The 72,089-nt window shown below is 39.5% G+C and overlaps 1 protein-coding gene across 2 annotated transcripts; it reads left to right on the forward strand.

The window, feature by feature from the left end:
- Window positions 1-37,370: 37,370 nt before the first annotated feature.
- On the forward strand, window positions 37,371-39,424 carry LOC107811943 (zerumbone synthase). Of its 2 annotated transcripts, XM_016636929.2 has the most exons (4): window positions 37,374-37,698; window positions 38,054-38,122; window positions 38,389-38,648; window positions 38,793-39,424. In XM_016636929.2, exons 1-4 carry the CDS (start codon window positions 37,676-37,678, stop codon window positions 39,329-39,331), a joined length of 891 nt encoding a protein of 296 aa, XP_016492415.1. In that variant the 5' UTR covers window positions 37,374-37,675; the 3' UTR covers window positions 39,332-39,424. The 2 variants fall into 2 exon arrangements, with proteins under 2 accessions (XP_075093912.1, XP_016492415.1); XM_075237811.1 differs by lacking the exon at window positions 38,054-38,122 and having other exon boundaries at window positions 37,371-37,698.
- The last annotated feature ends 32,665 nt before the right edge of the window (window positions 39,425-72,089 follow it).

A 72,089-nucleotide genomic window follows, 5' to 3' on the forward strand; every position in this document is an offset into this window, starting at 1 on the left:
AAGGGTGTTTACTCTCGTGGCTAGGAGTAAAAGGGTTTTGGTTAGCCCTGAAGACAATAAAGACCGTGGCCGGTATGCTCGTTTTGTTGCTGCTCCCACAAGTGATTTAGTGGGTGAAGAGAACATGTCTTTTCCAAAAAAATGGAACTTTGCACGTAAGTTTTTTTTTAGATATCTTTCTCCTATTTTATGAAGGAAGAATAAACTTACGATCTCGTGGCTATCTTTTTTTCTTTTTAGCAACCATGGAAGTTGTTGAAGAAATATAAGACTTCCGTGCTTGGGTAGAAAAATTATTGTCGGTTGCTCCTATGGACGGAAGGTCCTGGAAATACCTTTCTCATAGGTTTGGTCGAAAAGTTAAAACTCATGGTATACTTCCTTTTAACTTTCTTCCTTTCTTTCATATTTATTTGGAGATTTACTAACTTCTTCTTCTGCTATGGTTTCCCATACGGGGTGTTAGTGCCGCGTCTATTGCTTCATCAAGACTTTCTTTGTCCATGGCTCAAGAGATGATTTTGAGATCTTCATCAAAGAGAAAAGCAGAGAAAGAGAGAGGTCATGTTTCTGAGACGAGAGGAGGGCTCTTTAGTGCATAAGCCTTGGGCTAGGAGACGTGTTATTTCGGATGATGAAGCCACTCCTCCTCCAAATTCAGTTCCCGTGAATGAGCCTGAAAGTGCCACTTTAGTGAGCTCTGATGAAGAGATGATTGTTGCACCTCGTGACTCTCCAGAACAGTTATTTTCCCATGGGTTTGATAGTGAAGACTTTGGCTTAGTTTCTGATGAAGCACCCCTTGCCTCCTTTCCGGTATCTGCTCCTATTGGTTCTCAGTTTTCTGCGCCTGTTGTTGCTGCCACTGCTCCTCCCGTGGCTATTTTTACTTCCTCAAATATCCCTATTGCTACCACTTCTTATGTTGAAGTTGGTTCTTCCAGTAGCAGTAGGATGATGAAAAAAGTTACCATTGAAGTCCCCGAGGATGGTAATCTTTTGAAAAAGTCTGGCCAGGCTGATGTATGGCTGAAACCGCTGATTGGCCCAGTTGAGAAGTCTAAATTGGAAAACCACAGCTCTTTGACATGGATGAATGACATTGTCTATTCATCGTTAAAGGTATAAGCCTTAGCTTTTTATTTTGTATGTGATTTCTTTATCTTTGTTTGATAATCACTTCTTCCCTTTTGTAGATCAACTGATAGGCACAGAGCTGATGAAGAGAATTGTCCATACTGAGCAGTTAGTCAATGACTATCATACGGAAGCGGACAACTAGAAAGAACAATTTGAAGGCCTTCAGTTAGAAAAAGAAGTTTTAGATGAGGAAAAGTATGCTTTGGAACAGCAAGTGAAAGTGATGGCAGCAGAATTGGCGATTGAAAAAGCCTCTTCCAGTCAAGTGGGCAAGGATAAAGACCTCCTTGAGTCTTCATTTGTCGAGCAGCTTTCTAAAGCTACTGAGGAAATTAGGGGTCTGAAAGAACTACTTAATCAGAAGGAAGTCTATGCTGGGGAGCTTGTTCAAACGCTCACTCAGGCTCAAGAAGACCTCCGTGCATCTTCTAACAAGGTTCAGTTCTTAGAGAGATCACTCGCCCCTTTACAAACTTCTTATGATGCTGCTTTGACTGAAAAAGCAGAGTTGGATGCCGAAATTGAGCAATGGGAGAGGGATTATGAGGCCCTTGAGGATAAATCAACTCTTGATGTAACCTGGGCTTTCTTGAACACGCGCCTCGAGACTTTGATGGAGGCTAAGCAGGAAGGTTTTGACTTGACTGCTGAGATTGCAAAAACTAAGGAAACCATTGAAAAAACTCATCAGGGTCAAAACTTTTCCTCACCTAAGGTCGGCATTCCCGAGGGTAATGAACTTACTCCTGGTGAAGTTAGTGTTCAAATCTCTCCTGCTCAAGTCAAACCTTCTGATGCTATTGATGATGCCATCTTGACTTCTTCCTCTGCTGATAGTACTACTTTAGAATCTGCCCCATAGTGAACTTGTGTTTGGGAAGTTTATTGTGTTTGTTTTTTTTATTTGCGGAATGGTTGGCAAGTTTTACCCCTGATCCATTTTGGGGTTTAATATCAAATACTTTGGTTTGAACTAAGTTTATACTTAGTTTTAACCGGGTTTATATAATATTTCATTTTGAGTTTCTGTTCTACTCTTTTATTATGCATTTAAAAATGCTTCAATACTCTGTGACTTTTTGAACAGGCACGAATTATAAAAGAGGGCTCTTTTATAAACGACACTTAATGAAGAAGACATCTCAACGTCATAATGGTGTAAACATATGAAAGAAGAAATAGGAACACACACATTTCTTTAAATAACTTTGAGGAAGTTTTGTATCATTCGAACTTTCAAATTGTATAATACTTTACATGTATTCAAGTATCATCTATAACTCTTTCGTAACTTTTTTCTTTACAACAGATTTTACAAAATTCAAGGGTATATCTTGCAACCCATGATTAAATATTGCCTTTAACCCACGAGTGTATTCTTCATAGGTTTTTGGATCAGGCTTGCATTGTTGGCTCTTGACTTTGCTCTTAACTTTCGATTTGTTGGGTAGACCATAGGCTTGACCTGAATTCTAACTTTTTCAGTCTTCTTTGCCTTCCTTATATATATATATATATATATATATATAGAGAGAGAGAGAGAGTCCCCCAAGTGTTTGAGCTTTGAAGTATGAAATCTCGAGTACTTGATGCCAATTTTCTGAAAAGGAAAAACATACGGGACTCGGAGGTATATACAATTTAGATGATGACTGCTTAACCCTTTATATTTCCATCAGAAAGGTTGCAACCCTAGACATGGAATAATGTTGCTTCCGCGTTCCCTTCGGGTCTAATATCATCATTTGGTGTGGGCTAGCTTTTTGCCTATCATCTAAAATTGCTAGTATAATATTAACTATACAAAACAAAAATCGTAATTGAACGACACCTGACTGTGGTATTTCTTTTGCTCAGAAATAGTATTTCTTTAAATGAACAGCATTCCAACTCGAGGGTAAAACCTTGCCATCCATGGTTTCTAACTTGTAGGCACCTTTTCCAGCGATACCTCGAACTTTATAGGGTCCTTCCCAATTTGTATTTAACTTTCCTGCTCCAATTATTTTCGTTGATTGAAAAACCTTTTTAAGAACGAAGTCCCCAATTTTGAAGTACCTGAGGTGAGCCTTTCTGTTGTAGTATCGTTCTATGATTTATTTTTGTGCTGCCATCCGTATTAAAGCTGCTTCTCTTCTTTTTTCGAGTAAGTCCAAGTTTTTTCTTAATTCCTCATCGTTCGACTCTTCCGTTGCCAATGCGAATCTCGTGCTTGGTTCTCCTATTTCAACCTGGATTAAAGCTTCTGAACCATACACAAGCGAAAATAGAGTTTCTCCCATAGCTGGTTTTGCTATGGTTCTATAAGCCCATAACACTCCTGGTAATTCTTCAGGCCAACTCTCTTTCGATTTTTCTAGTCTCTTCTTCAAATTATTGATGATAATCTTATTCGTCGACTCAGCTTGTCCATTTTTCATGGGATGGTAAGATGAAAAGGTTATTCGTTTGATTTGCCAACTTTGAAAGAACTCCGTAATTTTCGAGCCTATAAATTATGGGCCATTATCACATACGATTTCTTTTGGAACTCCAAACCGGCATATAATGTTTCGCCAAATGAAATCTTTCACCTCCTTTTCTCGTACCTGTTTGAAAGCTCCTGCCTCTACCCATTTTGAAAAGTAATCTATTAATACTAATAAGAATCGTACATTTCCTTTAGCTTATGGTAAAGGCCCTACTATATCCATTCCCTATTTCATAAATGGCCATGGGAAAATAACTGTATGTAATAACTCTGCAGGTCGATGCATATTGTTGGCATATCGTTGACACTTATCACACTTGGCTACAAAATTTTCCGCATCTTCTTCCATCTTAGGCAAGTAGTATCCTGCCCTGATTAGTGTTTTAACTAAAGATCTTCCACCTGCGTGATTTTCGCAATGTCCTTTATGTACTTCCCTCATCACGTACTCCGTTTGATTGGGTCCAAGGCACCATGCTAATGGACCGCCAAATATTTTTCGATATAAATTATCTCGAATTAGGCAGTAACGAGCAACTATTCGTCGAAGCACTTGAGATTCTTTCTTTCCTTCAGGTACGATCCCGTACTGCAAAAAATTAACAATCTCGTTTCTCCATTCCCAGGTTAAATTATTAAAGCTTACTTCATGTTTATCCTGGTCAAGTGCTGAATGAAATAAATGGATTACAATGGCATTTTTCTCACTCGTTACTTCTGAAACTGAAGCAAGGTTAGCCAACGCGTCTGCTTCTGTGTTTTTTTCCCTGGGTATTTGCACGATCTTCTATGATTGGAATTGCCTGACCAGTTCTCGTGCCTTTTCCAAGTATTGTTGCATTCGTGGCTCTCTAGCAGTATAAGTCCCCTGTATCTGATTGACTACCAGTTGAGAGTCACTTTTAATCATGATTTGCTCTATGGAGAGTTCTCGTGCTAGTTCCAAACCTGCAATTACAGCTTCATACTCTGCTTCATTGTTAGTAATAGGGTAATATTTAATTGCTTGTCTTATACTTTCACCTGAGGGTGGGATTAAGACAATACCCAAACCGGCTCCTTTGACATTTGAAGAGCCATCAATAAATAAAGTCCACATACCTGGATTAGCTCCAGTAAAAATTTGTAACTCCTTTTCTACTTCAAAAATTATTTTTGTATTAAAATCTGCGATGCAATCTGCTAAAACTTGAGATTTTATTGCTGTTCTAGGTTGATAAATAATGTCATATTCAATTAGTTCTATTGCCCACTTGGCTAATCTGCTTGAAAATTCTTGTTTATGTAAAATATTCCTTAATGGATATGCAGTTACTACGGAGATAGGATGTCATTGAAAATATGGTCTCAATTTCCTAGCTGCCATGACTAATGCTAAAGCTAGTTTTTCTAGATGAGGATATCTAGTATCAGCATCTAATAAAGATTTACTAACATAATAAATAGGAGATTGTTTACCTTTGTCCTCCCTTACTAAAACTGCACTTATAGCTACTTCTGCAACTGCAAGATATACAAATAGTCTTTCTCTATCCCTTGGTTTAGACAATAAGGGAGGATTTGTTAAGTATGCCTTCAAATCTTTGAGGGCTTGTCGGCATTCCTCAGTCCATTCAAACTGATTTTGCTTCTTTAATACTGAAAAGAATTTAACGCTTTTCTCTGAAGATCTTGAAATGAATCTTCCCAAAGCTGCAATCCTACTTGTCAATCTTTGTACCTCTTTTTTGCTTGTGAGTATATCAAGTATTTCTTCAATAGCTTTAATCTGTGCAGGATTTACTTCAATTCCTCTATTAGATACGAGAAAGCCTAGAAACTTACCTGAAGCTACGTCAAAAGCGCACTTTTCTGGGTTCAGTTTAATATTATATCTGCGGAGGATCTCGAAGGTAATTGAAAGATCTTGAAAATAATCTTCCGCTTGTGTAGACTTGACCAATATATCGTCAATGTACACTTCCATCGTCTTCCCCAGGTGTTCTTGGAACATCTTGGTCACCAACCTCTGATACGTGGCTCCATCATTTTTCAAGACAAAAGGTATAACTTTGTAACAATAAGTCCCCCTGTTTGTAATAAATAAATTTTTTTCTTCGTCTAAGGGGTCCATTTTTATTTGATTATAACCAGAATACGCATCTAGAAAGCTCAATAATTCGTGGCCTACGGTAGCATCAATCAATTGATCTATATGCGGTAAACAGAATGAATCCTTCGGGCACGCTTTATTTAAGTCAGTGTAATCCACACAAACTCTCTATTTACCGTTCTTTTTCGGAACAACCACAGTATTAGCTAGCCAATTAGGATATTTTACCTCGCGTATTGAATCGATCTTTAAGAGTTTCTATACCTCTTCATCGATCACTTGATTTTTTGAATGATCCTTGCTTCCTCTTCTTTTGTTTGACAGGTATGAATGATGGATCTTCATTTAATTTATGAGTCATCTCCTTTGGAGGTATACCTGTCACATCTGAATGGGACCATGCAAAATAATCCGCGTTAGCTTTTAAATTTTCAATTAACTTACCTCTCCTATCTGGGTTTAACCTTGCTCTGATATGAATTCTTCGGTCTTGCCATTGTTCGAAAAGTGGAACAACTTCAAGCTTCTCTATCGTTGTTTTAATGTTTTCGTTCTCCTCTGGCTCTTGAATTACATCTGGTATAGAGTCCACGTCTGTTTGTTTTGATACAGTTTCCATTGAAATTTGATTTACCGCATCTTTATCATTTGCACCCGCAATATTTTGACTTTCACTCGTATCTTTTTGACTTGGTTGTATCACCGAATTGATGCTCCTTAAAGTTTATTGATCTTCTCGAATTTGTTGAATTCCCCATTTTGAAGGGAATTTGATAACCTGATGTAATGTGGATGGCACAACATCCATATCATGAATCCACGGCCTCCCAAGAATCACATTATAGGCCATATCCGTGTCTATCACTTGAAATTTTGTTTCTTTGATGACCCTTTCTGCGTATGTGCTTAGTTTAATCTCTCCCTTTGTAACAACGGTTGAGTTATCAAACCCAGATAAGGAATGTGTTTTTGGAACTACACGATCGCCCATCAGCATTTCGTTCACCACTCGTAATAGAATGATGTTCACGGAGCTACCTGGGTCAATCAAAACTCGTTTTACATTAGTATCATGTATAAGTAAAGATATTACCAGTGCATCGTTATGAGGAATCATTAATCCATTGGCATCTGCATCATCAAAGGTTATGTTGCTGTCTTCCAGAGTTTGGCGAGTTCGCTTCCCGTGAGTTATTGTGAACTTTGTTGTTTTTCTCGCAGCTGTATAGGTTACGCCATTGACTTCTTCTCCGCCGTTTATCACATTTACTGTTCTCTTTGGTGACGGAGGTTTTAGGGGCTCTTGCCTATTTTTCATGTAAGCTTATTTGCCTTTCTCGCTGAACAATTCCGTCAGATAGCCCTGCTTCAATAAATGTTCCACCTTACCTTGTAATAATCTGTAGTCTGATGTTCTATGGCCGTGGTCATTATGGAACTCGCACCAAAAGTCTGGGTTTCTTCTATTTGGATTTGATCTCATCTCTTTAGGCCATCATACCTTATCCCCCATGCTTTTTAAGACATCGACCAACTCGGAGGTACTTACGTTAAAATTGTAGTCCCCAATCCTTACATTTGTATTAGCATCTCTGTTGCGTTCACCTCGATCTTTGCTGAATCTCGATGATGACGAACCTGAATCTCTATTTGCGAACCCGTGGTCAGCCCACACGTTTTCGAATTTGGAACAAGCTTCTCGCCCCGATGGTCCCATATAAGGCTCGTACCTATTCTTACCGAACCTCTTCTCAGATTCCGACCGCCTCGAACCTGTTTTTTCTTCAACCCTTGACTGAGCTACGATATCTTCTTTGATTCATAATTTGGTACTGTACCTATTATAGACATCATTCTATATCGTGGAAGGGAATTCACTTAGGCTCTCTTTAAGCCTCCTTGTAGCTTTTGAACTTTTCTCGTTTAAATTGCTTGCAAATGCCATGGCTGCCCAATAGTCGAGTACTCTTGGTAGCAACATTCTTTCACGTTGAAATCTGTCTACAAATTCTCGAAGCAATTCTGTATCTCCTTGCTTTACTCTGAATATATCCTTCTCTTTTCAACCTTTTGTGCACCCGAGTTTGCTTTTATAAATAGATCTGCAAGTTCAGCAAAAGAGTCGATAGAATTTTCAGGTAAAAGAGAGTACCATGTTAACGCTCCTTTAGTAAGTGTTTCCCCAAACTTTTTGACCAGCACAAATTCAATCTCCTGCTTGGTTAAATCATTGCCTTTTACTCCCGTGGTGAATGCAATGACATGGTTACGTAGATCGGTCGTCCTATCGTATTTCGGGATGTCAGGCATTTTGAATTTTTTGGAAATTGGTAATGGAGCTGCGCTTGATTTCCATGGTTGTTATGAATATTTGTCGGAATCAACTCCTTTGATCACAGATGGTACGCCGGGTATTTGCTCAATACGGTCATTTTGTTCTTTCACCTGTTTCTGTAAGGTTAGTATTAATGTTTGTAAATCAGAATTATTAGGTGTACCAGGTCTCCCATCACATGACTCGTTGGAAGTTCCTCCGCTTCCAGAATTAACCAACCCTGAACGTGAAATTTCCACAGTTGCAGTATTGTTTGGTGGAGGTGTGGGTGGCACAACTGGTAGTCTCCTCATGAAAGCATGGAGAGCATCATTCACGTACTCAGTAATTAACTGCTTCACAGCATCCTGCTCGACAGTTTGTTCATTTGCATGTTGTTCATTGTAATGAGTAGTGGATCTTTCTCGTGATGCTTCTCTTGAATTGTGTGGGGTTCCCTGAGGTGATGGAACTGGAGTTCCTTCCACCTGTTGTTGTTGTCATTGACATTCGACATGATTCAGTTGAGAGAGAGTGATTTGGAAAGTAAGAGAAGATTATCAGATTCCCGATAACGGAACCAATTTGTTTAACAAAAGAATTAGATTCTTAGTCAAAGCCTATTTTTAGAAGTACTCGGGTTACTGATAATCAAGAAATTCAATATTCTCTCAAAAATAAGAAAGGAAATTAGGATCAGAAATAACAAAGTAATCAATAGAAAGCGCAAGAAAGCAATTATATTTCAATGTTCATCAGAACGTGTCATTACAAGTGAAATTCCCTTTCCTTATATAGGAATTTACAAATATAATGTTTCTTCCCTTTTATGACCGAATTATTATGAGCATTAATGATATTAATGAAACGTTATAATTGGCAACCGTAACTGTTCATGAAGATTTTGTAACGGTTCTGATTCTTCTTCCACATTAATTAGAGGTTCATGAATCTTCCCTCTTTACTGTCTTGATTCATCCTGTCTGTGTCTCTTCATTGAGTAATTTAGGCTCGAGCAACCGTACCCTTTCGTCTTGTGAGTGATTTATTCGTACCTGTTGTAAATTGTGAATCTTTTAATGCGACACTCCAGTTGTCATCTTCTTAGTGTTCCACGTATCTTGCCTTGTCATCTTCATATAATTTTACGTGTAACATTTATTTTTTACCAATACAGGAAGGTTTTTTGAGAAAATATTTAGATAGTGATGATAATAGATCGAAGGCAAGGGAAAGGATCAAGGCCAAGTTAACAAAAGTAAATGACACGTCTATTTGAAGGAAATTAAAGAGTTATGATTGCTGAAAATTCTCAAAGAAAAAGAAGTATTAGGTGCAACCGTTACCATTATTAGGAAAGTGATAGGAGAAATAGAAGGAAAGAGAGGAGGTGCGATTAAGAGAATTGAAGACGTGCCTTTTGGATTTGTAACTATAGCACATAAAAGGAAAAAATATGAAACAAGTCAAAAATTTCAGAAATTAGAAAAATATGTATACCGGTTAAAGAGACTTGTCACCTTGTCAGCTAAGGTCCCTCAATTATATATATATATTATCAGGTGATATCGATTCATAATAAGAAAAGAAATTAGTAACCTTGAAAATAAAGCAAATAGCATATAGAGTGTGGCTCTTTGTTTTTCTTTTGCCTTTTTGTTCATTAGTATAAAAAGGTAACTTATAACCATAATGCAGGCAGACTTCTATTCCTTGCAGTACATGAATGGCCAAGGCAGAATTAGATACTTACAAATTGAAGTTTAATGGTTTTCCCATCCTGTTCAACTGTTCGAATTTTGTAGAAAAAAAGAAAGAAGTGTATACGGTCGAAATAAATTTCTGCCTTCCTACATTCGATCGAGTTCGAGTGTTAAAAGGTTGGAATGAGATTTTTGGGAGTGAGCTCCGAAGTCGGTACTAACGAGCCTCGAGCCCGAAGGTCGATCGAGGAGTCGGCTCGATAACCCTATCGAGCCCGTGGCCGAATCGATCCGCAAGGCACTGCTTCGAGGTCGGAAATGCGCGACGCCCATCTCAAAGGTCGGACTCGAGCCAAGACCGAAAGGCCCGATCCAGTAACGAGCTCGAGCCAGTATCGAGTTCACAGACAAGAGCCGTTGCGACCGCACCAAGAGAGAGAATCTTGGCGGGAATCAAGGAAGAGACAAGTCATCATGGGCCTTCCACTATATGTTTTATTTTATTGATTTTTTTAATGACCCTCTTCTATAAAAGGGGGAATCCTTGTAAGCTAAAGGGTAGAGACAAAAAAATCACTTCTCAGATTGAAAGATATCCCTTTGTGTTTGCTTTACTTTATCTCATTCATTCTTATTGCCCACTATTTGTATTGTCATAGTCAAGAATATACGTATCTCTATTTTTCTACACGATTTATATCGAATTGTATCGCATATCCTTAGAACCACACACAAAATCTAACGTTATCCGATTTTTTCGGTAAACAGTTTGGCGCCCACCGTGGGATTAAGGGTAACAGTGATCGTTTGATACAAATCTAAAGTACACGCCATCTAACAACTTCAAATCAGCAATGTCTTTACTTATCGACCACGAAGCCGGCCTTCAAGATGAAACCAACAACTTGGCACCCGGGGTCGTAAGGCCAATTAACGATGGCACCGAGGCTCGAGTCAAAGTACCCAAAATTCGAGCCAAAATACCATTGGATGTCAATTCACAAATAGCTTTGGAGGCGAATCAGCGTTACGAACAGGAAAGAAGCATTCAGGGCGATACTCGATCCGTAGCCCGAGACACCCAAAACGCGGGAAAAATTGGGGCTAGCTTACGTATGATTTTCGAGATGCTACAAGCCCAAAAAGTAGTGATAGCTCAGTTACAGAGCCAAACTCGCACACAAAGCAGGCCGAATTCCAATCCACATCGAGAAGTCACCCCCAGAACAGAGCCTGTCATAGTGAAATCAAACGAGCAAGAATCGGGGACTACTCCCAGAATTACTAAATTGCTTGAGGAACTCACAAAATGAGTTGAAGCCAATGATAAGAGAGTGGAAACATACAATGCCAGGGTCGATCAAATACCAGGGGCTCCACCAAATGATAAAAAGGGCTTGATTCAAAAAAATTCATACAAAAGCCTTTTCCGTCGAGTGCGGCACCGAAACCAATCCCAAAAAAATTCCGTATGCCTGAAATTCCCAAATATAACGGTACGACCGATCCTAACAAACATGTCACCTCTTACATATGTGCCATCAAAGGTAACGATTTGGAGGACGATGAGATCGAATCCGTGTTGTTGAAAAAGTTTGGGGAGACCCTCTCAAAGGGAGCGATGATCTGGTATCACAATTTACCACCTAATTCCATCGATTCTTTTGCCATGTTAGCAGATTCGTTCGTAAAGGCACATGCTGGTGCCATAAAGGTTGCAACAAGGAAATCAGAGCTCTTCAAAGTAAAGAAAAGGGAGAATGAAATGCTGAGGGAATTCGTATCCCGATTTCAAGTGGAACGCATGGAATTACCACCGGTCACAGATGATTGGGCCGTACAAGCTTTCACCCAAGGGTTGAACGAGCTAAGTTCGACAGCATCACATCGGCTGAAACAAAATTTGATCGAGTATCTAGCGATAACTTGGGGCAGATGTACACAACCGATACCAATCAAAAATTAGGGTCGAGGATGATTAGTTGGGAGCTCCGTATGGACCCGTACATCAAAACAGGACAGCTACTAAAAACCAAAAAGAGATCGACAGAGAACAAAGGTCGAACAGAGACCGATATTGACCGTACGTCGCAGATCGGGTGAACAACGGTTCAGCATGCAATACAGTTCGGAACAATCGAAGGATTGATCGAGGGCAAAATTCTCGGGGACTTATGAGTAAGAGCGTCTTCGATAAATATGCCGATCCTATAGAAGCACCTCAATTATCAGAATATAACTTCAGCGTTGGTGCATCTGCTATCGTGTCGGCCGTCGGACGCATCAAAGACATTAAATGGCCTCGACCCATGCAGACCGATCCTGCCCAAAGAAATCCCAATCAAACGTGTGAATATCATGGTACCCATGGCCACAGAACGGAAGATTGCAAGCAACTAAGAGAGGAAATAGCCCGCTTATTTAAAAAAGGGCACCTTTGGGAATTTCTGAGTGATAGGGCGAAGAACCATTTTAAAAACAAGGATTTCAGCAAGCAAAACGAGCAAGAAGAACCGCAGCACGTCATTCACATGATCATCGGCGGCATCGATACCCCTCATGGACCAGTGTTTAAACGCACTAAAACATCGACTGTGAGGGAAAAGTGATCTCGGACTCAAGATTACGCACCCATGGGGACTTTGTCCTTCGATGATGAAGATGAAGAAGGGGTCATCCAACCTCATAGCAATGCACTGGTAATATCCGTACTCATGAATAAAACTAAAATTAAGCATGTGTTAATCGATCCAGGTAGCTCGGCCAACATCATCCGATTGAAGGTAGTAGAGCAACTCGGCCTACAGGATCAGGTCATACCCGCAACTCTGGTTCTAAACGGGTTCAATATGGCATACGAAACCACCAAAGGCGAGTTAATCCTACCAATAAACGTGGCCGGAACCATCCAGGAAATAAAGTTTCACGAGATCGAAGGCGATATGAGATACAATGCCCTTTTTGGAAGGCCATGGATCCACAACATGAGATGTACCTTCGGCCCTACACCAGGCCCTCAAATTCCTGACATCGAGAGGTGTCAAAATGGTGTACGGAGAACAACCAGCCGCAAAGGAAATGTTCTCTGTTGAGGAAGCTAAACCAATGTCCTCACCTTCGCCGATAAAAGAATCGGGCTCGGAAGGAGAACGTTACACCAAATAGCAATCACAGACATCGGCTTCGACCCAGCCAGATAACTAGATGATCGAAGAGGATGATGATCAAAGGGTCCCTCGATCTTTCATGATTCCCGATGACTCCGACGCCACCAAATCAACAATCGAGGAACTAGAGCAAGTCACATTAATCGAGCACTGGCCCGAGCGAAAGGTATACTTGGGAACGGGGTTGAGCCCCGAACTCAGGAAGAAACTCATTCAATTTCTTATCGATAACATCGATTGTTTTGCCTGGTCCTATTTAGATATAACAGGGATCCCGTCGGACATAACGACGCATCAGCTAAGTTTGGGCCCCAAGTTTAGACCGGTGAAGCAAAAGAGAAGACCCCAGTCCGAGGGAAAGCATGCATTCATAAAGGACGAGGTAACCAAGCTTCTCAAAATAGGGTCCATTCGGGAGGTGAAATATCCCGAATGGTTAGCCAACGTAGTTGTAGTGCCTAAAAAAGGGAACAAACTTAGAATGTGTGTGGACTATAAGGATTTGAACAAAGCATGCCCCAAAGATTCCTTTCCGCTGCCCAATATTGATCGCATGATCGAGGCCACGGCTGGCCACGAGATCCTCACTTTTCTCGATGTCTATTCCGGGTATAATCAAATCCAGATGAACCCGGAGGACCAGGAAAAGACTTCATTTGTCACCAAATATAGAACGTATTGTTATAATGTGATGCTCTTCGGGCTAAAGAATGCAGGGGCTACTTACCAACGCCTAGTAAATAAAATGTTCGAAGAACAAATAGGAAAATCAATGGAAGTGTATATTGATGACATGCTAGTTAAATCCCTGCGCGCAGAGGACCATTTGACCCATTTGCAGGAAACGTTCGAAATTTTGAGAAAATACAACATGAAGCTCAACCCCGAAAAATGTGCTTTTGGGGTCGGTTCGGGCAAGTTCCTCGACTTCATGGTGTCACATCGGGGAATAGAGATTAACCCCAATAAAATCAAGGCCATCGAAGACATCGTCATTGTGGACAGCGTGAAGGCCGTACAAAGGCTAACGGGTCAGATTGCAGCCTTAGTCCGGTTCATTTCAAGATCATCTGATCGAAATCATAAATTTTTCTCTCTACTCAAAAAGAAGAACGATTTTGCTTGTTGGCACTCCGGGGTGCCAACAAGCATTAGAGGAACTAAAACGCTATCTATCAAGCCCACCACTACTTCACACTCCAAAAACAGATGAAAAACTTTGTTTGTACTTGGCAGTATCGGAAGTCGCCGTAAGCAGTTTCCTAGTTCGAGAAGAGCAAGGTACGCAATTCCCCGTTTACTATATGAGTCGAACCTTAGGAGAAGCGGAAACTAGATATCCGCTCCTAGAAAAATTGGCACTTGCACTGATAAGCGCCTCTAGAAAGTTAAGGCCATACTTTCAATGTCATCCCATATGCTTATTAACCACTTACCCGCTTCGTAATATTTTTCACAAACCCGAGTTATCAGGCCGACTGGCCAAATGGGTCGTCGAACTCAGTGGGTACGATATCTAATATCAACCCCGTATGGCCATCAAGTCTCAAATTTTAGCAGACTTTGTGGCCGATTTCACGCTAACCCTCGTACCCGAAGTCGAAAAAGAACTCCTGTTAAAATCAGGTACATCATCGGGGGTATGGATCCTTTTTACGGACGGGGCTTCGAACGTAAAAGGGTCCGGGCTGGGCATAGTTTTGAAACCACCCACGGGTAACACTATTAGGCAATCTATTAAAACTATCAGGTTGACTAACAACGAGGCCAAGTATGAAGCCATGATTGCAGGTCTCGAGCTAGCTAGAAACTTGGGAGCAGAAGTCATTGAAGCCAATTGCTACTCTTTGCTGGTGGTGAGTCAAGTAAACAAAACCTTCGAAGTTCGAGAAGGTATAATGCAAAGGTATTTAGATAAACTGCTTGTCACTTTGCACCATTTCAAACAATGGACTTTACGGCATGTTCCACGAGAACAGAATAATAAGGCCGATGCGCTTGCGAATTTGGGATCGTCGGTCGAGGTAGATGACTTGGGCTCGGGGAATGTTGTTTAACTTTCGAGATTGGTAATCGAAGAAGGTCACGCCAAGATAAATTCTACAAGCTTAACCTGGGATTGGAGAAACAAGTATATTAAATACTTAAAGAGCGGAAAACTCCCATCGGACCCTAAAGATTCTAGGACCCTACGGACTAAAGTTGCTCGATTCACGTTGGCTTCGGACGGAACGCTATACCGAAGAACATTCGATGGACCGTTGGCAGTATGCTTGGGTAAGTGCACGAGGGTACTTGCGGGAATCACTCCGGAGCCGATACATTAGTTCGAAAAATAATCAGAGCAGAGTATTATTGGATCGATATGGGCAAAGATGTGAAGGAATTTATTCGTAAATGTGACAAATGTCAAAGGTTTGCACCAATGATCCATCAACCCAGAGATCAACTCCACTCAGTCTTATCCCCATGGCCGTTCATGAAATGGGGAATGGATATCGTCGGCCCTCTCCTATTGACCCCAGGTAAAGCCAAATTCATTTTATTTATGACTGACTAATGCTGCTCGGTGGGCCGGGCCTGAACCGGACCGGACCGGGCCCGCGGTCCTAACGGGCCTGGTGGGCCTGGTGGGCCGGTCCTGGGTGGGCCGGTCTTGGTGGGCCTCTGAGCCCGTCACGGGCTGGTCTCCATGGTTGAGCCCACGAGCCCGGGACCGTTTGGCCCGGGACCGGCAGGCGGGCCTGGGCCGGTCCTGGCGGGCCTGGCGGGCCCAACGGCTATTTTAAAAAAAAAAAAAAAAAAAAAAAAATCAAACGGCCATATTTAAAATCTAGCCGTTTGGGCTGAAAATATGACCGTTTTTTAAGTTAAAAAAATGGCCATTTGGCCCCCAAACTTTATTTTAACCCCAAACTTTATATAATTACACTTTTCCCCATTTCTCAACTATAAATACCCCCTCATTCTTTCATTTTTATTCACCAATTCATCAATATCTCTCAATATCTCTCAATCTCTCTCAATCTCTCTACTACAATTACTTAATTTATTGTTGAAATTTCGTGAAAAATTGTGAAGTTGTTGAATTGAAGTTTTCAAGTGTTCAACGATTTTCAATTTTCAAGAAGTTGTTCGGCAATCCGGTAAACTCGTTTCAACTCTTACGTTTTTATAATATATTTTTGTGTGGTTTAGTTTGCATAATTATAATTAATATGGCATTTACTTTGAAAAAAATGTTTGGTAAAGGAAAAGATAAAACCGGTGAAAGTAGTGGCCAACCAACTACCCTTCCCCCGGCTCCCCGACCTAGAAAAGATAAGCAAGTTGAAAGTAGTCGCCAACCTAGACGTCCTCCTCCTTCCGTAATTCTTGATAGTGATCACCCTTGTTTTCAATTTACCGATAGTGAATTTTATCATAATGTTGCACCAGGTGATAGATTAGATGATGAAATTATGAATGCTCTTTATCCTAATGAAACCATCTTAGAAAATAATGAGGAAAATGAGGATGATGATGAAACTCAAGCACCGGATTTAGATGATACACCTACTAGTCCTCTTAATAACCCAAGTGATGCACCGGTCGACCCACCTGTAGAAACTCCTACTTTTAATAGAGAACCTGCTAAACGCTTAGAAACATCATTAGTTTGGAATTTTTTTACTCAAGTAAGAGAAAAAAATAAGGCTAAGTGTAAAACTTGTGGGAAATTAATGTCGCATAAATATGTAGGAGACCGTAGCGGCACAGGTAGTTTGACTAGGCACATAAAAACACACCCTAGAGATAAGGCTAGATTTTTTCAAATGAAAGCGCATCTAGAGGGGACAAGTGTAGATTCTGCGATTAACCCTAGTACAGGTTCAAATCTAGTTCAACCAGGAATTAACACTGTCACTGGAGGTATTTTATATTACGATCCAAATAGAGATCGTGAAGAATTAGCAAAGATGATTACTGTTATGTGCTTACCTTATACTTTTGCTTCTAATCCTAATTGGGTTCATTATATTAGAAGAGTGTTTAATCCTACTTATAAAGGTTGGCCTCGCGCAACAGTTAAGAGTGATATTTATAAATTCAAACATGAATATGAACAATATTTGCGTTATTTATTTACTCATATACCTAATCGGATTTCTATTACTACTGATATTGGTAGAAGTGGTAATGATTGTGATTACCTAACTGTTACAAGTCATTGGATAGATGAAGAATGGATAATGCAAAAACGCATAATTGCATATAGAATAATTAATTCGCGTCACACAGGTAAATTTATAGCTAACACTGTTGCAGATATTTGTAGATATTTTTGCTTTAGCGATAAAATAATGGCAATTTCAATGGATAATGCTTCTAGTAACACCAGTGCTATAGGCATGCTTACAACAACACTAAATCCTGCATTTACTAATATTTTCCATGTTAGATGTATTTGTCATATTTATCATTTAATTGTCGGTGATGGTATGCGAATATTAAACATAGAAATTGAAAAGGTTAGAATGGCTCTTAATTGGCTTTTTTATTCAAACCGTAGAAGTAGACTTAGAGAGTATTTTAAAAAATGTGATGAATATGGCCTTAGAGAAAGAAAGGTTCCTAAACCTTGCCCGACTAGATGGAATTGTATGTACGAAAGTTTAGTAGTAGCATATGAATATAGAAACCCAATTAATGCAACGTTTAATTCTCGGGTAGGTGGTGAAGATGATGATGAAATGCTTACCACTCAAGATTGGACTAATGTTAAAATTCTTTTAGATTTTTTAGAACATTTTCAAATTGCAACAAATGCATTTTCTGGGCAATATTATCCTACTATTTCAAACTGTTTAGTTTATATTGCAGCACTATCTGATTTGTTTGTTGAATTTAGTGAGGGTGGGGATATTTATGAACTTGCTATAAATGAAATGAAACAAAAGTTTAAAAAATATTTTTTTCCTATCCCTCCTATTTATGGTCTTGCTGCAATGCTAAATCCTACAATGAAATTGGGAGGTCCTCATTTTTGGTATTCAAATATTTATAAGGCTTTAGATCTTTCAAATGAGGAAATTGCGACACTTGCAGATGCAAAAGCTTCAATTAAGATTAACGCTCAAACAGTTTATAATGCTTATCAACTTGCCTTAGAGCATGCTAGGCCAACTATTCCAACCCCTACTTCGTCTAGCTCACAATCCTCTAAAAGAGTTGCGGGCTTAAAAGCTCTTAAATCTTGGACGGAGTTCAGGGGGTCTCAAGGTGAAAATTATGATGAAACTTCACATCTAAATGAGCTTCAAGTTTATTTGTCTCAGGGACTTGAAAAGGAGAATCCAGACGGCTCTTTTGATCTTTTGGAATGGTGGAAGGCAAGGGAAAAACATTTTCCTGTTCTTGCAAGGATGGCTCGGGATATTTTATCAATTCAAGCTTCAACTGTTGCATCAGAGAGCGCTTTCAGTCAAGCAAGACTGCAAATAGGTGATCATAGAGCGTCTATGAGGGATAGCTTGGAAAAATCAGTATTGTTTAGAGATTGGATCCGCTCGGAAAGAAGAAACTTTGGAATTGCAGAAGCACAACCGGCGATAGATGAAGCTTATGAAGAAATGATAGCGGAACTTACGGAGGATTCGGCTTCGCCCGGAAGTGGTGATGAACAAGCTTCTTTTCCACCACCACCAACGCAACCTCCTCCGAACCTTGAAGGATTTATGAGATTTGTTAGAGATAATACATAGAATAATATGTAACTTGTATTTTGGCACATCTTCCTTAGTTTTTTCCTTCTAATGGTGGTATTAGTACCTTGTTGTGCTCATTCCATTGGGGGAAGGATGACTAAGAAAGATATGTCATTTTTTGGTAATAAAATTTATTGCTTCTACCCATGAGCTTCTTTTCGCAATATTTCTTTGTCTATACTTAGAATTATTTATATGCTACAATATATACATAATATACAATATATATACTACAAGAAAATATATTTATAAGATACAATATATACATAAGATACAATATATATACTACAAGAAAATATATAAGAGAATATATATACATAAGATACAATATAATATACTACAAGAAAATATATTATGCTACAATATATACATAATATACAATATATATACTACAAGAAAATATATAAGAGAATATATATACATAAGATACAATATAATATACTACAAGAAAATATATTATGCTACAATATATACATAATATACAATATATATACTACAAGAAAATATATTTATAAGCTACAATATATACATAAGATACAATATATATACTACAAGAAAATATATAAGAGAATATATATACATAAGATACAATATAATATACTACAAGCAAATATATAAGAGAATATATATACATAAGATACAATATAATATACTACAAGCAAATATATTATGCTACAATATATACATAATATACAATATATATACTACAAGAAAATATATTTATAAGCTACAATATATACATAATATACAATATATATACTACAAGAAAATATATAAGAGAATATATATACATAAGATACAATATATATACTACAAGAAAATATATTATGCTACAATATATACATAATATACAATATATATACTACAAGAAAATATATAAGAGAATATATATACATAAGATACAATATAATATACTACAAGAAAATATATTATGCTACAATATATACATAATATACAATATATATACTACAAGAAAATATATTTATAAGCTACAATATATACATAAGATACAATATATATACTAAAAGAAAATATATAAGAGAATATATATACATAAGATACAATATAATATCAAGAAGTGATATTTATGCATGACAATTTAGTGTTTTACTATTGTTTTGTTATTTTCTTTTTCGTCAAGCACTTTAATAATTAGATATACATATATACTACATATTAATATAGCCATGATACTACAAGAAATTGTCTTTAAAAAAAAAAAAAAAAACCCGCTAGGCCCGCGAAGCCCACGAGCCCGGCCCGTTAAGCACAGGACCATGTGGGCTTAGGCCCGTCACGGGCCGGTTCCACCCATTAGGCCCACGAAGACCGGGACCGCCAGGCCCGGGACCGCCAGAGCCCGGGACCACGAAGCCCGGGACCGCGAGGCCCGGCCCGTTAGGCCCACTAAGGCCCGGGCCCGGGACAAAATACAGCCCTATGACTGACTATTTTTCTAAATGGGTTGAAGCGCAGGCGTTCGAGAAAATAAGAGAAAAAGAAGTTATAGACTTTATTTGGGATCATATCATATGCCGATTCGGGATACCTGCCGAAATAGTGTGTGACAATGGAAAATAATTCGTTGGCAGCAAAGTAACAAGATTCCTCGAAGACCACAAAATAAGAAGGATACTATCGACGCCATACCACCCCAGTGGGAATGGATAGGCCGAATCTACGAACAAAACTGTCATTCAAAATTTAAAAAAGAGGTTGAATGACGCTAAAGGAAAATGGAGAGAAATCCTGCCCGAAGTCCTTTGGGCATATCGGACGACATCAAAATCCAGTACGGGGGCAACCCCATTCTCTTTAGTATATGGGTCCGAAGCATTTATACCAGTCGAAGTTGGTGAACCCAGTGCCAGATTTTGATTCGCGATGGAAGAATCAAATAACGAGGCTATGAATACCAGCCTCGAACTATCAGACGAAAGATGAGAAGCTGCTCTCGTCCAATTGGCCGCCCAAAAGTAGCGAATCGAAAGATATTATAATCGAAGAACAAAGCTCCGCCATTTCAAGCCCGGGGACTTAGTGTTAAGAAAAGTTACCATCAATACCCGAAATCCGAACGAAGGAAAACTAGGACTGAATTGGGAAGGACCATATCAGGTGCTCGAGAACATCGGAAAGGGATCGTACAGGCTCGGCATTATAAACGGCAAACATCTATCAAGCATCTGGAATGTATCACATCTAAAACGGTACTACTGCTAATATGGATCAAGGGCTAACAAGGGCTAAGATTTATATTTCAAAACTGATCCCTACAGAAGTCAGAACAAGGGCTAAGATGGATCTTTCGCTTGAAAGCACACGTTGCACTCTTTTTCCCTTAGACCGGTTTTATCCTAAATGGGTTTTTCGGCAAGGTTTTTAATGAGGCAACCATTGATCGTGCTGCACTTACAACAATATCCGAGGCCTCTTTACAATCGACCTCGAATACTGAGGGGGCATTAGGCCCTCAAACACATCGAATTCAGATGCAAGAGAGTTATTTCACAACAACAGGGTTCCAATAGGAAAACTTGTAAGAGCCAAATGGTCGAAATGAATCATGCTCATGTAGATTGGCCCGAACCCAGGCACGGAACATGAACACGTGTAATAACGTGCGAAGAAAGTTCTCTTCTTTATCGGCATCTTATATACAAGGAAAATTCCTCTATTTTCAAATTTATTATGCAAACAGAATCAAGTTAAATTCGACCAATTATGCCTACGGGCTACATTGCATCGAGCTCGAATCATTCACTCGACGACTAAAGCCTACGGGCTACATTACCTCGAGTTCGAATCATTCACTGGATGACTAAAGCCTACGGGCTACTTTTATTTCGAGTTCGAGCAATCACTCTCTCGACCATCACGCACACGGGCTACATTACCTCGAGTTCGAATCATTCACTCGACGACTAAAGCCTACATGCTACTTTTATTTCGAGTTCGAGCAATCACTCTCTCGACCATCACGCCCACGGGCTACATTACCTCGAGTTCGAATCATTCACTCGATGACTCAAGCCTACGGGCTACTTTTATTTCAAGTTCGAGAAATCACTCTCACGACCATCACGACCACGGGCTACATTACTTCGGGTTCGAATCATTCACTCGATGATTAAAGCCTACAGGCTACTTTCACTTCGAGTTCAAGCAAAGCACTCACCCAACTATTACACCTACGGATTATATTTCTTCAAGATCGAATCACTAACTCAACTAGTAAGCCCAAGGGCTATGTCACTTCGAACAAATCAATAATAGAGACTACAAAGTCCAAATTTGATTGAATTATTAAGATCCTTGTGAAAACATTTGTAAAGGCACGCATAAAGTTTGCACAAATAGGCCAAAGTTGTCTATATACAAAAATTTCTACCTGATTACAAACATAACTATGAACTAATCTTCCTGATCACCCTCGGATCCGCTCTTGCTACCGTCATCGTCATCATCATCACCATCAGAAGCCAAGGCTTCAGCTTCAGCTTCGAGCTCTTTAACCTTTTTTATTTCTTCAGTAAGGTCGAAGCCCCGAACATGTATCTCCTCGAGGGTCTCCCTCCGAGACCTACATTTGGCAAGTTCGGCAATCTAGTGTGCTCGGGTGTCAGCAGTATTCGCCGCCTCTCGTGCCTTCATCTGAGCAGCCTCGACATCAGCCCGATACATGGCAATGGACTTATCCGCCAAGATTTTCGACGACTCAACCTCGGCCTTGGCCTCGGCAAGCTGGGCTTCAAGCTCCTCGATCCTCTTAGCTTGAGCCGAACTCTTTTGCTTAACGTTTTGAATCTGGACATCGGCCGATAATAAGTTGGTCAAAATGGTCTCTTTTTCCGCAGCCAGGCGATCGATAGTCTCCTTCCACTGATTACATTCGGCTTTGATTTGATCGACTTCTTCCCGAAGTGACCCGATCATTTCAACCTTTTGCTGCAGCTGAGACAACGAAGGGTTAACTTCCACAGTCGAGTCAAACCCATACTTTAACAGAACAAGGCTCACCTGCTTGTCAAGTTCGGCCTCTTCTTCATGAGCCTTAGCCAAATCCGCTAGGAGGTCCCTTATAGCCTCGTCCTTTTGGTTGCAAAGAAGCCGCAAGGCATCTCTCTCCCCCGAGACCTTCTGTAGCTCGACCTCGCACTGGCTAAGGTCGACCCGAAATCTACTAATGGCCTGCACAGTAGGGAAAGAACACGAGTCAAATTCGAAAAAGAATAAAGAAACCAAGTATAGTAAAATCATTACCCGAGTAATGAAACGTTGGGCCTCTTCCAGGAGAAGAGAAGCGTCCCCGATATCGGAAGCATCACCAACTCCGGTAAAGCAATCCCGAAAGGGATCCCCTGCACTAGAGCCTCCGCCTATATCGGGGGTCTTTAATTCTCGAGCTTCTTTTAACGCCTCCTTAGAAAAGGTGGGAAGAGAAGGCGAATAACCCACTATCATAGTCCCAAGTGAATCACTCTGGGCGTTTCGATCAAGACTCGAGATCCCGGTGTCAACCCCGACCGGTACAGCTGCCATCGGTTCAGGAGCTTCGATGACCTTGATAGCTCTGGCGGATCGGGACACCAAGGCCGAGGCACCTCCTTCTTCCTCTTCTTCTTCTTCTTCTTCTTCTTCTCTCAGTCGTTGGACCGAGTCAATCGAAAGGGCAATTGCCTTCCTCCTCACCCTTCGAGTTTCGGTCTTGGGGCCCTCTGATCGAGAGGCAGCTTTGCGCTTCTTGTCTTTCCCCGATTTCGGGACCAGGGACTTGGTTCCTTCTTTACCACTCGAAGGCCTCAAAACAGCATCCTTGGTTATGCCTGCATGAAAGGAAATCGATAACGAATGGAGCACAAAGAGCGCTTCGAAGGAAACGAGAAGTAAAACCTTACCACGGTTCTTGGCTTCCCATCTGCCTTTAGCCAAATCACGCCAAGCGCGTTCGGCATAAGAGGAAGTCGAGGCTAACTTCCGAACCCAATCCTCGAGGTCGGGCACCGCTTGTGGCATCCAAGGGGCAGCTGTATATCGGGAAGAAACATAAAAAAAAAATTATGAGAACAACTTACGATCGAAATTCCATTCCTCGGGGAACGACATCTTCTCTTACGGAATAAGGTCACGGGTCCTCACCCGAATGTAACGCCCCATCCAACCCTGATCCTTGTCTTCGTCGATGCTCGACATCAAAGCCTTCGATGCCCGACGATGAAGTCTGATTAACCCTCGAAAGATTTGAGGCCGATACAACCGTATGAGGTGATTCAGGGTAAAATCCAGCCCCCCCGGCTTTGGTGGAGAAGAAGCGAAGTAGGATTACTATACGCCACACAGAGGGATGAATCGAACCAAGGGTGACCTGATATCTCTTGCAAAAATCGATGATCACCCAGGTTGACCGGACCTAATGTGAAGGGATAAGTGTAAACACTTAAAAACCCCTCCACATGGGTGACAACACTCTCTTCGGGGGATGGAATTTGCAACACAACCTCGGAACCCCAGTTAAATTCTTTTCTAACGGCCTCGAGATGACCCTCCGTTATAGAGCACATATACATCGACACGTGCTCGCATCGACCCAGGACGGATGAAGGATTCTCAACCTTAAAATCGATCTTTAGAGTACACGGGTCGGGAATATAGTCATAGGTGGACGGCTCCACCGGCGCCTTATCGCCGGACGGCCATGAAGAAGAAGCCTTCTCCTTCTGAGGCACAGTTTTCGAAGTCTTGGCCATTGATATGGGAGGAAGAAAGACAAAAGAAAGTGAAAAATTGACGACACCAAAACTCTGGTAGCAACAAGAAAAGAAGAAAAGATGAGAAAATTTGGGGGAGTGAACGCATGAAAGAAGTAAATGATAGGTGGAAGAGCTATTTATAGGCTCGCATCGTGACGGTTCAATATCACAGGTGGCCGACCGCCATCTGACAAGCATTAAATACCTTGAAAGGCTGAATCGATAGGACAGATATCACATACGTCATAATCGATCCCTGTAAAAACGTCGGCTTATGACCCGATCGAACCACCAAAAATCACATCGATTCTCACCGCATCCTTCGCGAGAAACGAGGGGACTATCTGTATACGGTCGAAATAGATTTCGGCCTTTCTACGTTCGATCGAGTTCGAGTATTAAAAAGTTGGAATGAGATTTTTGGGAGTGAGCTCCGAAGTCGGTACTAACGAGCCTCCAGCCCGAAGGTCGATCGAGGAGTCGGCTCGATAACCCTATCGAGCCCGTGGCCGAATCGATCCGCAAGGCACTGCTTCGAGGTCGGAAATGCGCGACGCCCATCTCGAAGATCGGACTCGAGCCAAGACCGTAAGGCCCGACCCAGTAACGAGCTCGAGCCAGTATCGAGCTCACAGACAAGAGCCGTTGCGACCGCACCAAGAGAGAGAATCTTGGCGGGAATCAAGGAAGAGACAAGTCATCATTGCCCTTCCACTATATATTTTATTTTATTGTTTTTTGTAATGACCCTCTTCTATAAAAGGGGAAATCCTTGTAAGCTAAAGGGCAGAGACAAAAAAATCACTTCTCAGATTGAAAGATATCCCTTTGTGTTTGCTTTACTTTATCTCATTCATTCTTATTGCCCACTATTTGCATTCTCATAGTCAAGAATATACGTATCTCTATTTTTCTTCACGATTTATATCAAATAGTATCGCATATCCTTAGAACCATACAATAAATCTAACGTTATCCGATTTTTCCGGTAAACAAGAAGACAATTGTTAGTGCTAATATGCAATATCTGAATCATTACTAAATGTATGAGACATTACAAACAATGGGAGGATTCACTTACAAAGTCCACACTCCACACCCACGATGCTAGTGTAACTCTGAAGACCAGAGACGGCAACAACAACAACCCAATATAATCTCACTAGTGGGGTCTAGGGAGGGTAGTGTGTACGCAGACCTTACCCCTACCCTGGAGTAGAGAGGCTGTTTCCAAAATGACCCTCGGCATCCTTCCCTCCAAGAACTCCCCACCTTGCTCTGGGGGTGACTCGAACTCACAATCTCTTGGTTGGAAGTGGAGGGTGCTTACCATCAGAGCAACCCACCTTGTTTCATCAGAGAAACACAAATATATATAACAATAAAGGAAAACATATATTTTCTTCCATTAAGATTGTTAAAGTTTAAAATGTAACTACGACCAGTCTAAAAAAGAAATTGAACTACGTAGTTGATAAACTTAAATAAGCTAATCAAAGATTCGTGAAATAGAAATATTACTTCCACCACCCATAGAATAGTCACAAACAAAGGTGAATTTTTAGGATGGCAATAAAAGAAGATAATCCGGGAAGCTGGTGAAAAGGTTTTTACCTGTTATACATACTATTAAGTTTAATGAAGAGTCGTGTTTTTTTTAGGGATTTTAATATGGCACATGAAGGTTTACAACTGCTATTAAATGTGTGTGACTGATGGTGCGAAAATTGTTAAAGGAAGCGACGGTTTTGTTTGTTACCAAAAGAAGTGATTTGAATTTTGTTTCCAGTATTTTTAAAAAGTTAAGAAAGTAAAACAAATTGATTTTAAGTTGAGAAAGTAAAAAAAATGGACAAAAAAGATGAATACAAATGATGCCTAAGAGAGACGCCACCTCATCTACTATTGGCATTCTTTTATATATATATATATATATATATATATATATATATATATATATATATATAGATAGATAGATAGATAGATTTCGAATTTTGAAATTAATTTTTACCATAATAAATTACGAATTATTCCACAAAAAATTCGTAATTGCACTCCTTCGTTCAATTTCGAAATTCTTCCATAAAACCTTATTTAACTCCCCATGTTAAGATTCGGATACTAATCAATCAAATTAAATTACTGATAATTTAATTTATTAATTGCTTCCTTTAGAGCTTTCGCTTAACTTATTTCAAGTGTCAGATACAAAATCTACCGGTCGGATTTACACATGAAAACTTATAAGCTTTCATAAAGGATTATCATCAATCTCAAAGCCGAGACATGGATTCTATCAACTAATTATTATTTCGCCAATATATATCATTACTGTCTAATTTATCAGGCTTAATGACCCACAAAGAATCTCACCTTTTAATAAATCAAAACAATAAATTACACACACAACTAAAAATAATTATATCAAGATTACGAGTATAAGTATATTGAATGGACTAGAGAAATTATTTTTATTAAGTCAATATAAAATATTTATCTCTACTTGATCTGTTCAATACATATAAAATGTACTAGCACAAGAAGTCAGAATTAAACCATTTTCACAATCAAGATAAATTATATTTAATCTTGTGCTACAACCATTCCGATGGTTTGTCCAATTCCATCATTAGATTGTGAACATAAACTTAATGACTTATATGAACCGATGATTTAATCTTCTGTGTATAAGCTAAACTCGGTATACTAAATCATCTGCTAAGCAAAGGACACATAGACAGATACATGATTTATTTAAAATAAAATTTTATTGAATTGAATAAAAATAAATAATTATTCCATAAAAAATACTATAACAATACGCATGATTTATAATATATCCTACCAACTATCACAAGGCTACTTGCCTATCAAAAAAAAAAGAGGGGGAGGGGGGTATATGTCAATTAACTTTATCTCCAATTTATTTAATATTTCAAGATTCATCCAATTACACAAACGGCTAAGACGGCAACCTTTTAAATGAAAAATCCAAAAAGTTATAGGATCGACCACCCTTTAGCTCTCTTGATGAAGTAGACGAATTCAATTTAAAACAAAAAAGAAAAGGGTCAATAATTCCGATGATTTTCGAGAATATTAGCGTGAACTTCACAATTGCAGACACTGCAAATTGCAAAAGAGAGTGCTCTATTGTCTTTATTTTAATAGAAAATGTCCAAATATGCTCTTGTATCATACGAAATTGAGTATATTTGCCCTTCGTTAATACTTTAGCTCAAGAATGCCCTTAACGTCACATAGTTGATCCATATATGCCCTTAGAGTCATACAGTTGACCAATATATGCCTTTTTCGAAACGGAATCCATCCAAAGTAATTAGCTCTTTCGTTAATTATATTAAAGTGTATTACAAACACTATTTTTTTTATTAGTATATTTTTTTTTTACCTTTCTCATTTCTTTCTTCTTTTTTCTTTTCTTCTCTTTTTATTTTTCTTTTTTCTTTCTCCCTTATCCGATTTCCTTCATTGCTGATGTCTTCTCCATTTTCGTCACCAATTTCACTTGACAAAACTCATGAATTCCAATTACTAAGAAAATTCTCCCATAAGAATATTTTAATATATCATATGTTTGTTAATTTTTTAATTTTTACTGAACATATATTTAGCTATAAAAAATTAATAAAGTAAGATTGAAATAATATTTATGCACCAAAAAACCCGAAAAATCCAACAAAATCGAACCAATTCAAACCGATATAATTGGTTTGGTTTGGTTTTGATAACAATCGAACCAACCCGGTTCATGTATACTCCTAATTTACATAGTTAATAAAAAAAATAAAAAATGTCCAGTTGAAAAAAGATGAAAAAAGACTAACAACTTAAATTTATAACACTAGAACTTGAACTCTGGGCTTTTAATCATTAAATTATCTTTCTGAAAATAATTTAAATATTTTGGTCTTTTGAGTATTGTTAAAGGTTGAGTTGTTTTTATTATTTTAAAGTTTAAACGATAATTTTTGGAATAATTTAATTTCGTTTATTTAGAGGGCCAGTGAAATTGAAACTTGATTACCTTATGGGAGAATTTTCTTAGTAATTGGAATTCATGAGTTTTGTCAAGTGAAATTGGTGACGAAAATGGAGAAGACATCAGCAACACGGAGGAAATCGGATAAGGGAGAAAGAAAAAGGAAAAAAAAGAGAAGAAAAGAAAAAAGAAGAAAGAAAAGAGAAAGGTAAAGAAAAAAAAGTACTAATAAAAAGAAAATAGTATTTGTAATACACTTTAATACAATTAACGAAAGAACTAATTAGTTTGGTTGAATTCCGTTTCGAAAAGAGCATATATGGGCCAACTGTGTGACTCTAAGGGCATATATGGACCAACTATGTGACGGTAAAGGCATTCTTGAGCTAAAGTATTAAAGAAGAACAAATGTGCTCAATTTCATATAGTACAAGGGCATATTTGGACCTTTTCTGTTATTTTAATTTGATACCTTGTTATCAATGAGGTAGCTCAGAGTTTGAAACAGTCAAGAAGAGGCAATATGTGATTTTGCATTCTTGATTTTATTGGGAAGGACCATATCAGGTGCTCGAGAACATCGGAAAGGGATCGTACATGCTCGGCATTATAAACGGCAAACATCTATCAAGCATCTGGAATGTATCACATCTAAAACGGTACTACTGCTAAGATGGATCAAGGGCTAACAAGGGCTAAGATTTATATTTCAAAACTGACCCCTACAGAAGTCAGAACAAGGGCTAAGATGGATCTTTCGCTTGAAAGCACGCGTTGCACTCTTTTTCTCTTAGACCGGTTTTATCCCAAATGGGTTTTTCGGTAAGGTTTTTAATGAGGCAACCATTGATCGTGCTGCACTTACAACAATATCTGAGGCCTCTTTACAATCGACCTCGAATACTGAGGGGGCATTAGGCCCTCAAACACATCGAATTCAGATGCAAGAGAGTTATTTCACAACAACAGGGTTCCAATAGGAAAACTTGTAAGAGCCAAATGGTCGAAACGAACCATGCTCATGTAGATTGGCCCGAACCCAGGCGCGGAACATGAACACGTGTAATAACGTGCGAAGAAAGTTCTCTTCTTTATCGGCATCTTATATCCAAGGAAAATTCCTCTATTTTGAGATTTATTATGCAAACAGAATCAAGTTAAATTCGACCAATTATGCCTACGGGATACATTGCATCGAGCTCGAATCATTCACTCGACGATTAAAGCCTACGGGCTACATTACCTCGAGTTCGAATCATTCACTGGATGCCTAAAGCCTACGGGCTACTTTTATTTCGAGTTCGAGCAATCACTCTCTCGACCATCACGCACACGGGCTACATTACCTCGAGTTCGAATCATTCACTCGACGACTAAAGCCTACATGCTACTTTTATTTCGAGTTCGAGCAATCACTCTCTCGACCATCATGCCCACGGGCTACATTACCTCGAGTTCGAATCATTCACTCGACGACTCAAGCCTACGGGCTACTTTTATTTCAAGTTCGAGAAATCACTCTCACGACCATCACGACCACGGGCTACATTACTTCGGGTTCGAATCATTCACTCGATGATTAAAGCCTACATGCTACTTTCACTTCGAGTTCAAGCAAAGCACTCACCCAACTATTACACCTACGGATTATATTTCTTCAAGATCGAATCACTAACTCAACTAGTAAGCCCAAGGGCTATGTCACTTCGAACAAATCAATAATAGAGACTACAAAGTCCAAATTTGATTGAATTATTAAGATCCTTGTGAAAACATTTGTAAAGGCACGCATAAAGTTTGCACAAATAGGCCAAAGTTGTCTATATACAAAAATTTCTACCTGATTACAAACATAACTATGAACTAATCTTCCTGATCACCCTCGGATCCGCTCTTGCTACCGTCATCGTCATCATCATCACCATCAGAAGCCAAGGCTTCAGCTTCAGCTTCGAGCTCTTTAACCTTTTTTATTTCTTCAGTAAGGTCGAAGCCCCGAACATGTATCTCCTCGAGGGTCTCCCTCCGAGACCTACATTTGGCAAGTTCGGCAATCTAGTGTGCTCGGGTGTCAGCAGTATTCGCCGCCTCTCGTGCCTCCATCTGAGCAGCCTCGACATCAGCCCGATACATGGCAATGGACTTATCCGCCAAGATTTTCGACGACTCAACCTCGGCCTTGGCCTCGGCAAGCTGGGCTTCAAGCTCCTCGATCCTCTTAGCTTGAGCCGAACTCTTTTGCTTAACGTTTTGAATCTGGACATCGGCCGATAATAAGTTGGTCAAAATGGTCTCTTTTTCCGCAGCCAGGCGATCGATAGTCTCCTTCCACTGATTACATTCGGCTTTGATTTGATCGACTTCTTCCCGAAGTGACTCGATCATTTCAACCTTTTGCTGCAGCTGAGACAATGAAGGGTTAACTTCCACAGTCGAGTCAAACCCATACTTTAACAGAACAAGGCTCACCTGCTTGTCAAGTTCGGCCTCTTCTTCATGAGCCTTAGCCAAATCCGCTAGGAGGTCCCTTATAGCCTCGTCCTTTTGGTTGCAAAGAAGCCGCAAGGCATCTCTCTCCCCCGAGACCTTCTGTAGCTCGACCTCGCACTGGCTAAGGTCGACCCGAAATCTACTAATGGCCTGCACAGTAGGGAAAGAACACGAGTCAAATTCGAAAAAGAATAAAGAAACCAAGTATAGTAAAATCATTACCCGAGTAATGAAACGTTGGGCCTCTTCCAGGAGAAGAGAAGCGTCCCCGATATCGGAAGCATCACCAACTCCGGTAAAGCAATCCCGAAAGGGATCCCCTGCACTAGAGCCTCCGCCTATATCGGGGGTCTTTAATTCTCGAGCTTCTTTTAACGCCTCCTTAGAAAAGGTGGGAAGAGAAGGCGAATAACCCACTATCATAGTCCCAAGTGAATCACTCTGGGCGTTTCGATCAAGACTCGAGATCCCGGTGTCAACCCCGACCGGTACAGCTGCCATCGGTTCAGGAGCTTCGGTGACCTTGATAACTCTGGCAGATCGGGACACCAAGGCCGAGGCACCTCCTTCTTCCTCTTCTTCTTCTTCGTCTTCTTCTTCTTCTCTCAGTCGTTGGACCGAGTCAATCGAAAGGGCAATTGCCTTCCTCCTTACCCTTCGAGTTTCGGTCTTGGGGCCCTCTGATCGAGAGGCAGCTTTGCGCTTCTTGTCTTTCCCCGATTTCAGGACCAGGGACTTGGTTCCTTCTTCACCACTCGAAGGCCTCAAAACGACATCCTTGGTTATGCCTGCATGAAAGGAAATCGGTAACGAATGGAGCACAAAGAGCGCTTCGAAGGAAACGAGAAGTAAAACCTTACCACGGTTCTTGGCTTCCCATCTGCCTTTAGCCAAATCACGCCAAGCGCGTTCGGCATAAGAGAAAGTCGAGGCTAACTTCTGAACCCAATCCTCGAGGTCGGGCACCGCTTATGGCATCCAAGGGGCAGCTGTATATCGGGAAGAAACATAAAAATAAAATAAAATTATGAGAACAACTTACGATCGAAATTCTATTCCTCGGGGAACGACATCTTCTCTTACGGAATAAGGTCACGGGTCCTCACCCGAATGTAACGCCCCATCCAACCCCGATCCTTGTCTCCGTCGATGCTCGACATCAAAGCCTTTGATGCCCGACGATGAAGTCTGATTAACCCTCGAAAGATTTGAGGCCGATACAACTGTATGAGGTGATTCAGGGTAAAATCCAGCCCCCCGGCTTTGGTGGAGAAGAAGCGAAGTAGGATTACTATACGCCACACAGAGGGATGAATCGAACCAAGGGTGACCTGATATCTCTTGCAAAAATCGATGATCACCGGTTTGACCGGACCCAATGTGAAGGGATAAGTGTAAACACTTAAAAACCCCTCCACATGGGTGACAACACTCTCTTCGGGGGATGGAATTTGCAACACAACCTCGGAACCCCAGTTACAGTCTTTTCTAACGGCCTCGAGATGACCCTCCGTTATAGAGCACATATACATCGACATGTGCTCGCATCGACTCGGGACGGATGAAGGATTCTCAACCTTAAAATCGATCTTTAGAGTACACGGGCCGGGAATATAGTCATAGGTGGATGGCTCCCCCGGCGCCTTGTCGCCGGACGGCCGTGAAGAAGAAGCCTTCTCCTTCTGAGGCACAGTTTTTGAAGTCTTGGCCATTGATATGGGAGGAGGAAAGACAAAGAAAAGTAAAAAATTGACGACACCAAAACTCTGGTAGCAACAAGAAAAGAAGAAAAGATGAGAAAATTTGGGGGAGTGAACGCATAAAAGAAGTAAATGATAGGTGGAAGAGCTATTTATAGGCTCGCATCATGACAGTTCAATATCACAGGTGGACGACCGCCATCTGACAAGCATTAAATATCTTGAAAGGCTGAATCGATAGGACAGATATCACATACGTCATAATCGATCCCTGTAAAAATGTCGGCTTATGACCCGATCGAACCACCAAAAATCATATCGATTCTCACCGCATCCTTCGCGAGAAACGAGGGGACTATCTGTATACGGTCGAAATAGATTTTGGCCTTCCTACGTTCGATCGAGTTCGAGTGTTAAAAAGTCGGAATGAGATTTTTAGGAGTGAGCTCCGAAGTCGGTACTAACGAGCCTCCAGCCCGAAGGTCGATCGAGGAGTCGGCTCGATAACCCTATCGAGCCCGTGGCCGAATCGATCCGCAAGGCACTGCTTCGAGGTCGGAAATGCGCGATGCCCATCTCGAAGATCGGACTCGAGCCAAGACCGAAAGGCCCGACCCAGTAACGAGCTCGAGCCAGTATCGAGCTCACAGACAAGAGCCGTTGCGACCGCACCAAGAGAGAGAATCTTGACGGGAATCAAGGAAGAGACAAGTCATCATTGCCCTTCCACTATATATTTTATTTTATTGTTTTTTGTAATGACCCTCTTCTATAAAAGGGGAAATTCTTGTAAGCTAAAGGGCAGAGACAAAAAAATCACTTTTCAGATTGAAAGATATCCCTTTGTGTTTGCTTTACTTTATCTCATTCATTCTTATTGCCCACTATTTGCATTCTCATAGTCAAGAATATACGTATCTCTATTTTTCTTCACGATTTATATCGAATTGTATCGCATATCCTTAGAACCATACAATAAATCTAACGTTATCCGATTTTTCCGGTAAACAAGAAGACAATTGTTAGTGCTAATATGCAATATCTGAATCATTACTAAATGTATGAGACATTACAAACAATGGGAGGATTCACTTACAAAGTCCACACTCCACACCCACGATGCTAGTGTAACTCTGAAGACCAGAGACGGCAACAACAACAACCCAATATAATCTCACTAGTGGGGTCTAGGGAGGGTAGTGTGTACGCAGACCTTACCCCTACCCTGGAGTAGAGAGGCTGTTTCCAAAATGACCCTCGGCATCCTTCCCTCCAAGAACTCCCCACCTTGCTCTGGGGGTGACTCGAACTCACAATCTCTTGGTTGGAAGTGGAGGGTGCTTACCATCAGAGCAACCCACCTTGTTTCATCAGAGAAACACAAATATATATAACAATAAAGGAAAACATATATTTTCTTCCATTAAGATTGTTAAAGTTTAAAATGTAACTACGACCAGTCTAAAAAAGAAATTGAACTACGTAGTTGATAAACTTAAATAAGCTAATCAAAGATTCGTGAAATAGAAATATTACTTCCACCACCCATAGAATAGTCACAAACAAAGGTGAATTTTTAGGATGGCAATAAAAGAAGATAATCCGGGAAGCTGGTGAAAAGGTTTTTACCTGTTATACATACTATTAAGTTTAATGAAGAGTCGTGTTTTTTTTAGGGATTTTAATATGGCACATGAAGGTTTACAACTGCTATTAAATGTGTGTGACTGATGGTGCGAAAATTGTTAAAGGAAGCGACGGTTTTGTTTGTTACCAAAAGAAGTGATTTGAATTTTGTTTCCAGTATTTTTAAAAAGTTAAGAAAGTAAAACAAATTGATTTTAAGTTGAGAAAGTAAAAAAAATGGACAAAAAAGATGAATACAAATGATGCCTAAGAGAGACGCCACCTCATCTACTATTGGCATTCTTTTATATATATATATATATATATATATATATAGATAGATAGATAGATAGATTTCGAATTTTGAAATTAATTTTTACCATAATAAATTACAAATTATTCCACAAAAAATTCGTTATTGCACTCCTTCGTTCAATTTTGAAATTCTTCCATAAAATCTTATTTAACTCCCCATGTTAAGATTCGGATACTAATCAATCAAATTAAATTACTGACAATTTAATTTATTAATTGCTTCCTTTAGGCTTTCGCTTAACTTATTTCAAGTGTCAGATACAAAATCTACCGGTCGGATTTACACATGAAAACTTATAAGCTTTCATAAAGGATTATCATCAATCTCAAAGCCGAGACATGGATTCTATCAACTAATTATTATTTTGCCAATATATATCATTACTGTCTAATTTATCAGGCTTAATGACTCACAAAAGAATCTCGCCTTTTAATAAATCAAAACAATAAATTACACACACAACTAAAAATAATTATATCAAGATTACGAGTATAAGTATATTGAATGGACTAGAGAAATTATTTTTATTAAGTCAATATAAAATATTTATCTCTACTTGATCTGTTCAATACATACAAAATGTACTAGCACAAGAAGTCAGAATTAAATCATTTTCACAATCAAGATAAATTATATTTAATCTTGTGCTACAACCATTCCGATGGTTTGTCCAATTCCATCATTAGATTGTGAACATAAACTTAATGACTTATATGAACCGATGATTTAATCTTCTGTGTATAAGCTAAACTCGGTATACTAAATCATCTGCTAAGCAAAGGACACATAGACAGATATATGATTTATTTAAAATAAAATTTTATTGAATTGAATAAAAATAAATAATTGTTCCATAAAAAATACTATAACAATACGCATGATTTATAGTGTATCCTACCAACTATCACAAGGCTACTTGCCTATCAAAAAAAAGAGGGGGAGGGGGTATATGTCAATTAACTTTATCTCCAATTTATTTAATATTTCAAGATTCATCCAATTACACAAACGGCTAAGACGGCAACCTTTTAAATGAAAAATCCAAAAAGTTATAGGATCGACCACCCTTAGCTCTCTTGATGAAGTAGACGAATTCAATTTAAAACAAAAAAGAAAAGGGTCAATAATTCCGATGATTTTCGAGAATATTAGCCTGAACTTCACAATTGCCGACACTGCAAATTGCAAAAGAGAGTGCTCTATTGTCTTTATTTTAATAGAAAATGTCCAAATATGCCCTTCTACCATACGAAATTGAGCATATTTGCCCTTCGTTAATACTTTAGCTCAAGAATGCCCTTAACGTCACATAGTTGGTCCATATATGTCCTTAAAGTCATACAGTTGACCAATATATGCCCTTTTCGAAACGGAATTCACCCAAAGTAATTAGGTCTTTCGTTAATTGTATTAAAGTGTATTACAAACACTATTTTCTTTTTATTAGTACATTTTTTTCTTTACCTTTCTCTTTTCTTTCTTCTTTTTTCTTTTCTTCTCTTTTTATTTTTCTTTTTTCTTTCTCCCTTATCCGGTTTCCTCCATTGTTGATGTCTTCTCCATTTTCGTCATCAATTTCACTTGACAAAACTCATGAATTCCAATTACTAAGAAAATTCTTCCATAAGAATATTTTAATATATCATATGTTTGTTAATTTTTTAATTTTTACTGAACATATATTTAGTTATAAAAAATTAATAAAGTAAGATTGAAATAATATTTATGTAACAAAAAACCCAAAAAACCCAACAAAATCGAAACAATTCAAACCGATATAATTAGTTTGGTTTGGTTTTGATAACAATCGAACCAACCCGGTTCATGTATACTCCTAATTTACATAGTTAATAAAAAAATAAAAAATATCCAGTTGAAAAAAGATAAAAAAAGACTAACAACTCAAATTTATAACACTAGAACTTGAACTCTAGGCTTTTAATCATTAAATTATCTTTCTGAAAATAATTTAAATATTTTGGTCTTTTGAGTATTGTTAAAGGTTGAGATATTTTTATTATTTTAAAGTTTAAACGATAATTTTTGGAACAATTTAATTTCATTTATTTAGAGGGCCAGTGAAATTGGAACTTGATTACCTTATGGGAGAATTTTCTTAGTAATTGGAATTCATGAGTTTTGTCAAGTGAAATTGGTGACGAAAATGGAGAAGACATCAGCAACACGGAGGAAATCGGATAAGGGAGAAAGAAAAAGGAAAAAAAAAAGAGAAGAAAAGAAAAAAGAAGAAAGAAAAGAGAAAGGTAAAGAAAAAAATATACTAATAAAAAAAATAGTGTTTGTAATACACTTTAATACAATTAGCGAAAGAGCTAATTAGTTTGAGTGGTTTTCGTTTCGAAAATGACATATATGGGCCAACTGTGTGACTCTAAGGGCATATATGGACCAACTATGTGACGGTAAAGGTATTCTTGAGCTAAAGTATTAACGAAGAGCAAATGTGCTCAATTTCGTATAGTACAAGGGCATATATGGACCTTTTCTGTTATTTTAATTTGATACCTTGTTATCAATGAGGTAGCTCAGAGTTTGAAACAGTCAAGAAGAGGCAATATGTGATTTTGCATTCTTGATTTTATTGTTGCAACTTGCAACTTGTAATGAAGTGACCCAGCTGTTTTTAATGTGATTGGAGTAGCTTAGCCTTTGAACCTTTGCACCACGTGGTATACTATTCCAATTTCACACCAATAATTTTTCTGTCCTTGTTATCCTCCACATATAAATGTATATGTATCATATACTACAATAATTAATGCTAACCAAGAAATTTTTACCTATAAGTATATATCTAATAAGTGACCAGCTTTGTGTAAATATTTTACATCATTAGTGTATAAAACTTAAACTAGTATAACATTAAATCAAATCAAATATCTAACACGAAATAATTCTATCACTTTAATCTTTACATTCTAATTCTTGCATTACTCCCATAATCCAAATCCAAGCGCTTAGCTATTTTCACATGTGCGTTGTTGACGTGCTCATGTTTTCTATTTAGACTCAGCCCGCTGAATTCATTTAACACACTATTGGCCTGAGAGAGTGAATACTAAGAGGGACTCTTTTTATCACTTTATCTCCGAAAGCTCCATCTCCGATCCCTTAAGAAGAAGAAGAAGAAGCCAACATGTTGAAGAGGATAGCTTCGAGGTTATTCTAGCTCTCAGCTCTCATCAATCTTTCTAACAGCTTGAAGCACTAAAAGAGATGACTTTTCTTATCAATTGTCTCTGAATTCAGCTTAATGCAAAATCTATTCCGTATATATGTTATTGGCAATTATTGGTCTAATTTAATAAAAGACAGGCTATTCGTATGGTCCAAATTTGGCAAGGCGATGATTTCTTAGAATAGTGTTAAAATGGATCCCTGGCCCAGCTGCCATTGACGTATTTACTTTTGTTTTCATTTTCTCGTACTTTGTTTTTTTCTGGCTCGCATATTTCCGCATACTATACCTTATCTCCATTTCATTTTGTTCTTCTTATTTCTAACTTAACTCCAGGAGCATGATCACCTCCACATCCTTGCTACTCCAAACCTTCAATAAGGAGTTTTCTACTCACACAGAAAGGTCTCTCTCTTATTCTGAGTATATTACTATAATTGATGTCACATGACCGTACTTTAAACACCTAAAAGCTGTTTTTAAAATTTTCCAAAAACTTGTAAACTAATTCAAATCTTAAACAAAAAGGTAATGTAACTTTTTATTTTTACAAAAGAATATCAAACAAACACAAGTTCAAAAATTGGCCAAAAAGGTTTTCAACCTTGTTTTTTTTCCAAACCATCACCAAGTTGGTTATCCGAAGCTGAAAATAATTTTGTGAATGTAAGGAAACTAGAAGGCAAAGTGGCGCTGATCACAGGGGCAGCAAGTGGCATCGGCAAAGAAACCGCCGCTAAATTCATCAGCAACGGTGCCAAGGTCATAATCACAGATATACAAAGGCAGCTCGGCGAAGAAACAGCCTCCGAGCTCGGACCAAACGCCACCTTTGTGGTCTGTGATGTATCCAAAGAATCCGACATCTCCAACGCCGTGGATTTCGCCGTCTCTAGCCACGGACAGCTCGACATAATGTACAACAATGCAGGTATAATCAGAGGCCAATACAGGATAAAACAGTTTACATATGACATAATTATTGATTTTATTTTTTTAAATATCTTTTACACCTCAATAAATAATCGAACTTGAACTTTTCCTTTTACTAAATTCTTAATCCGTCTCTGTTAAGGCATTGCATGTAGTACTCCACCAAGCATCATGGACCTTGACCTCGGTGCATTCAACCGCGTCATGGCTATTAACGTAGGAGGTGTGGTGGCAGGAATCAAGCACGCCGCTCGGGTGATGATTCCGCGACAAACCGGTTCCATTTTGTGCACAGCTAGCGTTACTGGTGTAATGGGAGGTCTAGCGCCATTCACATATTCGACATCCAAATCCTGCATAATCGGAATTATGAGATCTGTAACACCGGAGCTATGCAAGAACGGAATCAGAATCAATTGCATATCGCCCTTTGCAATTCCAACACCATTAACAGTTGATGAAATGAAACTGTTTTTCCCGGAAGTGGAGGCTCAGCAACTTGCTAAAATGGTAAATAATGCAAGTGAGTTAAAAGGGGCCTACTGTGAGCCCATTGATGTGGCCAATGCTGCTCTATATTTAGCTAGTGATGATGCCAAGTATGTTAGTGGCCAAAACCTAGTGGTAGATGGAGGTTTCACTACGTTTAAAAGTTTTAATTTTTCCATGCCTGATCAATAGTACACTAAAGCTAGATAAAGTTATTACTGGAAGTGTGTTTTTTGATTATATTTATTTTGGTAATTATCAAATGAACAATGCAACTCTTCTTCATCAAGAATGTTTTAAGTGGCAGCCAATAGTTCAAATTTGCTTTAATGGGCAGTCAGGAAAAAAAAGAAGAGTGTATCCATTGCCTTTATTTTGATTCCTTGTTACCCATCAGGTAACTCAAGGTAATATACAATAATAACTGAGTTTGCAATTGAATATTTATAAATATTTAATCAAATTTTAATATATATTCAGAGCCTGAGCAAAAGTTATTAGATTCTCGTGAAGCGATACGCAATGGCGAAGCCACGTGTAATCAAGGTGTATCAACCGGCACCCTTCATCTGAAAATTACTAATTAGCTCGATAAATTTTTTTTATTATATATTGATACCCTTTTAACTTTTTCGTGATAGTACTTTTTAGTGAAAAATCCTTGCTATTGTCACTACCCATATCGTTTCATTTTGGATCCGCCAGTGTAGTCGTGGTTCCCAGCTAGCAATTACACGGGAAGAAAGACGACCAGGATAGAAACTTTGACAAAGGGGTCAATTATTTCGACTAGCATGATTTGTCAAGGGAATATTTTTTAATAGAGTTACATTATTGCAATTTGTAAAGAAGAGACTGAACTGATGTTTAATGTGACTTTACACCAAATGGTGTGCTATTCAAATTTCGCCAATGATTATCTTTTTTCTTTAATTTCCTCATTTGCTTGCAGATGCAGTCGTCCGCAAATAAATATAGACGCACCCCTCCTATGCCAAATAAAAATAAAAATAAAAAGAAGATCGAAAAAGAGAAAGAAAATAGATTTTAACCCGCTTTCAGTTGGTGAAGATATTATATACACTAACTTTGGCCTTATGAGTCCGGTCTTGGATTTTATTGGTGTGTTTACCCTAAAAACGATACAGTTAAATTTATAGCGTGATTTATAAACAAGCGAATCGATTTGATCCCAAAAATGATAAATAAGAACGAAAATTAGAATAACGAATGAAATTAAAGGAGATAACGAGCCTGACTAAGGACTCAGCCTTTCCGATTACAAGAGTAAAATAATATTTCAAGTGTTACAATAGAGCGGAATAAAAAAATTGATTATAACTTTTATGTGTAGAATATTTCATGTCCTACAATGGTTGTTAATCCTGCCATTTATAGCCCTACTTAGGGAGACAAGATCTGTCACGACCCCAATTTCCCTCCGTAGGATATCGTGATAGCACCTAGTCTCTAAGACTAGGTAAGCCGTAAGCCTAATACACATGCGGAATATAATTGAAATAACGAATAAACTCTGAGATGCTCAACAACTATTGTAAAGGAACTCTGCAACTCAAGATAAATAACTCCCCAGAATCTGGTGAATACAAGTTACAAGCTCTATAAGATGGTACTGAACATCCCTATATATCTGTATCTATAGAAGGATAAGAAATGAAATAAACTACGTAGAGGGTGACTTCGAGGCCTTCGGACGCCGGCAGGTATACCTTGAAGTCTTCGAAACTAGGCTCGCCTCACTGGTGCCTGGACTGGTAGGAGGTACCTGGATCTGTACAAAAAGACGTACAGAAGCGTAGCATGCATACACCACAATGGTACCCAGTAAGTGTCAAGCCTAACCCCGGTAGAGTAGTGACGAGGTCAGGTCAAGCCCCTATCAGAATAATTAAGAAACTGAACAGGTATATAATAGTGATATAATGATAACAATAGAAATGAAACAATAAAGAAAATACACCGAGATTAGCTACACTGAACTAAGGCAAGTAATGCATCACAGAAGAAAATAAGGAAAGGCTATGACACGGAACAAGCAACAAAACACAAGTGAAGTAATGGGAAAGTATCAACAAGAGTCACTACCGAGGTACCGCCTCGTAGTCTCAAATCACAAAATATTTCACAATCTTTTCTTATATCACCGCGGGAGCCTTGCATTTAGTTTTGAAAATTATTTTATCCCGAAATAGTTTCTCGCGTTTTAGCCCACCTTATCACACCATGTGGCTTCAAGTAGTTCCCCCCACTTGCAATACGCGTATCAAGCCCACCTTATCTAACTGCATGCGTTTCAACCCCAAATCCTTATACCACCGCATGCGTATCAATATCACAACGTATCACAAATCGCACATCAAGTGTCCAATATCACAACTTGCCAAGAAACCAACAACAATAGTGTTTTCACAACAAATACCCCATGGCTCAACCATAATATGCCCAAGAGTATCAACAATAACAACCGAAAGTGAATAACTCAACAAGAATAGTATTTTACAACTTTACAACTTTGCCTCAAGTAGATCACGACCTTCATAACTCAATACCAATTTCAACAACAAGATATCCTGAGAATAACAACTTCAAGTAAAGAACTCAACAGTTAAATAATGAATACAGAATAGATGAAACAATACTTTAACTAAACATGTTAAGACAATTTAACAAGTAAGAGATAAGACAAGTAGAGCATGTGAAGATAGACTAATGATGATGAATATAGCATATTAAGGTAACTCAATTAAAGGATGAAAGGAATCTACATAGCTAAAACCGGTCAATTTTCAATATTTCCCATGTACCCACTCGTCACCTTGTGTACACATCTTTCATGTACCATAATTAACACAAAACAACACCAATCCTAATGGGTAATTCCCCCACACAAAGTTAGGCAAGATAGTTACCTCAAACACGTTAATTCAATCAACTAGTAAGCCTTTTCCACGAATATCCAACTCAAAACGGCTCGAATCTAGCCAAAACAACTTCGTAGTATAAATAACTGTAGAAAACTATTCCGAACAATAAAGTTACGATCTTTAAATAGAAACAAAAAGTCAACTCAAAAAATCAACCCGAGCTCGCGTCTCGAAACCCGACCAAAATTACAAAATCCGAACACCCATTCGATAACGAGTCCAACCATACAAGAATTACTCAAATCCGACCTCAAATTACCTTTCAAATCCTCAAATTTTAGCCTAAGAAGTTTTCACAATATTTTCCCAAATTTCCAACTCAAATCACTAATTAAGTGATGAAAATAATAATGGATTCGTGTAATATAATCAAAACTGAGTTAGAATCACTTACCTCAATGATTTCCTTGAAGAGCCCTTGAAATATTTCCACAAACCAAGCTCTCTAGGTCCAAAATATGAAAATGAAATTCAAACCCTCGAAGACCCCTTTTCTGCCCCAGCGATTTTGCATCTGCGGGTTGCATCTACAATGCCACACCTACGAAAAAATCATAGCAGGTGCGGTTCCAGCTTAAGTCTTGAGGTTCCGCTTCTTCGGACCACTGCTTGCACCTGCGAGCCCGCTTCTGCTGAGAAAACGACCCCACCTGCGAAAGCACTTGCGCCTGATAAGTGAGAATTTTGACTACTTATTAGCGCCTTTTAGCTTTCGTTTTAGTCCAAAAGTGTCTAATTGTATTCCCAAAAACTGATGAAATATGCTTTACATGCAGGAATATTGGAAAATGAGCAACTATGATGAAATCCAACTCAAGGAGGAGTGATCTGAACAAGGACAAAAATCAGGCACAGAAGCTCAAGTGTAGACCGCACATTTCTATCTGCGGCCGCAACATGTGAAGGAAAATCAACAGAGCCCCAGCGCAAAGTGCGGACCGCACAATTAAAGTGCGGACCCCACAATTATTGTGCGGCCGTAGAAGCTACGTAAGAGCCAAAGTTCAAAGAGTTTCATTTCAAGCTCAAGAAAAAATACGGACTGCACAATAATTGTGCGGCCGCAGAAATAGCTATGCGACCGCACTCAGGAAAGGTGTGGTCCGCAAAAGAGCCCAATGCGGCCGCACCTAGAATTATGCGGATCGCAGAACATGAGAGATGCGACCGCAATCCAGAATTGTGCGGCCGCAAAGTCAACTCCTGTCAAGATCTGAAGAGAAGTACAGACCACACATATAATTGTGCGGCCGCATAATCTCCGAAAGGGCAATTTTGTCCAAAAATTCCAGCTTTGTATAAATATACTACTTTAACGAAATTAGGTCAAGTTTGGAATATTGAAAGTCCTGTAGCCGTTTTTACTTGCCTCTTTAGGCAACTTTAGCTTACTTTGGTGAATTAACATTGGATTTTTATCTTTTAATCTTGCAATATGAGTTTTATCACCTTTTTTCTTTATTTTCTTCTATACCCATTATGAGTAGCTAGATTTTTAACTAGGGTTGTGACCCAACCCTAGTGTGTGAGCCTAATAGGTGTTTGATTTATGGATTGTTTATGGTTATGTATTTATTATTTAGCCTTGTTCTTGCCTTTAATTGTAGAACTAATGGTGCAAACATTAGTTTATGCCTATTTGATTGGTCTCTACTTGAGAAAGAGAGACTTAGTCTAAGAAAACTTGGCTAACAAGAATTTGGGATAAAATCAAGAGATTGATAGCCCCAATTAAAGGGTTGAACCTAGAGATAGTAAAACCTGACTTGAGCATTTTATCAATTGTTTTGTTCAATACCTATTTGGACTTTAGAAAGCCAAATTGGGCAAAATCACTCTCTTATCGAGAGGTATTGAGTGGGTACTGGAGTGTTGATAGCTATAATACACCCCGACAAACGAAACAAGCTTTACAGTTTACAACCCATTAGGCAAATACCTAAGTGAAGGTCATAGCTCTAGGCTTTTTACACTATTTGAAAACCATCCGAAAACAATATTTTCTAGTTTTATATATTTAGAATTGTAATCCTTAACATAATTTAAGAAGTAAAAATAAAATCATATTTGTGGAAGTGCAACCAAGATACTTCACGTGCTTTTTTTTTAGTAATCCACTAGGCAGTGCCTAGGGCTAGTTTTTATATATATAGAAAAATGAAAAACAAAGTGTCATGAAGTCCTAAAAAATGAAAGAAACAAAACTTGCAAACTACATAGAACCTATTATCAAAGTTGAGTGAAATGCTCAACAATGATAGCACATGTGATCTAGTGTAGCTTTTATAACTAAAAACTAGCCCTTGAGGCCCGTTACACTTAATGTCCAGCTGAAAATTCCTCTTCTTGCTATAATAGCCTCTTTCATAAATAGCCACTGCCCATTTTCGATTCTTGCATGCATAACCACCTCGATTGCACTCATAGCCAATGATGATAAGAAACACCTTTCCTTTGCCTTATATCCTTATATGATGTGTGATTGCATCCCAAATCGAAAATATGCCAGTCCAATCTGCATAACAATGTAAGCCACGCAAATTCTTGAAAAAATGAACTGTACAAAGAAGTACGAGTACACTGTTTTTGATTTCATTTTTACGTGCCTTCCATTGGTTATATCTTGAAGCCTTTGCATGGAGTTGGTCCTGTGTCATTCTATTATCGTGCCTTATGGAGATTGTATCCCAATTTGTATCCAATTTGCCCGATATGAGCTGCCAAATGGGCCATAATGAGCTGCCAATTGTGCTACTGCGCCAGGATCCTAGCGAATACTTCATGTGCTTTATCCAAATGTATACCATTAATCCCATCTCAGCTTCCTGTGGATTCGATCCCGACTCGTTGTTGGGTATTATTATTCCAATCAACTATTTCACAACCCCGAATAGAGGTGTGACTTGGACGAGATCAATTTTTGGCGCCGTTGCCGGGGAGCTAAAAACAGATTTAGCTATATATTTGGTTTTGTATGTGAATTATCTTCTTTTCCTTCCGTGTTACTGATCTTTTTGGTGAAACAATTATAGGTGAAACAATGGCTCTTAACAACAATGATCCTCTCAGAAACATGCCTTTGGGGGATGTGGACATGGAAGATGACCAAGTTGAAGAGGTTCCTCTTGAACCTTAAGCAAATAGACGAGGCCAACTACCTCAAGACAACGTTCCCGTTCTACCCCCAAATCCACCAAGAGCGGCTCAACACCGGGTGTTGCCGAATGAAGGGTATGCAAGTGCCATAATCCTGCCCTGCATTAGGGTGGGCAACTTTCAAATCACAAATGTTATGCTCACATTGCTAGAGCAATGGGGATTCTTCACCGGGGCTTCGAATCAAAATGCATACAAACACTTGAAAGGGTTTGTGGACACTTGCTAGGGGAGTAAACAGACAAACGTCTCCGAAGATGCTTTAAAGTTGAGGCTATTTCCTTCATCTCTACGGGGGAAAGCCTTGGATTGGTTAGAAAGGTTGCCAAACCATTCCATCCATACATGGGATGAATTGGCGGAGAAATTTATTTTCAAGTTCTTTTCTCCCGGGCATATGGCTACTCTTAGATACGAGATTCTAGCATTCAAACAAGAACCCAATGAGCCATTGCATGAAATATGAGAGAGGTACCAAACTATGGTGAAAGAGTGCCCAAACAATGACATGACAGAGGCTATGATTCAACAAACTTTCTATAGGGGGATCAATACTACCAATCAATGCATGGTCAACCAACTTGCCGGTGGAAATTTCATGACAACGCCATGTGCGAAAACATATGAGATCTTAGATGAAATGGAGGATACTTCATCGGTATGGAAAAATAAAGAAAATGTTCCTCAAGGTGATCCAAACGTGATTCACCTACATAAAGAATTGCATGATCATGTGCAAGAAATTGTCGACTTAACCACCATAATGAATCAATTAGCCAAGGCTCAACTTCAACAAGTGCAAGGTCTTAAGCAAGTCAATGAAATGGAGGGAGTTAATATGCTGGTAAACAGGAGAAGGCAAAAGGGTCCTCAAGTGCAAAACCGTGTGAAACATTATATGCAAGAAGATAGTGGGTTTGATCAAGATGAATATTACAATGACCAAGAGGAGGAAGTACAATATGTGAACAACTTCCAAGGGCAAAGAAACAACTCTCAAGGCCCAAATAAACAACAATGGTGACCTCATGGTAATCAAGGAAATTGGAACAATCAAAACAACCAAGGGAATCGGAACAATCAAATTAATCAAGGAAATTGGAATGGTCAAAATAACCAAGGCAATTGGAGTGGAAATAGTCAAGGATATTAGGGAGGCAACAACCAAGGGGGATGGAACAATTACCAAGGAAATCAGGGGCCGGGCTTTCAAATGCCCCCGATGTATCAACAACTGAGCAACCCGCCCCCTTATCCTTCCCATGGTCCAATCTCTTCCAACAATGAGATGGGACAAATTGAGAACATGTTCAAATAAATGATGGAGAAGAATGCCGATTCCAATGCTCAACTAACCTCTCACAACACTTCAATTCGCAATTTGGAAGTTCAATTGGGGCAAATTTTGCAAGCTTTAAACATTTGTCCTAAGGGGGAACTACCAAGTGACATGGTGGTGAACCCAAAGGGTGGATACAACACGGGACATGCCATGGCCATGACTACAAGGAGTGGAAAAGGTGGGATGCATCCACCTCAAGTTAAAGGAAAATTGTGGATGATGATCAATTGGTACAAAAAGATGAAATCCCGAACAATGTGGTGCAAGCAAATGATGAAGTAAGAATTGATATTGATGACAATGTGGAGGAGACTCAAGAGGAAGTGAACCCGTCTAGGGAGCACATTGTTGACATACCGGAATCGGTAGTGCCAAAGGCTAAGGCACCAATGCCAAGGTCTCCTCCTCCATATCCTCAAAAGCTTGCCAAGCAAAATGGCGAGAATCAATTCAAAAAGTTCATTGATATGATGAAGAGTCTATCTATTAATGTTCCATTGGTTGAGGCTTTGGAGCAAATGTCTGGTTATGCAAAGTTCATGAAGGACTTGGTGACAAAGAAGCGGTCGATGTGTCACACCCCTTTTCTACCCCCAAAATGATAAAATGTGTTATTGATTGTAGGTTAAAGAGTTTTTCCAATTAAAGTGACAATTTTTGAAATATGGATTATTTTATTTATAGAGTCGCCACTTGGAATTAATTTTTTGCCGGTGTTCCAAGTCACCTTTTATTTGAATCCCTAGTCAAAGAAAGGTTTGACTCCTTTATTATTGGTCTGCAAAAACAAAGTTCGGATAAGGAATTCTGTTGACCGGGGAGAAGGTGTAAGGCATTCCCCGAGTCCCGTGATTCTAGCACGGTCGCTTTATTGACTACAACTTGGCTTAAGTTAATTTTGGATAAGCTGTGATTTATTTATTTCCACATTTTATCTATCCGCTTTTAATTATTAAAAAAAATAGAATTATCTTTGAAACGAATCACATGTATGAATCCATTTTTTATTGTGCCAAAACCATGTCACGCGTACGTGTACACAATTAATAGCATTTTATTATATTAAGATTATTTTGGACAAAGTTGCGCGAACACATACTTCAGTTTTAATTTTGGAAATCGCAATTATGTCATGCGAACGTATACATAATCACGATGATTTGATTAATTAGGAGCGCACCTAAAGCATTCTAACGCATTCATGATTTGTTTCTTTTCCCTAAGTTTGAAATTACCGTGAGGCCAAGAATGAGCAATATAATCTACTTCAAACTAAATTAAAACACATTTCATAAAGACCTTGTATACTTTTCCAAATTTAAAATTAACATTTTTATTTTTCTACTATTCACAAGATTCCCTTTTCCACAAAAAGGTTAAACATCCAGCAAACATGGAAAGCAAATGCAATCTACAGCTCCAACATTTACAATTATTATAACATTAATATAAAAGACAGAAGCATCTTCCACAACGAAATCTAATGAACCGGAAAAAGATTAAACAACATCCATACGTGCTTAACATTTATTCAAGCCCAAAACGATAATAACCAATATTAATTAAAAGAAAGGTTAGAGATTGACCTTTATATTGATGAGCAAAGCTGAAAATTTATAATTTAATCTGAACAAACAGAGCAACAACCGTAGGATTAGAACGCTGAAGCTACGAACCGAAACCTCGACATAGAAGCCTCACCGGATCTTCGACGGAGTTTGGTTGCTCGACTGGTTTTCGCCGGAATGGATGGTTGTTTATGGTGAAGACAAGAACGGTTTTCAGGTGGTTTGAAGGGTTATTTTGCAACAACTTTGAGGCGAGTTTGGCTATTTTTCAGCCCGATTTTCAGGTGGTTTAAGGGAGATTTATGGACTGTCTTTAAAGCTTTTTGGTTGCTCATTTTTAGAGCTGAAAGTGACAGCTTTTCATGGCTAAAACGAGCTGGAGGTGGTGGAGATTCTCATGGCTATTTTCAGTTCCGTTTTTGGGTTCTAGAGGTCAAGATTTATAGCTGTTCGCACCTTTTTTTACTGCCCGTTTGGGGTGGGATTTGAGCTGGTTTTAGGGAGCAATTTTTAGTTGTGTTTTGGCTGATTTTTTTTGGTCGATTTTGAGGGCCGTTTTTGCTTCCTCCTTTGAGCAGAAAATAAGGGATGGTTTTGTGAGTGAGGGACAAAGTGTGGGGGACAAAGTGTGGGGGACAAGCATGGGGGACAAGCGTGGGGGATAAAGAAAAGTGGAGTGGGGACACGCGTGGGGGGACAAAGAGTGGGGACACGCGTGAGAAGATGTGAGCGGGAAATATTCAAGTACGGTAAAAAATTAGGTGCTCACAGATGAATTGTGAAACTATAAAGATGACTCATCAAGTGAGTGCAATTGTGCACTCAATGGCTCCTAAATTGGAAGATCCCGACGCTTTGACAATCCCTTGTACCATTGGAAGTGCCGACTTTGCAAAAGCTCTTTGTGATCTTGGGAAAAGTATCAATTTGATGCCCTATTCGGTTTTCAAGACTTTGGGAATTGGGCAACCAAGGCCCACATCTTTGAGATTACAAATGGCGGATCGTACCATGAAGAGACCGTTGGGTATAATTGATGATGTGTTGGTTCGTGTTGATAAATTCACTCTCCCAGCAGATTTTATTATTCTTAATTGTGAAGTTGATTATGAGGTGTTGATCATTCTAAGGAGACCTTTCCTTGCTACAAGGAACGCTCTAGTTGATGTGGAAATCGAAGAACTTACATTCCGGGTTGGTGATGAAAAGGTGGTTTTCCATATGTGTAAATCTATGAGGCAACCCAATAGTAATGAGGTGTGTTCTTTCGTAGATTTGGTGACCGATGTGATTGTGGATGAAGAAAGTGCGGTGATGAATGTTGATGATACATTAGAGGCCGTTTTGTTAAATTTTGATGATGAGGAAATGGATGGCTTCATGGAATGTGTAAAGTCTTTGCAAGGGATGGGGTCATACAATCATGCACCTCAGAAACTTTCCTTGGATCTTGAAAATAGGAAAAATCCTCCTACAAAGCCTTGAATTGAAGAGGCTCCTATCTTGGAGTTGAAGCCATTGCCTCCACATCTCAGGTATGGATTTCTTGGCCCTTGTTCTACTTTACTGGTTATTCTTTCCTCTTGTTTGACTAACATGCAGGTTGACTCTACATTGGCGGTGCTCAACAAGAGGAAGAAATCTATTGAGTGGACTTTGGTGGACATTCGAGGAATAAGCCCCGCATTTTGCATGCACAAGATTAATTTGGAGAAAGATGCCAAATCCTCCATTGAACATCAAAGGAGACTCAATGAAGCAATGTAAGAGGTGGTCAAAAAGGAGATCATCAAGTGGTTAGATGTAGGGGTTATTTACCCCATTTCCAATAGTTCGTAGACCTCTCCGGTGCAATGTGTCCCAAAGAAAGGGGGCATGACGGTGGTTACCAATGATAAGAACGAGTTGATTTCTACAAGAACGGTGACCGGGTGGAGAGTGTGTATGGACTATCTCAAGCTCAACAAAGTCACAAGGAAGGATCATTTCCCACTTCCCTACCTAGATCAAATGCTTGATAGGTTGGCCGACCGTGATTTCTATTATTTCCTTGATGGGTATTCCGGCTACAATCAAATTTTCATTGCTCCGGAGGATCAAGAGAAGACTACTTTCACATGTCTTTATAGTACTTTCGCATTCTCGCGGATGCCATTTGTCTTATGCAATGCACCAATGACTATTCAAAGGTATATGATGGCTATCTTCACGGAAATGGTGGAGGATTTCCTTGAAGTCTTCATGGATGACTTTTCAGTGGTTAGGAATTCTTTTGATGATTGCTTGAAAAATTTGGATAAGTTCTTGGCAAGATGTGAAGAGACGAACTTGGTGTTGAGTTGGAAGAAATGTCATTTTATGGTTGAGGAAGGCATTGTCCTTGGCCAAAAAATTCAAAAATTGGCATTGAGGTCGACAAGGCGAAAATAGAGGTGATTTCTAAACTTCCACCTCCAACATCCATGAAAGGATTGAGGAGTTTCTTGGGTCATGTAGGGTTCTACCGGCGTTTCATCAAGGAATTTTCCAAAGTGGTGAACCCTTTGTGTAAACGTTTGGAGAAAGATGCCAAATTCCATTTCAATGAGGATTGCATGAAGGCATTTGAATTGCTCAAGTTCAAATTGACAACTACTCCTATTATCATTGCCCCGAATTGGAGCTTGCCTTTTGAGCTCATTTGTGATGCTAGTGATGTGGAGGTCGGAGTAGTTTTCGGGAAACGTGTCAATAAGATCTTTCATCCGGTCTACTATGCTAGTAAGACCATGAATGATGCCTAAGTCAATTACACTGTGACCAAAAAAGAGCTCCTTGCTATTGTTTTTGCTATGGAGAAGTTCTGCCCGTACTTGATGGGTAGAAAGGTGATTGTCCACACGGATCATGCAGTACTTCGGTACCTTATGAGCAAGAAAGATTCAAAGGCTCGTTTAATGATATGGGTGCTTTTATTGCAAGAGTTCGATCTAGACATCCAAGACCGCAAAGTCAGTGAAAACGAAGTGGCGGACCACTTGTCTCGCTTGGAGGAGGAGGTTCTGCCACATGACGGCCTTGAAATCAATGACTCCTTCCCCGACGAGCAACTTATAGCCATTTCAATGATGGAGATGCCATGGTTCGCTGATTTAGCAAATTATCTTGTGAGTGGTATTGTACCGGATGAGTTCTCTTCAAACAAAAAGAACAAGCTCAAACAAGATTGCCTAGACTATTATTGGGATGAACCGTACCTCTTTCGGATTTATGCCGATGGCGTGATTAGAAGATGTGTGCCGGAGGAGGAACAAGTTAAAATTCTTGGGGCTTGTCATTCTTCACCATACGGTGGTCACCATGGGGGAGCAAGAACGGCGGCCAAAGTGTTGAGTTGTGGATTCTATTGGCCTACTCTCTACAAGGACTCAAGTGATCTAGTCAAGCGTTGTGATGAATTTCAAAGGGCCGATGGGATTTCAAAGAAAAATGAGATGCCCCTCACCACCATCTTGGAAATTGATATTTTTGACGTGTGGGGTATTGATTTCATGGGACCATTTGTAAGATATTGTGGAAACACCTACATTTTGGTAGCTATGGATTATGTGTCAAAATGGGTTGAGGCCATTGCTCTACCCAACAACGAAGCTAGAAGTGTGGTGGCATTTTTGAAAAAAGAACATTTTCACAAGGTTTGGTACTCCGTGGGCCATTATAAACTATAAGGGGTCGCATTTTTGCAACAAAGTTTTTGATACCTTGCTTAGCAAGTGTGGTTTCACTCACAAAGTCATGACCCCCTATCACCCTCAAGCAAGCGGACAAGTGGAAGTCTCCAACCGGGAGATCAAGAGTATTTTTTCAAAAATAGTAAATTCCAACCGGACGGATTGGTCAAAGAAACTTGATGATGCTTTATGGGCTTATAGGATGGCTTACAGAATACCGAATGGGATGTCTCCATACCGGTTAGTGTTTGGGAAAGCTTGTCACTTTCTGGTGGAGCTTGATCACAAGGCCATGTGGGCTTTGAAGAAGCTAAATCTTGAGTAGGATGTCGCCTCCAACTTAAGGGTGTCACAATTGAATGAGCTAGATGAATTTCGGTACCATGCATATACAAGTTCATCCTTATACAAGGAGAAGATGAAGTACCTCCATGACAAGTACATTCGGAACAAGGAGTAACACAAGAAAGTGATCTTGTGTTATTGTTCAATTCTCGGTTATAGATGTTTCCGGGAAAGTTGAAGTCTAAATAGAGTGGCCCGTTTGAAGTTGTGAGTGTGACACCCTTTGGTGCATTGGACTTGAAGAATAAAAAGGATGAAGTGTTTAGAGTCAATGGTCACCGGGTGAAGTACTATCTGGGAAACGTTGGTGATGGCCACGTAGTACTAACTGGTCCTTTTTCTTCTTCTTTAAATAGGTCTTGTTTTGTGCTAACTGGTTTTGAAGTGTGTTGCAGGAACTGTGCTCAAGAAAAGTGGCTAAGTGTGAAAAAAGTACGGACCGCACAATAATTGTGCGGTCCGTACTTTTTTGAAGGCCACAACAGAAAGGAATCTGCGGCCACATAATTCTTGTTACGGCCGCACAACTGGAGATCAGAAATTGCAAACTCTCTAAAGTTGTGCATGTCTGAGAAATGGCCAAAGTGCGGCCACACAAGGAAAAGTGCGGCCGCACAAGGAAATGTGCGGTCTGCACAAAACATCTGCGGCCACACTCAAAAATGTGCAGACCATAGATCATCAAAGGGTAATTAGTAATAGGTAAAGGAGTGCGGACCGTAATTGTGCGGCCGCACTTAGCTCTTGAGTCCTTGCCTAACCGGCCAACTATAAATAGTTTCTCCTCACCACTGTTCAAACTTTATGAACTCTGAACATTTGACACTAGGGCAAGCACAGTGCACTAAATTGATTCAAGCATCTCACTCTCATTTCATAATCTTTGATTCTTTCTTGCATCACTACATTACTGGTATGTTTAATTCATCATTAAAATTTTCAGTTTCGTAATTTTGTTCATGATTAGTTTAGTTATTTTTAGCCCTAATGTCAAAATTCATCATCATGTGAGCTTAAAATTGTATGGGTAACTTCCTATTTTCTAATTGGGGGATGGGTAAACTGTGTATCAGGTCTAAATTGCCAATACCATGTCTAAATTGTACATGAATTGAAAAACCCTAGGTGACTACAGTTTGTTTTTTAATTGTGCGGCCGCACAAGGAAATGTGTTGTCCGCAGATCATTAGGTTAGGGCAAATATTGTGCCATGATTATGCGGACCGCATTCAAAATTATGCGGTCCACAAAAATTTAACCGCGGCCGCAAAAAAGTGTGTGCGGCCGCAGATCGATCAATTTTCTAACTTCAGAGAGTTATCATTTTGGAGCTTGCGATTGTGTGGCCGCACTTTAATTGTGCGGCCGCACTTCAATTGTGCAGTCGCACTTAAGATTGCATGGACCACAGAACCATCAGTGCGTCCAGACTTCCAAAATTGTGTGGTCTACACCTATCTACGTCGCTGTCGCGCCCCGTTTTCTCGCGAAAGTGGGTTTCGACGTGTGACAACTCTTTTAAAAAAGAGGTATTAAAAGAGAAGAGTCGCCACCTAATGGTTTAAGGTGCGTTAGGGCACCTATTTGCATATGACTCAGGTTTGACTAGTTTGCATCACCAGAGATCGGGTAAGGGCTTGAAATTACCTCGAAGAGAAGGTGTTAGGCACTCTTCGAGGTCCACAACTGTGGGTCCCTGCCGAACTTGAATTATATGAATTAGTCAGACAAACAAAGACAGAGAAAACAACGAGTTTGGGAAGTTTGATTATCAAAGTTTTTGAGTAAATACAAATACTTGATTCAAAGATGGGGGGGGGGGGGGGGCTAAGTTTTTTAGCCTAAAGGATCAACCCGTGCAATATAAATAATACTTCGTAGCTCCCTCAAGATGGGGTATTACTCGTATTATTCAGCGGGCACAGACTATCATCTCCTACTACCCGATTACTATCTTTAAGTTATTACCTAAAGCGCACTAGTTGATTCTAAATCGTGCCTTATGTGTGCATTATACGTTCCTTGTCTATGGTCCAGGAGGTTTTGGACCTCTATTTGGATGGTTCTAGACTTTACTTAGGTTGCTCAAAAAATGATAAATCTAAGCGACATTCAAAATATGTAGGACTGCACATAAAGACAATAAATGGCTCAAGTCGGCCTTCACATGTAAGCAACAAATGCACACGAGCAAGTTGTATGTTAATCAGTTCAGAATTAAGAACTTAAATCCCTATAGACATGATTTCTTTATGATCTTGGATTCAAACGTGCAGACAAGCTCAGATGCAAGGTGCCACTTTAAACTTATAGATATGATTTCCAAACAACTATACAATTTAGGGGTATCTAGTATTGCAATTACATGTTATAAGTGATTAAACCTATAGACATGATCTCTAGGTGATTTACGCAATGGTTGGCAGTGATAACCATTGGAAATACTCAGAATTACTAAGTTTGATCCTATGGACATGCTTTCTAATAGTGGCACGGCTAAGCAATGAAACAATGTTTGGAAAGTTCAGCATTAACACTTTAAAGCGAGTAGTAATACCCTATAGGCAGGATTTCCAACGATTAACGATTGCAGTTTATAGGCATGTTTTCTAGGTGAGCAGTATGATAAAAATAGCAAATCAACCAATTAAAGTCCTATAGGCAGAATTTCAAGATGAAGATCAGTAGAACATAAGCTAGTATAATCCTATAAGCATGGTATCTAATGAATATGCTCCAGTTATGCAAATTGAAAGAATGGTCATCATCATTTTTAGTTCCTATAGGCATGTTGTCTAGCAGTAGACATAAGAATAAATAAAATACTTATGCTTTGATAGTAGGCAAGTTGTGTGAGTTTGTGATTTTCCTAATGGAATGATTTATACCAGTGCACATGGGAATTGAATGGCATATATATAGTAGGTTGGGCAACAAGTAGACCATACGAACCCTATAGGAATGTTTTCTACCATTTCATGCAAAACATTAGAGTATACCTATTTCCCCGATTTCACTAACAACCCCAATTGTTTATTACAAAATTATTACAGACCCAATGATGAATGTAATACAACATATTATACAAGTAATAGCAGCAGGCCACATCGGGCCCAAAAGGAAATACCCAGCATTGCCCGGGCCTTCAACAACTCTCACATAGCATACTCAGATTTCCAACAGGGAACTATATTCATCAGCACAACCCAGAAACCATAGGAGAACTCAAGCCAAACCAAATAGCCCTAGGTTGACCAATATTACCCGGACATTGAATCACTCAAACCAACCAGTTTACATATGTTCAGTGGATAGTAGGAAGAAAACGCTGAGTGTCAGAGATAGCTCAGGTCTCAAATAGTAAAGAGAGTGGCTAGAAGACCCCAAATCCTAGTGTGTCAGAGTTCACAAGGGTCTCAAATAGACCCCGAGTAGTGCTCACACTAAGGTGGTCAATAAATAATTCTTAGTGACCTTAGCTTTCAGCCGGCCAAAAGTGATATATTCAGAACAGTATAGGTAACAAATAAGATAGAGGGAATAGTGATCAAGAGGGCAGAATTTGAAGAGGTGCATTTGTATTTTTTAGAAAGTAGATATGACAAGGGTGAAATACAAGCAAAGAAAATCGCAAAACTCAAAGGGCAGGTTGTTATCACAAATTCAAACACTTAGCATATTGGGCAGAAAACACTTTTTTGCGAAAGATAAGGGCATCAAAGTTTTTGACATTACAAGATTGACATACAAAGGTGCATAATACTAAACGAGTCTGAAGTAGAGCATTAACTTGGAGTATTAGAACCTAGGGGGCCCAAATCATGTTAAGTATCCATCACAATATCAAAAGACAGAGATGTTAACTTACATCATGAAGCTAAACAGTATCAAATATGGTAAGGAAACACAAGTTGAGATAGCTACTCTAAAGGTTCAAATAATCACTAAAGGGTATGAGATTCAACAAACAAAGACATGATGAAGTGTCAAAACTAGCAGGGGAGCGGATCATAGTTAACGGTGAACATATTACAGATGTGAGTTAGTCATTACAGGAATGCAGAACAGAGTAGGAAAAACAAACTTATGTCAAACAGCAAATATAGACATTCAAGTATCAACACATTAAGCTTAAGAGGGTCTAAATTATTTAGGTGAAACATATTCAAATAACCTATCTCATAACTGGTAGCTTTATTTAAAATCAAATGCTAAAGAGGTTCAAGACAAGTGCAAAACTAACAAATCTGCACATAAAAATAGCCCAGAACACATTTGGTTATGAATTTCAGAGGTAAGAGTATGCAAATCGTGAACACAGAAGAACAAAATTGTAAAATCCAATAGACTTACCAATTATCAGTTGACAAAAAAAGACAGCAGGAAAGAACCAACTCCACAATACTTTGAATATCAATCGAAGAGCGAAAACCCAGAATCATAGTGCGTCAGAGTTCCCAAGGGCTTCGAATGAACCCCGGGCAATGCTCGCACCAAGAAAAGTTGAAAAATCAAAATCCGGTAGCCTTGGCTTTCAGCCGACCAAGAATCAGAGTATAGAACAAGAGAATAAGATAACAATAGAGTAATAACTCCAATTTTTAGTGAAAGTCTAGCGATTCCGGTATGCTTCAAATGGGGGATGGGGAGGGTTTTATATAGTAGTCAAAAATCGAGCAAGCACATAAGGAAACAAAGTAAATTAAGCAACACATAAAGGAAGACAACATGCAAATTAATTTGAAATCGATTTAAGAGAGAAATTCGGTAAACCCTAGTTTTTCAGGGAAAGTGTAAATTAGCAGAAATCCAAACGAAATCGGACTCACATAGTGTAGAATCAGACATGTGTAGACGAAATACGGTCCAGATTCAAGAAATAGGACTCGTTCTGACAGAATCAGAGAGGTAGTACTTGCCATGTTTAGGCAAGTACCAAGTAATACCATAATCTTGCAAGTAACAACGAGATAACGCGTAAAAGGCAAATAAATCACAGAGGGAATCCATGATTTACTCGGATTTGGAGAAGATTGGGGAGGCGACAGTTAGGGTTTGTGAGGAGAAGAGATGCTTCGAGAGGATTTGGGGGCGGCGGACGGGTAAAATGAAGTTAGGGTTTGAGGTTGAGGGGTTATAAGGAGAGGTAGGGGATTATTATGGGCCGTTAATCATTTGAGATCAACGACCAAGATCGAAAAGGGAGTGGGGCGGGTCGTTTAAAACGGGCCGCACCGGGTTCATTTAAGGGTTGGGCTGGTTTGGGTTGCTGAGAGGGTAGAGGGTGTGTGCTTAGCATTTAGGCCAAGATTGGTCCGAAAATTAACCTGGAATTGGGCTAATTTATAAATATGAGATTAAAAGGGAAATAATTTAATAAAAAGTAATTGAATAAATATATAAAAATTCTATTTATGCAAATTAATACTTTAAAATAATATTAGGAGATTACAAAAATGTAAAATATTATTTTGACTCTGACCATAATGACGAATGCAAAATATAGGTTATGTCTGCAAGATTGTGCAAATAGCTTAAAATACCACTGTAATTACAAAATAAAGTGAAAATATTTGAAATATGTATTATGGATGCAAATAATAATTTTAGGTACTTAAGTCATCCAAAAATAATTTTAAAGGATAATTATTAGATATTTATATAATAAAAATGTATAAAGAAATTAATTTTTGAGCTTTAAAAATTATGAAAATTATAGAAAATGCTTGTAAACTAAGTAATGACACAAAGTGATATTTTGAAAATATATATACTGTTTGAGAAAATATGAGGGCAAAATTGAGTATCAACAACTGCCCTTCTTTACCCGGGAATAATGAAAGAGTTGTCGAGTAAAGAATTGATGATCGATTTTGACCGAATGGGGAGATTTAACAAATAGAGGCTGAACCCTGGCTCCTGATTTGCCTACATATCCCTGGTGTTTCGGGAATCAGGCCGTGTGTAGTTCTGGATCCAACGGTGAACTGAACCAATGGAGTTGTTATAAGAATAGTCGTGTGCTTCGGAAATGGCTCTTTTAGGCTAGGACGATATCAGATGAATTTGTGCGAAATCATGAATGTGAATCTTGAAATGTTATGGATGTATCTCAAAATGAGTATCTAAACGGTTATCAAGTAAAAGTGGGTAATTGATGGTGGTTGGTTGCGTTTGAAATAATTGCAGGATGTTAACGTTGTGAACGGAAATCAGAGCGAGGATTGTTCCCGTTAGGAGAACGATTACTTCCTGGATTACCTACAAAACCTAAACACAATGCACACAAGTATATATGGATTATTGCGAGAATTTAGAAATGATGCAAATTCCCTTTGGACCATGAAAGTTGTCTTTGGACGGTGAGGATGATGTTCTTAGACCATGACATCCTGGGCCATGAATCATGTGATAAGGGATTCGCATGCCATGAAATGATGCCCTCGGCCATGAAAATGGTGCCTCTGAACCATGACGCCTTTGAATAATGATGTGCAATACTGAGAAATCCCAGGCCATGGAATGGTGTCTTCCAGCTATGAGGATGATGCCTTCGGACTATGGCGCCTTTTGGACAAAGATGGCGTTGTTTCAGCCTATGAGATGCAAAGATATGATGCTAGGTCATATGTAAAATAAAGCAGAGCTTAGGCAATGCTTAGCCGCAGGTGAATAGAAGACAGTGCTAGGTCTTAAATATCATAATGGAGATAGTATTTAATCTTGAGGAAAAGGCAGTGCTTAGCCGTATGCAAAATAAGAGACAATGCTTAGTCTCATGCAAGTAAGGTAAGCGGTGATTAGCTTCATGCAAAATAGGAGACAATGCTTCGTATCATGCAAAGAAAGGAGACAATGCTTAGTCTCATGCAAGAAAGGCAGTGCTTAGCCTTATGCAATTAGGGAGGCAGGGCTGAGCCTCCTGCAAAAATAGGAGACAATGCTTAGTCTCGATGTAAGGAAAACGATGAGTGATAGCAGAGTGTTTCTTAGCTGGAGATGCTTGGGATAGATAATCCACTATCTTGAAGGTTATGACCTGATGTGTATGCAGATATTATTGTCTTACTGTGCCTGCATCCAAAGAAAAATTGTGAGTTTTGCAGGGGAAGATTGGTTCGCGCTTTTGTCTTTTGCTTTGCCTGTGCTCCTGTCTTGAGATCCTGTTTGAGTCACCCTGGGTAACATCTGGCTGTTTATAGAAAAAAAGTTTTTCGAAAGAAATGCGTGCATTTGATGAATGTAGTTATTTAAAATATAGTAGTATGCAATATCGACTGAGTTAGAGGAACCAATGACTGTGACATATTTTAGGGACATTGCGACCTCCTTGCTTTAGAATTTTGAGGGTTCCCCTCAAAATTTTGCCCCAGTTTAGGTGCAATACTTTGGCTGTTCCGTGTATGACGATATTGGCTGGACTTGCTTCGAAATTTTGAGGATCCTCCTCAAACCTTTGCCCCAGTTTCTGACCATGGTAAAAATGAAGACTTTATTGAGGTGTGACCGAACCCACAGGGCTGCCTACGTATCCTCTCTTAAACGGGAATCAGGTCAAGCGTAGTTCAGTTACATCAAATAAATAAATGTAAACAATCTAAACATAGTATCTCTTGACTGCATCAGAGTTGATAGGTTTTGGCCAAACTTCTCCGTCCATCTCTGCGAGTATGAGCGCTCCTCCTGTTAGCACTCTGTGAATCATGTAGGGCCCTTGCCAATTGGGTAAAAATTTCCCTTTGGCTTCATCTTGATGCGGGAAGATACGCTTTAGCACCAACTGCCCCGGTGTGAATTGTCTAGGCCTGACCCTTTTGTTAAAAGCTCTGGGCATTCTGTTATGGTAAAGTTGACCGTGACATACTGCGTTCATTCTTTTTCCGTCAATGAGAGCCAGTTGCTCATAACGACTTCGTATCCATTCTGCATCACTGAGTTCATCCTCTTGTATGATTATCAAATAAGGAATTTCTAGTTCGGCGGGAATGACGACTTCAGTGCCATAGATCAGCAAATAAGGAGTTGCCCCAGTTGATGTGCGAACCGTGGTACGATATCCAAGTACGACAAATGGTAACTTCTCGTGCCATTGTTTGTGATTATCTACCATCTTCCTTAATATCTTCTTGATGTTCTTATTGGCGGCTTCCACAGCTCCATTCATTTGCAGCCTGCATGCTGTGGAATTCTTATGCTTTATCCTGAAGGTTTCACACATGGATTTCATTAAATCACTGTTAAGGTTGGCGGCGTTGTCGGTGATGATTGATTTCGATACCCCGAATCGACAGATAATACGATCCCTAACGAAATTTGCGACGACCTTTTTAGTTATAGCCTTGTAAGAAGCGGCTTCAACCCATTTTGTGAAATAATCTATAGCCACTAGAATGAACCTGTGCCCATTTGAAACAACGGGTTCAATTGGACCGATGACATCTACCCCCCAAGCGGAGAAATGCCAAGGTGCACTTGTTGCATTGAGTTCATTGGGTGGCACTAGTATCATATCTGCATGTATTTGTCACTGATGACACCTTTGAACATACCTGATGCAGTCTGTTTCCATAGTCATCCAAAAATATCCTGCTCTTAATATCTTCTTGGATAAAACGAAACCGTTCATGTGTGGTCCGCAAGCTCCGGCACGTATCTCTTCGAGCAGTTTGGAAGCTTCCTTGGCATCAACACACCATAATAATCCTAGGTCTGGAGTCCTTCTGTACAAATTCCTCCACTTTGGAAGAAATGGTTGGACAATCTTCGGAGTGTGCGTTTCTGAGTATGATTTGCATGCTTCGGGTACTCTCCTTTTGCCAAGTATTCCTTGATGTCATGAAACCATAGATTCCCATCAGTTTCTTCTTCAACATGAGCACAATAAGCTGGCTGATTATGGATTCCTACTGGAATAGGATCGATGAAATTCTTGTCTGGGTGTTGTATCATAGAAGATAGAGTGGCCAACGCATTTGCGAACTCATTCTGGATTCTCGGAACATGTTTGAACTCCATTTTGTGAACTTCTTCATCAACTCTTATACGTAGTACAAATATGGAAATATTTTGGTATTCTTTGTAGCCCATTCTCCTAGAACCTGATGTACCAAAAGGTCTGAATCTCCAATTACCAGCAATTCCTGAACATTCATGTCAATGGCCAACTTGAGCCCCAAGATGCAGGCCTCATATTCTGCCATATTGTTGGTACATGGAAACCTGAGCTTTGCGGATACTGGATAGTGTTGAATTGTTTATGACACTAAAACTGCTCCAATTCCTACTCCTTTGAAGTTTGTAGCTCTATCGAAGAACATTCTCCAACTGTCATAGGTTTCGGTGATATCTTCTCATACGAATGATACCTCTTCATAGGAAAAATACTTTTTCAGTGGTTTGTATTCTCCACCCACAGGATTTTCTACCAGATGATCTGCCAACGCTTGCCCCTTGACCGCCTTTTGAGTTACATAAATGATGTTGAACTCACTCAGTCGTATCTGCCATTTTGCCAACTTTCCCGTAGGCATGGGTTTCTGGAAGATGTATTTGAACGGATCCATTCTTGATATGAGATATGTGGTGTAGGCACAGAAGTAGTGCCTCAACTTTTGAGCTATCCACGTCAAAGCGCAGAAGGTGCGCTCTATCAAAGAATACCGTGCTTCATAGGGTGTGAACTTCTTACTTTGATAGTATATGGCATGTTCCTTTCTTCCCGTCTCATCGTGTTGTCCCAAGAGACAATCGAAAACCCCATCCAGTATAGATAAATAGAGTAGCATTCTGGTGGGACCAAAATAGGTGGTTTGGATAAATATTCCTTGATCTTGTCAAAGGCTTTCTGGCATTCGTCAGTCCAACTTGTCGCAGCGTCTTTCTTTAACATTTTGAAAATCGGTTCACAAATCACCGTTGATTGTGCTATGAAATAGCTGATGTAATTGAGACGCCCCAAGAAACTCATCACATCTTTCTTGTTCTTTGGAGGTGGCAAATCTTGGATAGACTTGACCTTTGACGGGTCTAGCTCAATTCCTCGACGACTGACGATGAACCCTAGCAGTTTTCCATCGGGGACCCTGAAGGCACACTTTGCGGGGTTTAGTTTTAGGTTGTATCTTCAGAGTCGATCAAAGAATTTTCTCAAATGTGCTATATGATCCGTACTTCTCTTGGATTTGATGATGAATTTATCCACGTACACCTCTATTTCCTTTTGTATCATGTCATGAAAAATAGTTGCCATGGCCCTCATATAAATGGCTCCAGCATTCTTTAGGCCAAACAACATCATTTTATAGCAATACACTCCCCATGGTGTAATAAAGGTTGTCTTTTCGGCATCCTCTTCATCCATCCAAATCTGATGATATCCTGCGATGTAATCCACAAAAGATTGGAGCTCATGCTTGGCACAATTGTCGATTAGTATGTGTATATTGGGTAAAGGGAAATCATCTTTGGGACTTGCTCTGTTTAAATCACGATAGTCGACTCACACTCTGACTTTCACATCTTTCTTTGGAACTGGCATGATGTTAGCCAACCAGGTCAGATATTCAACCACTCTGACAACCTTGGCTTTGATATGCTTGGTGACTTCCTCCTTTATTTTCAGACTCATATCTGGCTTGAATTTTCTGAGCTTCTGCTTTACAGGCGGACACATAGGGTTGGTAGGTAGTTTATGAGCCACTATGGACGTACTCAAATCGGTCATATCATCATAGGACTATGCAAAAACATCCTCATACTCCTTCAAGAACCGGACGTACTATGCCTTTTCTGACGGTGATAGGTGAATGCTTACACGAGTTTCCTTGACTGTTTCAGAGTCTCCCAAATTAACTGTTTCAGTCTCATCCAAATTGAACTTAGGCTTGTTTTCAAAATTTTCCACTTCTCTGACAATTTCCTTGGGTATTATATCCCCTTCTAGATCCTCTGAATCATTATCCTTATGTTGCGTTGTCTCGTTACATGTCACAGTCGTAAGTTCATCAGGATAGGTAATAATAATGCTGTAGAGAGAAATGTAAATAATAATAATAAATACTAAAAATAACAATTCATTAGATAAATCTTGAAAAAGTCAAACAAGTATGGCTCGATGACTCGAGCAATTATTTCAAAACAAAACATGCTTAAAATAAAATACTGAAAATGTCTTAAATGCTCATAAAATTGATTTTAAAATAAATGATGCTAATTGCCAGGCTACCCAGGAACTTGACGGTCCCTTGATGGTGCAGCAGTCAGTTCTTGACAATAGCTCCCTTCTCCACAGTCTGAATAATAAGGCCTTCCTCCTCCTTAACTATCGCACCGCAATCCATGTCTTCATCATCCAGAAATAGATTCCTTATGCCAGCTAGAACTTCATCTTCTTCGGACTCCCACATCATGTCGGCTTGATGAAATGACTGGATCAAATGTGGTACTGGTTGCTCTAGAGGTTAATAAGGACCACGCCATGGTGGCAACCAATTCTGATACTCATGTCAGGTGTATTCATACCCAAGCCCAAAGGTTGTGCTGTGATTCTTTAGCTGTATCGGTTTGGTGATCCCCTAGAGATTCTTACCGAGACCCTTGCCAGGATCATACCCTGTCCATGCCAATATGCCTTCTATCTTACTGCTACACCATTTGTCCTTTTCAATTGCGTTGACGCACTCGATGCGATGGTATGTTTCTCCACCCAACTTTCTTATATTCTCGATGACCGAAACAGTTTGGCTGGTGTAAATGGGATTACTTTCGTCCCCATGGATGATCACTTCCTGATGGTTCCACTCGAACTTCACGACCTGATGTAGAGTAAAAGCTATGGTCCCAGTGTCATGTATCCAAGGTCGTCCCAACAATAGGTTGTAGGTAAAAGATATGTCCAACACTTGAAACTCAACATCAAACCAAGTTGGGCCCATATGTAGGCTGAGGTTGGTTTCCCCAATTGTAGCCCTTTGAGACCCATCAAATGCTTTCACATTCATACTTCCTGCTCGTATCTCGTGCAGGTCTTTACCCAATCTTTTCAGAGTAGTTAGTGGACATATGTTGAGACTCGAACCCCCATCTATTAGGACTCTGGCAATGAACTTGTCTTCAAACTGCACTGTGATATGCAGTGCCCTGTTATGACTTAGTCCTTCTGGTGGCAGCTCGTCTTCATGAAAAGTGATCTTGTGGCTTTCCAACACTTGCCCTACCATGTTGGCCATCTCTCCACTGGTGATGTTGTTAGGTACATAGGCTTTATTCATCACCTTCATCAGGGCATTCCTATGTGCCTCAGAGTTTTGCAGCTGTGATAAAATGGATATTTGAGCAGGGGTTTTGTTCGGATAATCAACCACAGAATACTCTCTTGCCTGCACCTTTTTCCAAAGATCATCTAGGCCAGTCTCAATGACAGGCGGTTTAGAGGTGGCTTCTTTGCTTGTTCCTACCAAATACCCGGGTGTATAAATCCTACCAGTTCTGGTCATGCCTTGCGCTGCACCTGTTTCTTCCATTTTTGACTTTCCTTTCCTTCTTGCTTCCGCAACATAATCCCATGGTATAACATTAGACCTATAAGACGGCGTAGGTGCTACCATCACGGTGAAGGGCGTTGTTACTTCAACCTCAAACGGAGTTGGTGCAGCTACCTTAACTTCAATTGGTGCCTAAGTCTGTACCATTATAGGTGTGAGAGTGACTGGAGATGTTTCAGAATTATCCCATTCTCGAATGAGTCCAATTGACCCCTCTGAGTCCCATTCTTCATCGGCCTCTATCACTTTTACCCCTCCACCCTTATGATCTGGGAGAGGATCGCTACGGACATTGGGTGCAACCTCTTTTGCCTGTATGACTTTGGTGTCAATTAATGTCTGAATCTTTTCCTTCAAAGTACGACACTCATCAATAGTATGACCCTTCATGCCTGAGTGATAGGTACATGTCTTATTTGGATTAATCCACTAGGAAGAGTTTTCCATAGCAACAACATGAATGGGCCTGATATAACTGGCAGCCTTCTGTCTCTCGTACAGTTGGTCTATGGGTTCAGCAATTGGGGTGTACTGTCTGGGTGGTCTGCGGTCGAAATTTGGTCTAGGTTTTTGGTAGTTTTGGTGGGCTGGTGGTGATTGGTAGTATGCTGGTTGGGTGTTATAGGTATGGTAAGTGGCTGCAGGTTGTTGGTATCTGGGAGGTAAAGGCTGATATGTGGGTGGGAGTGTTTGGTATGTAAGTGGAGGCTTTGGAACTTGGGCTACCATCACCGCACCTACTTCTTTCTTCTTGGAGATACCTCCTGACTGCAAAGCTTTATTTGTGGCTTGGAGTTCTTCAAAATTTGTCACCATTCTGATTTTGATCATTTCTTCTATTCTTTCTCCCAATTTGATGATGTCAAAAAATTTATGGTTTTCAGTAACCATCAGTCTTTCGTAGTATTGCGGTTCCTGAGATCTGACGAAGAACTTATTCATCTGTTCTTCTTCCAGTGTTTGCCTTACTTTTGCAGCTTCCGACCTCCACCGAGTAGCATACTCGCGAAAAGTTTCCGTTGGCTTCTTCTTGAGATTCTTAATGTAGAAAACATCTGGTGCGTTTTCTGTGTTAAACCTTAACCGATCCATGAAATCCGATGCCATGCTCAACCAATTAACCCATTTATTTGGGTTCTGACTGATATACGAAGACATGGCGTCTCTAGTGAAGCTTCTCATGAACAACTTTATGCAGATTCTTTCATCCTTGCCAACCCCTACAAGCTTGTCACAATACGTTCTCAAATGCACCTTCGGATCACCAGTCCCATCGAACATTTCGAACTTAGGAGGTTTGTAACCCTCTTGCAGTTCTACATCTAGCTGAATACACAAATCTTCATAATTTAAACCCTCAATACCTTTTCCCCCTTCGACACTTTGAACTCTGCCAGTAAGTTTCTTGAGTTCCTCCGCCATGTTGTTGATGAGCAGGTCCTTCTTAGCAGATTCAGGTATGTATAGGGTCTGTTATGGGGTGTGGGGTAAGGTTTCCACATATATGGAATTGCTTTGGTCAACTCCAGGGATATGGGCGTAATGGTGGTCATTGGTTGAGTTTTGCGGGCCAGAAGTAGTCTCTGGTGCATTTTGAGGAGTGTGGTAGGTGGTGGTTTGTGGATATCGGGTCGGATGATGATGATGTTGTGGAGGGGTTGGTACTAGCGGAGGGTTGGGGTTTTGAGGAGGTGTGGCGTATTGATGTGGAACGGGAGGATTTTGCGGATTTTGTGTATTTTGGGGAGGTACCGGGTTTTGGGCATTTGTGTTTTATTTGTTAAGGTCGGGGACGTTTAGGGTGAGGGGAAGGTTTGCCAAATTCTGTACCAGTTCAAGTTCTCCTTGTAACTCCAGCATTTTCTGTTCTAACCGTATGACCAAGTCGTTCTATGCTGGAGTACTCCGGCCATCTGAAGTTTCGACATTCTCTGTATGTATAGCGTTGTCTTTTCTGATACCGCTCATATCATCCATTTTAGCTTTTCCTTTGTTTTTGGGATCACTTGGAGGAGGAGGAGGTGGAGGACCTCTAGATCTGGTATGATATGGTGATGATGCCAGTATGCACGGACCAACCTTGGGGAATGGGAATAAACAAAAGAAAAGAAAAACAAAAAGGTAACCAAATTAGTAAGGAGTATTAAAAGGATGTTTGCGATATTGAACATGTGTTGCAGAATTAGTAAATAAATTCGCGTCCTAATTTTGGGGACCTCATTGTGCCCAAGGTAGGCCTAAGTGACATAGATTTGGAGAAAATTGATGCCGATAATTGCGTCATTTTATTAATGTGATAAATGAACCAAACCTAAAATGACAATAATTATAAAGATTTACTAATGGTTTGCCTTATTACAATCAAAGTCTAAAACGAGTCTAGAAAGCAAATAAAACATTATTCCTAATCTATTTGGTCGGAGAGGGACCTTCTCCTTGCTTGGCCTTCTTGGCTCCATCAATCAGGTTCCCCAGGTCGTGCATGTCCAATAGCAGATAAGCCCTTGCTAGATGCCCTCCTTCGTTGCCCTCTGCATTCTGACAGTTTGAGATCCTTTTCCTCATCTTTCCCTCAAACTCCATCAACCCCTGCTCCATATATTCCAACCTCTCTGTTGATTTAGTAGCGATCCCTTTCCACTCGTTGATTGCTTCCATGTCCACTTTGTGCTGTTCCAAATGCCTGGCTTCATATTTGAAAACCTTTTTACACAACATCCTATATTTGATTTGTGCCTCAGCAGCGTCGTCTACGACCCTATTCCTCAGATTAATCCCTGGCTTGACATCTCCCGCTATATCATCTACCAACCATGATGGGTAGAAGTACACATGGCCGGCGTGATACCGATCTGGCTCGATGGTATCTTTCTCCACAATGATCTTTTGATGCCACATATGTTGTGCCTCGAACTTGAATGGAATGGTGTTCCCCTTCAAATATTCTTTGTACTAGGCCCATGTTGGAAACCCGAGGTATGACCTGCTTTCTCCCAGCTTGCCTCATAACCCTTATAGGAGCATAAAGGTAGATCCCTCTCAACCCGATTAGCACTAGATAAGGAGTCTCTCTTGACCTGATGATGAATTCGCTGCTAGGGAACCATTCGAACATCCAATGCACTTTTTCATCAGTCAAATTGCTGAAGAAATGTACCCAGCTCACAACATTTTCTGGTTGTGCAAACCTGTTTAGGATAAAAGTCATTCTCTTCGGATGATGATAGGCTATGTGGTCATTCCATGATCATCACGAAAATTCTTGACAGAATTCAACTTTCTGAAAGTATTCTAACAACTGTACATGCAGTAACATATTGCAACCCTCAAAGTGCCCATACCCTTTTTTGAAATGGTCTAAAGCCCGGTACATCTCAACCAAGATCATAAGGACAATGGTCTAAGTTTGCCCCTCAATTCCCTCCATTAAAGTCCTAGTGACCATAGCTAGGCGAGTGTGGATCTTTTCTCCCTTCATCGGAAATATCAGCTTTCCCAGAAAACAGACAATGAATACGAAAACTCGGTGGTGTGTCCAACCCAAAGAGGTAATGGCAAGTTCATCTTGGTAAAAGCGATATGACTTGCTATACCCATAACGCTCATAAAGGAACTCAAATTATATATAAGACTTCTTCAGACAGAGTAACGCATCATTTTTCTTGAAACCCATCATTTTCAAGAAACCTTGGGAAGTACGGTTTTTCGGTACTAACAAACCAGGGCTATCCCATGGGAGTCCAGCGAAGCCTCCTATTTCTTCTAAAAGAGAAGTCATTTCTATGTCGCCAAAATGGAAGATGACTCTCTTCTCATCCCAAAACATGGTGGCGGCCTCAATTAATGAATTATTTGGCTGAATGTCTAATAAAGAGAGTAGATTCCCGAGGACTCTTGGTAAGAGGTTTTTCCACCAATCCAGCAGCAAAGGTGGGATATTGTGAACCATGTCGAACATGGGGACTTCGTGCCTCATTTCTGCAAAACAAATAAAGTTAGCCCTTTCCCTCTCCGAATTTGACTATTTACACATTAATGATCGGCATAAAGGTATGCTTTCTCCAAATAATGCACATATCATGATGGTATCCATTGGGATTATGGAAATTCCGGCAGACTTTGGACAAGGCTTGCCTTAGCGGGTTATCACGCGGACATCGTTCTAACCTATACTAGGTCTGGACATGATGCATGCACAGTTAATATTAGAGTGGAGTTTCTAGAAAAGTTTAGACTGGTACCCTCAAGCGGACAACTTGAGAGGAAAAGGCACGGAACCGTCGACTGCACCGCTGATCGACTAGTTTTACCGCAAATAAGCCTTTCCAAATTTAAAGGGTTATTTCGAAAGAGCGCAGACACTCATCAAGCGCCGCTATGGTATTAATTGGGAACGAGTGGAATATGATGTGGAGCATGATTTATGCAAACATAAACAACACGTTGTCAAATATTTTGCATGATGAAGACAGTAAATGCAGTATTAAAATGAAACGTAAAGACATGAAAAGAGAGGAAAACAAGAAGAAGTTAGTTCGTGCAATGCGGAAGTTGAAATAAAGTAAGCGAGGGAGTAAGGATGGGGAGAGACATGGTGTAGCAATTTAAAAGGCGACTTGGAGCAAATAAGTACGACTAAAAAGGAACACGCATGTTAGAGCCAATTTGAGCAAAAGAAGGGAAAATTAGGGAAGGTATTTGCATACAAATTCAAATAGAGTGAGAATAAGGGAAAAGGTGTGCATGCAGCAATAAAAAAGGAAATAGGGGCGGGATATTCATATAGCAACAAAATAATAAAAGAACAAGGAAACACGTTTATCAGAGAAGACTAAATCACATGAGCCAAGTTTATTATGGTAAGAGCCTAAGTGTAAATCCCCAGCAGAGTCGCCATGCTGTCGCGCCCCGTTTTCTTGCGAAAATGGGTTTCGACGTGTGACAACTCTTTTAAAAAAGAGGTATTAAAAGAGAAGAGTCGTCACCTAACGGTTTAAGGTGCGTTAGGGCATCTATTTGCATATGACTCGGGTTTGACTAGTTTACATCACCAGAGATCGGGTAAGGGCTCGAACTAACCTCGAAGAGAAGGTGTTAGGCACTCTTCGAAGTCCACAACTGTGGGTCCCGACCGAACATGAATTATATGAATTAGTCAGACAAACAAAGACAGAGAAAACAACGAGTTTGGGAAGTTTGATTATCAAAGTTTTTGAGTAAATACAAATACTTGATTCAAAGATGGGGGGGGGGGGGGTCCTAAGTTTTTTAGCCTAAAGGATTACCCCATGCAACATAAATAATATTTCGTAACTCCCTCGAGATGGGGTGTTACTCTTATTATTCAGCGGGCACAAACTATCATCTCCTGCTACTCGATTACTATCTTTAAGTTTTTTTACCTAAAGCGCACTAGTTGATTCTAAATCGTGCCTTATGCGCGCACTACCCTTCCCATGTCTAGGGTCTAGGAGGTTTTGGACCTCTATTGTGATGGTTCTAGACTTTACTTAGGTTGCTCTAAAAATGATAAATCTAAGTGACATTCAAAACATTTAGGACTGCACATAAAGACAATAAATGGCTCAAGTCGGCCTCCACATGTAAGCAACAAATCACGCGAGCAAGTTGTATGTTAATCAGTTCAGAAGTAAGAACTTAAATCCCTATAGACATGATTTCTATATGATCTTGGATTCAAATGTGCAGACAAGCTCAGATGCAAGGTGCCACTTTAAACTTATAGATATGATTTCCAAACAACTATACAATTTAGGGGTATCTAGTATTGCAATTACATGTTATAAGTGATTAAACCTATAGACAAGATCTCTAGGTGATTTACGCAGTGGTTGGCAGTGATAACCATTGGAAATACTCAGAATTACTCAGTTTGATCCTATGGACATTCTTTCTAATAGTGGCACGGCTAAGCAATGAAACAATGTTGGAAAAGTTTAGCATTAAAACTTTAAAGCGAGTAGTAATACCCTATAGGCAGGATTTCCAACGATTAACGATTGCAGCTGATATTTTTTATACTTAGCCCCTATAGGCATGTTTTCTATATGAGAAGTATGATAACAATAGCAAATCAACCAATTAAAGTCCTATAGGCAGGATTTCTAGATGAAGAGCAGTAGAACATAAGCTGGTATAATCATATAGGCATGGTATCTAATGAATATGCTGCAGTTATGCAAATTGAAAGAATGGTTATCAACATTTTTAGTTCCTATAGGCATGCTGTCTAGCAATAGACATAAGAAAAAATAAAATACTTATGCTTTGATAGTAGGCAAGTTGTGTGAGTGTGTGATTTTCCTAATGGCATGATTTCTACCAGTGCACATGGGAATTGAATGGCATATATATAGCTGGTTGGACAACAAGTAGACCATACGAACCCTATAGGTATGTTTTCTACCCTTTCATGCAAAACATTAGAGTATACCCATTTCCACGATTTCACTAACAACCCCAATTGTTTATTACAAAATTATTACAGACCAAATGATGAATGTAATACAACATATTATACAAGCAATAGCAGTAGGCCATAGCGGGCCCAAAAGGAAATACCCAGCATTGCCTGGGCCTTCAACAACTCTCACATAGCATACTCAGATTCCTAACAGGGAACTATATTCATCAGCACAACCCAGAAACCATAGGAGAACTCAAGCCAAACTAAACAGCCACAGGTTGACCAATATTACCCGGATATTAAATCACTCAAACCAACCAGTTTACATATGTTCAGTGGGCAGTAGGAAGAAAAAACTGAGTGTCAGAGATAGCTCAGGTCTCAAATAGTAAAGAGAGTGGCTAGAAGACCCCAAATCCTAGTGTGTCAAAGTTCACAAGGGTCTCAAATGGACCCCGAGCAGTGCTCACACTAGGGTGGTCAATAGAGAAGTCTTAGTGACCTTGTCTTTCAGCCGACCAAAAGTGATATATTTAGAATAGTATAGGTAATAAATGATAATGGGGGAATAGTGATCAAGAGGGCAGAATTTGAAGAGGTGCATTTGTATTTTTTAGAAAGTAGACATGACAAGGGTGACATACAAGCAAAGAGAATCACAAAACTCAAAGAGCAGGGTGTTATCACAAATTCAAACACTTAGCATATTGGGCAGAAAATATTTTTTTGCGAAAGACAAGGGCATCAAAGTTTCTGACATTACAAGATTGACATACAAAGGTGCATAATACTAAACGAGTCTGAAGTAGAGCATTAACTTGGAGTATTAGAACCTAGGGGGCCCAAATCATGTTAAGTATCCATCACAATATCAAAAGACAGACATGTTAACTTACATCATGAAGCTAAACAGTA

Source organism: Nicotiana tabacum, chromosome 19 (assembly GCF_000715075.1).
Source record: "Nicotiana tabacum cultivar K326 chromosome 19, ASM71507v2, whole genome shotgun sequence".
NCBI classification, from domain to species: domain Eukaryota; kingdom Viridiplantae; phylum Streptophyta; class Magnoliopsida; order Solanales; family Solanaceae; genus Nicotiana; species Nicotiana tabacum.

Excerpts from the sequence above, each read along its gene's own strand:
- LOC107811943 (XM_016636929.2), top strand. The coding sequence starts at position 37,676 with ATGTTGAAGAGGATAGCTTCGAG. Across the intron at positions 37,699-38,053 it reads TTGAAGAGGATAGCTTCGAG|GAGCATGATCACCTCCACAT; the intron begins GTTATTCTAGCT and ends ACTTAACTCCAG. Across the intron at positions 38,649-38,792 it reads CATAATGTACAACAATGCAG|GCATTGCATGTAGTACTCCA; the intron begins GTATAATCAGAG and ends GTCTCTGTTAAG.